We start from the raw sequence: 72,089 nt of genomic DNA, 5'->3' as shown, positions 1-72,089 counted from the left end.
TTCGTCACGGTACCACACATTCTCACTTAAGATTACTTACGTAAAATTACTTTTAATTTTGTCAACAATTACTGCAAATATACATAAGAATTACAGATTTACTCCTCTAGTTGCCACAACTGCTTCAATAGCACTACACGTTTCATTAGTCATTCCATCACCATTATCAACAGAGGAATTAAAATGCTTTTACGTTCTGGAAGGCAGTTGCGACATGCACATGTGTCGTCTGTTTGAAACGCAGCAGTCTGATGAGAAGTTTGTATATCCTCTTTCATACATGGGTCAACAAATACATTTGCTCTACGCTGTAATATCGCACCGCACGCGACAGCTACTCAGCATTTCAAAATCTCAAAGCACTATGTTTTCCATTCAACGTTCAACTTGTTTCGACACCAAATCGTGGAACTGCTAATACCTTAGCAGACACTACACTAAGAAAGCTTACCATGCGCCACATTATACAGAAATTTGGGTAACCAGTTTTCTGCATCCAATTCAGATTCAGGCCACCCCTGCTGTTGTCCACTGTGCAGGTACCCGCAATGCACCCCTGACAGCAGTGTCCCCACTAACACATACGCTACTTGCAATGGCACAAGCTCGCCACATCGCACAGTGGGACCGAATCACCAAAACGTTGTCGAAACCCCAAGAAGACGTTTAATTCAGACGAATCTCATCACACGGGAATCTTTGAGGTCGCTGATTATGGACTGGAAGTTAAAAATTGTCTAAACAAAATGGCGTATCCAATATAGCGACGGGACGCATGAAATCCAGTCTCAATATTTTAATAATAGCATATGTATAGAGGATCTGGAAATCAATAATTACAACAATTAACACAGTGACAAAGTGATTTGTTTATTAAACCAAAATAACAGAATATTCGTCGAAAATATATTGGAAAATAACACTTCTTAGATACCACAAAAATTGACACACAGTAATACAATAGAACAAACTTCAAAGTCGGTGATTGAATCCAACTAATAAAAGTAATAGTATAATCAACGATAGAAGTAATTGTTATAATGATAATAATAATAATAATAATAATTACTACATTAATAATAATAATAATAGCTATTGAAGACAATAGGTCTTAACATTCAAAACGTAATGTGACTGATGTTGAAGATGTTGTTCTGGTGCATACAAAATGATGTAATTTGTTTTATCTGAATCAGTATCGCTCTCGAAGTCCTCAGAATCCACATCGGAATCTGTGACTGGAATTTCAGGGGACAGTAATAGCTCTCCCCCCCATGAACCATGGACCTTGCCGTTGGTGGGGAGGCTTGCGTGCCTCAGCGATACAGATGGCCGTACCGTAGGTGCAACCACAATGGAGGGGTATCTGTTGAGAGGCCAGACAAACATATGGTTCCTGAAGAGGGGCAGCAGCCTTTTCAGTAGTTGCAGGGGCAACAGTCTGGATGATAGACTGATCTGGCCTTGTAACAATAACCAAAACGGCCTTGCTGTGCTGGTACTGCGAACGGCTGAAAGCAAGGGGAAACTACAGCCGTAATTTTTCCCGAGGACATGCCGCTTTACTGTATGATTAAATGATGATGGCGTCCTCTTGGGTAAAATATTCCGGAGGTAAAATAGTCCCCCAATCGGATCTCCGGGCGGGGACTACTCAAGAGGACGTCGTTATCAGAAGAAAGAAAACTGGCGTTCTACGGATCGGAGCGTGGAATGTCAGATCCCTTAATCGGGCAGGTAGGTTAGAAAATTTAAAAAGGGAAATGGATAGGTTAAAGTTAGATATAGTGAGAATTAGTGAAGTTCGGTGGCAGGAGGAACAAGACTTTTGGTCAGGTGATTACAGGGTTAAAAATACAAAATCAAATAGAGGTAATGCAGGAGTAAGTTTAATAATGAATAAAAAAATAGGAGTGCGGGTTAGCTACTACAAACAGCATAGTGAACGCATTATTGTGGCCAAGATAGACACAAAGCCCATGCCTACTACAGTAGTACAAGTTTATATGCCAACTAGCTCTGCAGATGATGAAGAAATTGATGAAATGTATGACGGGATAAAAGAAATTATTCAGGTAGTGAAGGGAGACGAAAATTTAATAGTCATGGGTGACTGGAATTCGTCAGTAGGAAAAGGGAGAGAAGGAAACATAGTAGGTGAATATGGATCGGGGGGAAGAAATGAAAGAGGAAGCCGCCTTGTAGAATTTTGCACAGAGCATAACCTAATCATAGCTAACACTTGGTTCAAGAATCATAAAAGAAAGTTGTATACCTGGAAGAATCCTGGAGATACTAAAAGGTATCAGATAGATTATATAATGGTAAGACATTTCCAGGGGCAGATATGGATTCTGACCACAATCTCTTGGTTATTAACTGCAGATTGAAACTGAAGATACTGCAAAAAGGTGGGAATTTAAGGAGATGGGACCTGGATAAACTGAAAGAACCAGAGGTTGTAGAGAGTTTCAGGCAGAGCATAAGGGAACAATTGACAGGAATGGGGGAAAGAAATACAGTAGAAGAAGAATGGGTAGGTCTGAGGGATGAAGTAGTGAAAGCAGCAGACGATCAAGTAGGTAAAAAGACGAGGGCTAATAGAAATCCTTGGGTGACAGAAGAAATATTGAATTTAATTGATGAAAGGAGAAAATATAAAAATGCAGTAAATGAAGCAGGCAAAAAGGAATACAAACGTCTCAAAAATGAGATCGTCAGGAAGTGCAAAATGGCTAAGCAGGGATGGCTAGAGGACAAATGTAAGGATGTAGAGGCTTGTCTCACTAGGGGTAAGATAGATACTGCCTACAGGAAAATTAAAGAGACCTTTGGAGAGAAGAGAACCACTTGTATGAATATCAAGAGCTCAGATGGCAACCCAGTTCTAAGCAAAGAAGGGAAGGCAGAAAGGTGGAAGGAGTATATAGAGGGTTTATACAAGGGCGATGTACTTGAGGACAATATTATGGAAATGGAAGAGGATGTAGATGAAGATGAAATGGGAGATACGATACTGCGTGAAGAGTTTGACAGAGCACTGAAAGACCTGAGTCGAAACAAGGCCCCGGGAGTAGACAACATTCCATTAGAACTACTGACGGCCTTGGGAGAGCCAGTCCTGACAAAACTCTACCATCTGGTGAGCAAGATGTATGAGGCAGGTGAAATACCCTCAGACTTCAAGAAGAATATAATAATTCCAATCCCAAAGAAAGCAGGTGTTGACAGATGTGAGAATTACCGAACTATCAGTTTAATAAGTCACAGCTGTAAAATACTAACGCGAATTCTTTACAGACGAATGGAAAAACTGGTAGAAGCGGACCTCGGGGAAGATCAGTTTGGATTCCGTAGAAATGTTGGAACACGTGAGGCAATACTAACCTTACGACTTATCTTAGAAAAAAGATTAAGAAAAGGCAAACCTACGTTTCTAGCATTTGTAGACTTAGAGAAAGCTTTTGACAATGTTGACTGGAATACTCTCTTTCACATTTTAAAGGTGGCAGGGGTAAAATACAGGGAGCGAAAGGCTATTTACAATTTGTACAGAAACCATATGGCAGTTATAAGAGTCGAGGGGCATGAAAGGGAAGCAGTGGTTGGGAAAGGAGTGAGACAGGGTTGTAGCCTCTCCCCGATGTTATTCAATCTGTATATTGAGCAAGCAGTAAAGGAAACAAAAGAAAAATTCGAATTAGGTATAAAAATTCATGGAGAAGAAGTAAAAACTTTAAGGTTCGCCGATGACATTGTAATTCTGTCAGAGACAGCAAAGGACTTGGAAGAGCAGTTGAACGGAATGGACAGTGTCTTGAAAGGAGGATATAAGATGAACATCAACAAAAGCAAAACGAGGTTAATGGAATCTAGTCAAATTAAATCGGATGATGCTGGGGGGATTAGATGAGGAAATGAGAAACTTAAAGTAGTAACGGAATTTTGCTATTTAGGGAGTAAAATAACTGATGATGGTCGAAGTAGAGAGGATATAAAATGTAGACTGGCAATGGCAAGGAAATCGTTTCTGAAGAAGAGAAATTTGTTAACATCGAGTATAGATTTAAGTGTCAGGAAGTCGTTTCTGAAAGTATTTGTATGGAGTGTAGCCATGTATGGAAGTGAAACATGGACGATAACTAGTATGGAAAAGAAGAGAATAGAAGCTTTCGAAATGTGGTGCTACAGAAGAATGCTGAAGATAAGGTGGGTAGATCACATAACTAATGAGGAGGTATTGAATAGGATTGGGGAGAAGAGAAGTTTGTGGCACAACTTGACTAGAAGAAGGGATCGGTTGGTAGGACATGTTTTGAGGCATCAAGGGATCACAAATTTAGCGTTGGAGGGCAGCGTGGAGGGTAAAAATCGTAGAGGGAAACCAAGAGATGAATACACTAAGCAAGTTCAGAAGGATGTGGGTTGCAGTAAGTACTGGGAGATGAAAAAGCTTGCACAGGATAGAGTAGCATGGAGAGCTGCATCAAACCAGTCTCAGGACTGAAGACCACAACAACAACAGTAATAGCTCTATTGCGTCCTTCGACGAACGTTTCATATCGTTTTGTGGCATTTTTCTAATACTGAAAATATATGCTTCGGAAGTTACCAGAAGCCGCTTGAAAACGTCTTCCATTGTTGTTGCAAACTTTTTGTCAATTTAGTAAACACGAGAGAGAGAGAGAGAGAGAGAGAGAGAGAGAGAGAGAGACTTTCATATCCTCCTGTAACTGCTACGGTCGACCTGTTTTCTTTCAAAGTTGTTCCACAAATAAGGGATTAATGTAGAAGATTAACGATGTTGAATACTTCTTTCCGAGTGAATTTGACGTATTCTTCATCCAGTTCTGTGTGAAAATTATAAATTAGCATTACCAACAAATTATGTACAGATAAATAGTCAAATACCGTAACCGAGTTGCAAGAGAAACATAGATCTGAAGCCTGCCGCGCTGTGCGCTAGCAACATCGACCGCGGCGCTGCGCCATGTTAGCGATACTATATGTGGGACGCACGGGCCCGAGGAAACATTCATTATACAAGAGAACAGGTAGATTTAGGCAGCTGATTCTTGTCAATTACATCAAATAATTGATCAATCTATAGTCTGGAAGTCGTTATTCCGCGGTTTATGATATTTTTGCTCCGGTTGAAAGGGCAAGTTCGGCAAATCATGGTCATTTCGTACAAACATTGAGAAAGATATAATATAAATAGGATAACCATGAAATTTAGACGGAATTAGTGTGGGAATATGTTCTGAATACCTATAACAATCGTTTCCAGCTTGTAAATATCCACTCACTAACCAAGGGTAAATTTGCCTAAATGTCACAGCGACGGGTGTGCTCTCGACGAAGGTCACCTTTGAAGTGACGTAATTCTACAGGTGTCGAAGGTAGGCACGCATCATTTTCGGGTGAGATGCTCCAATCCTTCCTCTACCCAACCTACCTCTCGAAATTCCCAGACTCGAAAATTCTTTTATCGGGGTTGTGGTCACGTTTTGGGGATTCTGTCGTCACCATCTGCGACAGTCTGCACTACAGTGCAGACACGTCATCTTACCTCAGTTACATCATTTTACAGCACAACTGCACAATCATCGTTCAAGTGAGTACAGGAACTTCCGTGTCTCTCATAAATAAGAATACCTACGCTCAGGCGGGATCTCTCCAGCTGCTCCCTGCACCTTAGCCTCTAAGGGTGCGTTTATGGGCCCACCTCGCTGCTCGCTGCTCGCGCGGCAATGATGAATCAAACCTGCTACCACTGTGATATCAAGCTGGTTTGTGTTTTGCACTATGACCATCGTCGTATGTCCTGAAACCATGGCTGGATATTTCAAGATCACTCCAGGAATGTATGGACAACTGCACCTTAATCCCTCCCGACGAGCAGTGAGGCTGCAGCGTTAATGCAACGCCACCGCCTGCCAGCGAGGTTCGATGTGATAGCAGCGTGCAGCGAGGTGTCAGCAGCAAGTATGTGGCATAAACTCACCCTAATGAGCTACATCCAACAGTGCATCCCCTTACGTTATCATTATGAAATGACGGCTCGCTGCAAGAACATCGACAGAAAGTTAACGTTTTACGTTGTTGCTTCAGGCTCTGTTGAAAAACCTTTTCGGTCTTGAAGCTTTTCAGCTTGAAGATTCCGTAAAGACGCCTCTCGACAATCTCGGTAGCCCGTGTGAAGAATTCTCAACTCTCATCGAGCCTGGTTTGGTTGTGCCAACAATTACGCAGCACACATTGACTTGAAATCGTTGGTCACTTCACGTTTCTTTTCCGTCTCCTCAGTTTCCGTCGCACTTCGCGGCATGTTCAAAGCCGAAATGAACTTCCTGGAAGCGTTAGGTTTATTGACTCCCGTTACTACAAGTCTTAGGAGCTACTTTGTTGGTGTTTCTTAGGAAGCCTGATTTTAGATTTCGTTTCTCTGAGGAAAATTTAAAACAAATGTCAATGCTCAGTTATTTGACAAAATTTATAACATTTATCGCCTCGAAAAACTTACGCCAAAAGCAGTCGGAGGAAAATATTTTTCCAAAGTTGATCTAGCAGAGGCGTATCTTCGGTTACCATTTTATCTGGCTTCCCAGCATTTCATGGTCATCAGTTCTCCCCACAATCGCCCCCCTTTCAGCGTGGCTAGTGCCCCTGCATTGTTTCAGCGTTATCTGGAACTGGTTATCCGTAACGTTCCATTCTGCGCTAACAACCCAGATAACAACTTTACTGGCCGAACAAGGAAAGCGCGTCCATGTAATCTTTGCCTTCTCTACCAAACCCCACAACGCAATGGTCTCCATAACACTTTAAAGAAATCTGAATTTCTTAAACCAGAGGTTGACTACTATAATAATATGGACGGCTTACGCCCAATGAATAAAAATATCGAAGCCATCATGAAATTCCCTCCGCCTGTAACGTATCGTCACTATTTTTTGCCATTTTCGCATGTCTGTGCCATCATATTCTAATAACGAATACACTTTGTGTATCTTGTACGTGAAACCACTGATTCACTGTTGATATATTCATGCAATATCTGCATAATAATTTGCTTTATTGAAGCAGTTCTGTAAATTAATTTATTTATGTTATTAATATTTACAAATATGTATGTAAATAACTGATCACTTCCTGTGGGAATGGTGTACTAAATTGCTGAACGTGGTCTTCAGCCACAAAAGTGGGGAATGTACTTTAAACTTTTCGTTTGCAAATTTTTCTTGTCTTGGCGCGCAACGAGAAAAGAGACCTGCAGTCAGTAGTAGCTTTACAATAGTGCAGTGCAGTCGACGACTGGTGTGCATAGCGAGTAGTTATTTCAGTGCAGTCTATGATATTGCACAATGTTGGTTGGAGACGTCGATTTGGTATATTTACATTAATAAGTCTTCTCTCTTATATAATCACCTCGGATGCAAGATATTTTTCGTAGATAAATTACTGATGAAGTATCTCACACCATTAATCGAACAAGTATTGCGGTCAAGGAATGCAGTATGGCACGCTGTGCGTGCGTCTTTAATATGAGAGGTGAAGATACTGTAATCTGTTCACTCTCTACACGTCTATGTTTCAGTTAAAAAGGAAAAACATTTCATTTCTGATTAGAGCGGTAGCTGGAAGAAAAGTTAATGACAACTGTAGTTATTGAATTATGAACAATACATTAACATCATCAACAATAACATTGTGTTAGTATTACATTAAAAATTCATCAATTCCTTTCCTTTCTATCGTTTTCTACAGTCATCCTATTAATTGATGAGTAATTATACGCAGTTTAAATGTTTATATAGCTACAGTAAACAAGTAACTGTTCCGCTTTTTTCCTTCAATTCTCGCCTTGCTGAAGTTCACGATTAATTGAGTATTAAGTTTTTGCGGAATTAACTGAACAGTTAGATTTATAATTTGGTCACATTCGTGTTTGCATAACGTTACTAATGTTGTTTGCATACGTTTGTTTGCTTGATTCATATTTTTTTCAATAAATTCAAGTAGAAAACCTTGATGATAAATTCTGTTAGTGATATCTGAGAAGACATAAAAACAATTTGGTCCCTTATGGACTGATGACAGAATTCTGTAGCTAATACCATTTTTTCAGGTGGAAAAATAATAATGTATTAATAAAAGCTCTATTGTTTAGTGAATGTCTGTAAGTTATTTGAATAATGACTAATTTAAGGAGTGCAGCTTATATCTGTAAAGTGCTTTAGAGAATGAGCCAAACTAATAACTACTAAATGCTTCAGAACGACGCAATGGTCTTAACAATAATATAGTAAGTTTAGGTCATGGTCAACAATTTGCTAAATTAAAATCATTGAAAGGTTCATTATAAATCACACAAGGTAGTGTCACGATGTCACTATATTATTCTGTTTTTATGTAGAGCTAAAGCATGTGTAGCGATATGAGAGCGTATTCTACATCATGCTAGTGCAAAGACTCGACATAACACTCAGCTTCGTTTAATAAGAATAAAATTAAAAATGAAAAGAAACTGAAAGTACAATAGACTGTGTTATATGACAGCTAATCTTAAGGATTTACAATCATTTTTGGGGAATCTCAGTTATTACGTCAAATTTATCTCCATTACATTAGAAACATCCAAACCTTCAACGTTCTGAGAAAATATGGAGCCAAATTCAGTGGACAACTGCTTACCAACAGATTTTCGATTGTTTAAGGTGCAGCCTTCACCGTGCCTCATGCCTAACCACGTTTGACCTCAGTAAACCATTGTTCTTCGCCACTGATGCCTCACAACACAACACTAATGCACGTTTGTCACTTAAAAATTCTGCTGGCACAGAACACCTTGTTGTACATATCTTGAAAACAATGAATAACGATCAACTCAGTTATAGTCAAAAACAAAACGGTCTTCGGGCCTTGCAGTTCACTGACTACAAGATTCCAATATCAATTCCTCTATAGATCCATCTCTCAGCGCATCAATGAAAATGCAGTCTATCAGCTCCCCGTGGGTTACAGAAGATGCGTTACAGGAGATGGCGTGTTTTTCTATTGATGGGGTGCTATAGAATGTTCTCAATGGATTCCCCATCACTGCAGTAGCTCACTCAAGCCACAATAGAGGATCCAGTCCTAAACAGGTCTCCCACTTGGCCACAATGAGCTGATCCAAGCTTGTGCCCACCAGTACTGCCGGACTTCGAACTATGCTCTCGCCACAGCATCAACTACAAGCCATCAGAGGTGTCGTTCTCCATTCAGCGGCTGAAGGTAAGTGCTCGGCAGTCACTCCCACATCACTACACCCCCACAACATGCAGCTTCTGCATCCACACTTGAGGAGAATGCACCGCACCGAGATGCTTGCCAGATTGTACTTCCACTGACCAGGCATGTCCTGGGACATACAACACTTCGTCGGTGGCTGTCTTACCTTTGCTGCCACTCACGTCGCACCGCTGCAACCGTGGAAGTACGTCCACATCGACTATGTTGATCTCTTCCTCGATGACATATGCTTGATGGTTGTCGACGAACTCTCCAAGTTTCCCTACATAGCTCGCTCAAATAGCACATTCTCAGCTGCAAGTATCTACGCCCTCAGAAAGATATTCCCGTTAAAGCACACTCTTCGCACTTAAGTCTCAGACAGTCGACCACAATTTTGGTCTGTTCAGTTTACGGACATCTACAGGAACAACGGAATCCAAGACATATTTGCTGCTCCTCCTCATTCCACTTCTACAGGGGAAGCTGAGTACTTTGTGTGCCCATTTAAAAAGCAAATGATCAAAGCCTTCACTACCGCTAACAAGAAATAAGCGCTTCATGCTTTTTTTATGAGCCAGCAGGAGCACCCCACTACAATGCCGATCACTAGCTGAAATCGTGCATGCTCGTCGTCAGCGCACGCTGCTGGACCTCCTGCAGCCGGCATCGCAAGGTTAGGCGTCCAGCAGTGGCCACATTCTGCAGTGGGCACCACTGTCTGGGCCCGTACACATGGCCAGCCCCACGATGGGTTCTGGGAGACGTCACAGCCGCTTTGAGCAACATGATGTTCGATGCAGAAGCAAATGGGATGCGCCTAATGTGACCCGCAAATCAGCTCCGTCTTCGCCTGCCATCCACTAAGCTGGAAAACCTTGCCTCCTCCAGTACTGGCACAAATCCCGTACCACTACCAGCACTTTCGCTACGCCTCACTCTTGGCGTCCACCTTTGAGCATCTACCTACGAGGACGACGCTGTTTATGTACAGAGTTGCACAGCATCCCATAGGTCACCCACCTCATCTGCCACCCAGGTGTTTGACGCCGTGGAGGTGAAGACTGACAAGGCATCTCTGACGTCTCCCGTCACCAACACGCGTGGAGATGTATAGCTTACTCTGTCGGACCCATGAAGTGAGACGCTCAGCTTCACTTACCGTCGTCCGACCCGTTGTCTTCGGCAATAACGACCGATTCTGTGGGGGAGGGACCATGTGCCTCATTTGGATAACGGCATCAACTCCACCACAGAAGATATCAATGTCATAAAGTGAAAGATTTGCTGGGCACGACAACTCAAGATAGGCAGTGCTCCCTACCATCTACAGGCCAGAACGCTTTTATAACCAGCGTCCGGTAGCTCCAATGACGTTTCGTCTATTTCGTCTTCCGAGTGACGAATTTTCATCGTTTTGACACCATACTGAAACTTGGCTGCTCTGTACTAGATTGGACTATGGACTGATATATGGATCATAACTAGCTGTGCTGATAACGATTTTGTGAGGACTTGCCAACTTACTTGCATTATACTTCCACCAACAAATTTACGCACTCACGTTTACCCAAAAAGGGCACACAAAAATGCTGATAAAGAAAATTTGCTGTTTTTTCGTTATTCCCAAAAAAGAATGAGGCAGCCTTGAAAACTGATTGTTCAGCTGGACAGCACTTACATTAACTCCTGATAAATCTCTAGCCTGCTAAAACTCACCCACATGCTCCTTATTTACAATATCCTATATCGAAGCGTTTAGTGTTGGCCGAGTATACAGCTCTTACCTGTCGACCCTGAATCGCATCACTATGCTCCCCTTCTTTACATAACAGTTTCAGATAACATGAACCAAATAATGTGCTACCCTGGCCGGTAGTCTCCTCATCTGGAATCACAAAGATACTGTCCATTCCAAAAAGTTAATAAATGACTCAATCTCGGCCAAAAACTAATTTAATTGCAGTGCTTATAGTACTTATGTTGTCCCCACGAAGTAAACAAAACTGTTTCTCCCAGCACATGACAAAACTGTTTCTTAGGCTCGGCACAGCAGCCACAGGAACCTATTCAAGACTGATGACTTCATGGGCCAATTATTCTTCCAAACTCATCGTATTCAAGGAACATGTCTAGCAGCACATTTACAAAAGCACAGGACTGTATAGAAACGAATTCTCACAACTTATCCAGACACAAAACGGCGCTCTGCTACCACTTACAGTTTGCAGTAGTATTGGAATTGTGATGAGGAAGTCATGCGAATTGTTGGGCATAATTTTATTAACATTTAACACTTTACATAAATTTAATTGGAAATGAGAAAATCCAAATAGATTCTTAAACAACCTTGCACATATAGTGCAGTTGATCTGATAATTATACTGATAATCAAACAGAAAAACAATAACAGTGTGTGTCAAATATTCTACAAGCTTGCAAGTGTACAGACTTTAAATAATCAATGCTCTACTTGTGGATATAATCTGAAACAATTAATGTTGTTCCAAAATCAAGTAACTTAAACCTATGGAATTTAATAAACTTTACTAAAAGTACAACAGTTCTCCATAAGACATAAAACACGACCTTTTTAACCTAAGACATAGCAACAAAGTGATTTAACTGAACTAACTGTCCAGGACCATGCAGAAGTTAGCGAAAGTCCTTTTAGACAAGAGTTAGCCTAACTGGAGGTTCTGCAAATAAAAAACAATGTACCATGGTGCGAATTTAGCAGTGAACGTGAGCACATCAAAACTGCAGACTAAAGATACATGTACGCAAAATCATTTTAAGTCGAGATTTCTGTGTGCGTTCAGTTAATTACCATTCAGCCTACACTTAATCACAACCAGAAAACTCCTGCCAGAATTCTTGCGTCCAGTCGACCACACATTCATTGTACCGATGTGTTGTCTGCCTACGAAGTCGATGGTCATTATGCTGTCCTTTTTCTCGCTGGACCGAATGATGGCGTCCTCTCTGGTAAGGGTCCTGTCTTTTTTTGCTGCAGCAGACTAGTTGCGGGTCTCGCTGCCCCAGGGAACTACGTCTATGACCTCTCCCTCAACGATCTCCAAGGCTCTGGTTGCGGTCTGAACTAGATTTACAGGTACCCTTTTAAAAACTGAGACTTGTCTCTTCGTCTTCCTATTACTATTCTTCGTCGGTTCTTGCACATGCTGTATACTAGCCATCTACGCTAGGTGAGCTCATACCTACTTTCAGGAAATTTCAAACAGGTTTTGTGGAGGGTAGTACATAATATTTTGAATAGGAACCCGTGTCTGTAAATGTACCGCTTCCGTTCTACGACGGTTTCATCTCAGTTGTTAACTCATCCACTTTGCTTGAGGTACTGAATTAGACGTGACGCAGTACAGTTATTAGGTAACAATTCGAAAGCAAGCATAACGAAACAACCATTTATCACTTAAGCACATAACACTTAGATATTACGTATCTACATTATTCCAAAACAAAAAAGATCCCAGCACACTACATGTACAGAACAGTATTGATGCATTACAACAGAGGCTCGATGTGGGGACCACCAACGTTGCTACAGACATTCGACCTACGAGGCGTGCTCCGGTACACACTCTCCATCCCACCTGGTGTCTCTTCAGTTTCTAGTGCAGCGACGAGAATTAGTGCTAGCAGATCTCCCTCTGTCTCTAAGCAGAGATTAGATTAGATTAGATTAGATTAGTACTTGTTCCATAGATCATGAATACGACACTTCGTAATGATGTGGAACATGTCAGGTTAATAAAAGGTGTCTATACAAGATATTACATTAGACAAAATATTACATGACACTCAATTAATTTTTTTTTTTGTGGAGGTTGGGAAATTACCCACTTACTATATCCAAAAAATCATCTAATGAGTAGAAGGAGTTGCCATTAAGAAATTATTTTAATTTCCTTTTAAATGCTATATGGCTATCTGTCAGACTTTTTTGTAGTGTTGGCAGAAGAGCCAACACTGTGTTTCTAGAGGAGGCCGAAATGCACGCGTTTAATTACACGCTGATTGGCGTGAGGTCTGGAACAGGTCAGAGAAATAAGACTAGCAAAATAGGAGGTAACTGGTAGAATACTTAACTTTAATTCACAATTGTAGAACATAATATTAATTATCAATTGAATACGGCGCCTTGCTAGGTCGTAGCAAATGTAGCTGAAGGCTATGCTAACTATCGTCTCGGCAAATGAGAGCGTATTTGTCAGTGAACCTTTCCTTGCAAAGTCGGCTGTACAACTGGGCGAGTGCTAGTAAGTCTCTCTAGACCTGCCGTGTGGTGGCGCTCGGTCTGCTATCACTGACAGTGGCGACACGCGGGTCCGACGTATACTAATGGACCGCGACCGATTTAAAGGCTACCACCTAGCAAGTGTGGTGTCTGGCGGTAACACCACATTCCTCCCCCGCAAATCGGCGTACGGTTGTGTGATAAGGCTTCCGCCCGCCGTGGGGAGGACCCCATGTTGACGTATGTGACGAGGTGGGGAGCCTAACAACAGGCGAGGCTGTGCCACCCGCACCCGGCCATTCGGTCCGAGGGGAGCTAGGAAACGCCTGAAAACCTAGTCCAGGGTGCACGTCAACATGCGGTGTATGCGCCCGTAGAGAGACAGGAGGGGCCGAAGGCTCGACCTGCATCGCGTCGGGGTACCCGACGGGCGTAGACGACATGTGGTCCGGAGCGGGCAAGAGTTCCATGTCGGAGGACAGCTGGTCACGTGAAGCGATCGGCGGCGCGTGACCCAGGGAGGCGCGTGGCGGTTGCAGCGAAGCGTCCACTGCGGGCGTCGCCGGCGGGAGAACAGGCGGCGGCGGCAGCGGTGGCGGCGGCGGCGTCGCGTCCCCATGTGGCAAAATGGAAGGCAGCGTCGGTAACACCTGGGGACGAGGCGAGCCAGTAGATGGGTCCCCAGGGCGCTGACCGGACGGCACCGTCGCTGAAAGCAGACGGGGAGCAGCAGAACCCGTGTGACGACAGAGGCGAAGCTGATTGAGACGCCGACGCACCTCACCAGTGGCCCCCAAAACCAGATACATAGCGCGGCCGAGGCAGCGAAGAATGCGCCCTGCCAGCCAACGCCGTGAACCTCGATAGGTGCGATAGTATACAACGTCGCCTGGAGCAAAAGCAGGTGGCTGCCGCTGCACAGGAACCTGATGCGGCGGATGTAGCAAAGACATCAAGGTTCGATGAGGACGACCGTGGAGCAACTCAGCCGGCGAGCGGCCACCTCGGGGTTGAGAGCGATACGAGGACAAAAAGAGCAATAACGCATCCTCCCGAGAATGCGACTCTTTCAACATCAACATCTGTGACTTGAAAGTCCGGACCAATCGTTCAGCGGCACCGTTTGACTGAGGTGAAAACGGCGCGGATGTCAGATGTTGAATACCATTGGCCTTGCAGAATGACTGAAGTTCTGCGGACATGAATTGTGAGCCATTGTCGGAAACAATAGTCTGTGGAAGACCTTCAATGCAAAAGATAGCAGATAACGCTTGGATGGTGGCTGAAGACGTCGTGGAAGACATCCTGACAAACAAAAGGAAAATTACTGAAGGAATCGACAACAACCAACCATCGAGCATTCCAGAATGGACCAGCAAAATCGATGTGTAAGCGTTGCCAAGGGGAAGTGGCTTTCGGCCATGCAAAGAATTTCCGCGGTGGTGCGGATTGTTGTTCGGCACACGCCATGCAAGAAGAGCACATTTTCGTAATCGCAGCATCGATTCCGAACCAAGTACAGTGCTGACGAGCAAGTTGTTTCGTTCGCACTATACCCCAGTGTCCTTGGTGGAGAAGCCGTAAGACAGAGGATTGTAACGAACGCGGGACCACGACCCTGGACTGATCATTATCAGAACGCAACAGCAAAACACCACGTCGTACAAAAAGTCTCTCCTTGTGAGCAAAAAATCGGCGAACCAACGGATCCTCGATCCGTGACTTTGACAAGGGCCATTGCGTAGCAACAAAACGCAAAACTGTAGCAAGGACAGGGTCAGCAGCTGTGGCTGTAGCTACACGACGAAAATCAATCGGAAACGATTCGACCACGTCATCGGTTTCCGAATCAATGAACATGCAAGCAAGTTCGGAGGAATCGAATGCTCTATTCTCAGCAACAGGCAAACGGGACAACGCATCAGCGTTTCCATGCGTAGCAGTGGACCGATACAAGATATCGTAGCGGTACTGCGAGAGGAAAATAGACCAACGAATGAATTTCTGCGCTGTACGTGGAGGTACAATTGTAGAACATCTCTCGTTACGGTACATGCTTCGTAATATTAATTATCAATTGAATACGGCGCCTTGCTAGGTCGTAGCAAATGTAGCTGAAGGCTATGCTAACTATCGTCTCGGCAAATGAGAGCGTATTTGTCAGTGAACCTTTCCTTGCAAAGTCGGCTGTACAACTGGGCGAGTGCTAGTAAGTCTCTCTAGACCTGCCGTGTGGTGGCGCTCGGTCTGCTATCACTGACAGTGGCGACACGCGGGTCCGACGTATACTAATGCACCGCGGCCGATTTAAAGGCTACCACCTAGCAAGTGTGGTGTCCGGTGGTGACACCACACTTTTAATGCTATTTGGTAAGTGACCAAAGACTTTTGTGGCAGCATAATTTACATCCTTCTGAGCCAAAGTTAGATTTAACCTTGAGTAGTGAAGATCATTCTTTCTCCAAGTGTTGTAACATCATCCTTTCCCCTAGACGCAAGTCTAGACAAACGTTATGTGTCAGCAGGTGATCGTCTGACGTAGTAAGCGTCATCCTGTCTGTCCTATTGCACACCAGGATATGCAATTCTGAGGCTTTTCTCTTTGCCTCAGCAGACGTGGACGCGTTACACATGTGAATTGAAACCGTCGTAGAACGGAAACGGTACGTTTCTAGACACGGGTTCCTACTACAAATATTACGTGATCATTCTCCTCTAGAAGTCTTAGACGTTTGTAACTGGAATTTCAGAACACTCCGTATATTGCTTCTGCCTTGTTTGATCGCATGTCTTCCAAAGCTTTTTCACACTGACTCCTATAATGGATCCATTATGTCTTCCAAATCGTCACTTATTTCATCATCTACGGCGACAGCCGATAGTCATCTCCATCATAGAGGCCCTCAATGTACTCTTTCAGATACAGAGTGAGCAGTGAACGGCGACTGTTTGCTGGTGATGCTGGAGTGTATGGGAAAGTGTCGTCTTTGAGTCACTGTGGGACACTGGTGTGGTTCGCAAGAGCTAAAATATGGTCCGCGAAAGATTTAAAACTTCAAACTGTTATACGTTTCAAGTTGTTAATCCCTTGTAACATGGGCAGTGCGTAGTGGCGAGCGCAGGTGGCCGGGGTGAGGGCAAGTGAACGACGTCACACTACGGAACGAGCCGGTCGCTCAACCGCACTACGCTTTCTTTTGACTTGCTCGACGGTGTCAGTGATTCTATTTGGCTCTTTAGTGGTTCGAAGGCATGAGTAGTTTAACTGACCTTTAGTCCTCTCCATTCTTACCAATTTTGACTCATGTAAAAGACGCAAGTACACATTTTTGTATGTTAAAATCTTAATCAAATCTAGGTATTACAAAAGGGAATACACAACAGTTAGGTACATTTTGTTGGCTACTAAATTTGAGTACCACATCACATAGCGATGTACAGTTAAAAATAAAGATAGTAAAAGTATATTTATTTATTTACTATTACATATTTATTTATTTTATTATGAAAATACATTATTTTTACTCAAGCTTGTCACGCTTACATTCTATTACATTTCTGTTTTATTACCAGAAAATAGCTCCATCGAACAACGTGGTAAAAGATCGAACTGAGCTGACATCTGATGATGATGAAAACTGTTTTAAGAGTTAAAAAATCGTCGTGCTTCGCTCTGCAGTGTGATGAATCGATTGATATTTTTAACTGTTGTCAGTTATTCGTATTTGTCTGCTTGTTAGAAGACGACAACACAATCAAAGAAGAATTTTTGATTTCGTGGGAACTAGAAACGACATCAAAAGTTATGGACATCAAGAAAATATTAACAGAATATTTTCAGATACATAAAATTGTGTTGGCGAAGATCGTCGGTATTTGTGCCGATGGCCCTAATAGAATATTTTGAGAAACATAAAATTGTGTTGGAGAAGTCGACCGTATTTTTACACATGGCCCTCCAGCTATGTTAGGGTCACGTTTCGGTCTTGCGACGTAAATAAAACAGAAGAAACCTTTGACATTAACATCATATTGAACCGTACATAGCCAGGCGTTAGCTTCCGAAAATGTTTCTGAATGCCTTGATAATGCAGAGAAATAGGTCACAAAAAAGGCAAATGTTGTGAAAGGTAGTGTCTGAAATACCCGCCTTTAAAAAAAAAAAAACTGTGCACTGGCATGGACTTCGGCCACAAAACCCTTCCCTTTAAACAGTCGTTCTTTGGTTGTTGAAAGGTAATAAGCTTGGAAGATTATACGAACTCAGAAGTTGAGTTGTTTCTAGCTGAGGAAAAAGTGAAAGACCTACCAGAGCAGTTTTACCGAGCGAGGTGGCGCAGTGGTTAGCACACTGGTCTCGCATTCGGGTGGACCACGGTTCAAACTTGCGTCCAGCCATCCACATTTAGGTTTCCAGTGATTTCCCTAAATCACTCCACGCAAATGCCGGGATGGTTCCTTTGAAAGGGCACGGTCGATTTCCTTTCCCCTCCTTGACACAGTTCGGGCTTGTGCTCCGGTGCGAATGATCTCGATGTCGACGGGACGTTAAACTAAGTCTTTCTTCTTTCTCTTAGATCAGTTTTCTGATCTGACATTTCAGGTGCCTTTGGCTTATCTTGTGGATATTTTCACATACTTGAATAAGCTGAAACTGGTGAAAACAATTTTTCTGCGTTCGTCACATTAAAAGCACTTCTTAATGATGAAAACAATGGCAACACTAGGGCAAAAATACAATAAAACATGAACGGTCATCTGAAAATGTGGAATAATGAGTTCAATCATCTCTTCCCAAAACGTAACAAAACACAAGCTAAAGTTGACGAAAGACTGTTTCGCAACCATTTTAACACTAACGCTGGTGAAGTTACAGCAGAAATCTAGGAAAAGCTCATTGAATTCAAATATAACAGAAACTCTAAGGACGCATTTGAACCTGTTTCTCATGAGCAAATCAGTGCTATACATTAAAATTAGAGAAATTGCCTTGCTCTGTCTTACGATTGGATACCTCGAGGACTGAAAGTAAGTGATGATGTGTGTGTATCTTTGAGGAATAATAATAGCTCCAGAGCTACTGAACATATACTGAAGATGCAAGCTCGAAGATCATATTGATGCAAACGGAATTCAATTTTCTTCTAAGAATGTTGTGTTTCCTATTGTAATAATACTTTTAATGCAAGTTACTTTTGAGTTTAAGGAATATATTAAAACTTATGCTTAAAGTTTATTTTTAGACTGACACAGATTATTTTTCTTGACTCTTATGGTCCCTGCTAATAATAAAGAAGTCAGTGCAGTCCCTGGTCAAAAAAGTTGGGTGCCACTGCTGCAGGAAGATACAAGAAGACTTAGACATAATTTATAGTTGTTATGATGAAAGGTAGATTGCTCTAAATGTAGAAAAATACAAGCTAATAAAGATGAGTAGTAAAACAACTCTGTAATGGTCGAATACAGTTTTGTTGGTGTTCTGCTAGACACACTAACGTCGATTAAATATCTAGGTGTAACGTTTTAAAGCGGTAACAAAAGGAAAGAGCACATAAGATCTATTGTTGGAAAGGCGAATAGTCAACTTCGGATTACTGAAAGAATTCTAGGAAACTGTTGTTCCTCTAGAAAGAAGACCGTTTACAGAATATTTGTTAGAAACATTCTTAAATACTGCTCGAGCGTTTGGGAACCTCACCAGTTCGCATTAAAGGAAGACATCGGAAAGTTCAGAGACGCGGTGCTAGATCTGTCGCAGGTGCTTTGATCAACATATAACTGTTACGGAAATGATTCGTGAATTCAAATGTGAATTTCTTTAGGGAAGACGACGTTTTTATCGTGAAACACAAATGAGAAAGTTTAGAGAACCAGCATTTGCGACTGATTTCACAACGATACTTCTGCTATCAACGTTCATCTCTCGTACAGATTGCAGAGACAAGATAAGAGAAATCAGGGCACATATGGAGGCACAGAGACAGTCGTTTTTGTTCTCGCACCATTTGCGAGTGAAACAGGAAAGGCGATGACTGGTAGTGGTACGAGGTATCCAGAGACACGCAACACACGGTGACTTCCCCTTGCACTGTTAATATTTTTAACTACATAGAAAAAACTTTAACTTTTCCATATGGTAAATCTGTTCTATCAACGACCATTTCCCTTCCGATTCCGTTACACTTTTTCTTGTGGCTTTTCCGTTGTAGCTTCTCTGCAGTTCGCATTAATTTTGTTCCTAAATAACTTACATTATAGTATTCCTTTAGCTGTTTCAGTAACAGCTACGCGAGATAACCGAGTGGTATCGGGCGCCTTGACATGTTTGTACTGGCTCCCCCCCCTCCCCCCCCCCCCCCGTCGGAGGTTCGAGCCCTCCCTCCAGCATGGGTGTGTGTTTCGTCCTTAGCGTAAGTTAGTTTAAGTTAGATTAAGTAGTGTGTAAGCTTAGGGACCGATGACCTCAGCAGTTTGGTCACATAGGATCTTACCACAAATTTCCAAACTTCCTAAATTTTGAGGAACATTTGTGTACTTCGTTTTCGTCGATCAACGGACGTGCAAGATTTCTTCCAGTTAACTTCCTTGTACTCACATTTGTCTGTCCAATTCTTGACTACCCTCTTTCTTGTTCATTGAAATGTCTATTCTGGTATTTATTACATGATCGAACATCAAACGTACTTTCCTCCATACTTCGGTATTCCATTTCTTTGAACGTAGTTTCTTTCTAGCGATTCTCTTTTTAACTTCATACTTAATAAATTATCATAAGAATCTATATCTGCTCTTGGTTACACCTCACCACCAGAATCTGATTTCATCTCCGTCTCACCACGATGAAATCCATCCTTTCATCTTCGGCTGCTGATAAGCGGCATACTCCTATATGAGTAATCTGTTGCAGGCGTTGATTTTCCTCAATGTCATTTTCCTCTTGTCAGTCCCCTCGCATCGATGGCACTACGAAGCTATTCCGGAATTCTTGCCAATGGAGAGATCATCAGGACACTTCTTCAGTTACATGCCATATTTCCTACTGAAACCTTGAAAGCTCTCCCAGTATTAAAGCTTAAAAGTGCCAATAAACTGACAAATACAATTACGTCACTGGTGGCGTTATTGCGTGTTTAATGTAAAACGCTCAAAGTTTACTAAAATCAATAGAAGCGTTCTTTTCACTCTTTTGCGAGCAGCATTAAATGTACTTCCATTTCCGTATGAAATTTTAACATCAATCACTTTACTTGTCTTAGCTACCAACTAACTACGATTACCATTTCCTGGCGCTGCGTGCATTATTAAGGATATCACTCCAATATTCAGTGCATTTTCGTTGTCATTCTTTTCCGTGACAAACAGCTGCACATGTGACATGATACCCACTGCAAGAATGCTGCTGTGTTAATTGTTTATGCGAATTCCTTAGAAAAGACCCGTTTACCTGACTGCTCAGAACATGCGCACTCTGCTAACAAGACAACGCTGACGTGTATGTCGACCTGCCAGGGCGGTCGTACTGACTATTATTCTCAAGGCTGCCGTCACTTCCGCGATAGTCAGGTCGCCGTGGAAACTTTCTTAAACAATCGGCTGAACTACGCAGTCAGTAGTTCGCTATCCGTCGCGATGGCACTCAGGCTGTGCTGGTTGCTACTTTTCGTCGTTTGCTGCGGTAAGTCATGGGACTTTGAAACTAATGTAGCTAAAGCCTCAAGAAATTACGACGGTATTTCGCAGATTTTGATATATATTTTTACGGCATTGACAGGTTTGACTCTGTAGAGCTCGTTCTTTGCTATGAGAAGCAACGTTTATGAACTGACACTATTCGGAGAGGAGAAGATTTTGCATGAACAGCTGCTACTGATAATAAAGGCATGCTTAGTAGACGTTTCTGTGATTATGGAAGGTAGAATTGCCGAAGTGAAATTTTACGCCATTCATACTAATCCGGTAGAATACGCTGAGAAAAATTATTTCTGGATGGGGTTAAGTAGGGGGCTGTTTTATACCCATGGACACTGCTTCCCATGATACAAAGAAAACTCCAAAAAATAATGATTGTTCTAAAGATTATTGTATCTAATTTGATGAAACTTAACAAATTGTACTGTGTGCTCCCTTGATGAAAGCACAAACTTTAAGAAATGATGGGTAAGAGAGAATGTGTAAGTATGAGTTAGAGGACTCTGGTCCGCAAAAGATCGAGTCGAGGGTTACGAAGCCAACTGGTACATGGGAATCTATACTCATGCTCGCAAATTAAGGATAATGCTGATACATGGTGAAACAACGCTCTGGTGGGTGGTTTGCGGTTTTAAACCACCTCGGGGTATGACCATGCGGCGCACTTCACCTGCGGTCGTCGCACAGTGGCGCTGGCAGCAGTCCACATACGCAGAGGTGTGATGGTGCATGTCTGAGTACGGTGGAGCGAGTAAGTGTGCAGACATGCTAATGGTGACTGTGTGTTGAAAATGGCTCAAAGAACACATATTGATGACGTTATGATCGGTAGAATACTAGGGTGACTGGAGGCTGGTCAAACACAGCAGCCGCTACGGCCGCAGGTTCGAATCCTGCCTCAGGCATGGATGTGTGTGATGTCCTTAGGTAGTTCTAAGTTCTAGGGGACTCATGACCTCCAATGTTAAGTCCCATAGTGCTCAGAGCCGTTTGAACCATTTTCAAACACAGCAGGTCGTAGCAAGGGCCCACCGTGTGCCACAAAGTGTGATCTCAAGATTATGGTAACGATTCCAATAGGCAGAAAACGTGTCCAGGCGCTACAGCACGGGACGTCCACAGTGTACAACACCACAAGAACATCGATTTCTCACTATCAGTGCTCGCGGACGGCCACGGAGTACTCCAGGTAGCCTTGCTCGGGACCTTACCGCAGACACTGGAACAGTTGTCTCCAAACGGACAGTCTACAGACGACTGAACAGACATGGTTTATTCGCCCGGAGATCTGCAAGTTGGATTACACTGACCCCTGGTCACAGGAGAGCCCGTAAAGCCTGGTGTCAAGAACACAGTACATGGTCATTGGAACAGTGCTCCCAGGTTATGTTCACGGACGAGTCCAGGTATAGTCTGAAAGGTGATTCTCCCCGGGTTTTCATTTGGCGTTAACCAGGAACCACATACCAACCCCTTAATGTCCTTGAAAGGGACCTACATGAAGGTCGTGGTTTTATTGTGTGGGGTGGGATTATAATTGGTGCACGTACAACCCTGCATGTCTTTGATAGAGGAATTGTAACAGGTCAGGTGTATCGGGGCGTCATTTCGCACCAGTATATCCGCCTTTTCAGGGGTGCAGTGGGTCCCACCTTCCTCCTGATGGATGATAGCGCACGACCCTACCGAGCTGCTATCGAGGAGTACCTTGAAACTTAAGATATCAGGCGAATTGAGTGACTTGCCTGTTCTCCAGACCTACATCCCATCGAGCACGTCTGGGATGCTCTCGGTCGACGTATCGCTGGACGTCTTCAAACCCCTACGACACTTCAGGAGATCCGACAGGCACTGATGCAAGAATGGGAGGCTATACCCCAGCAGCTGCTCCACCACCTGATCCAATGTATGCCAACCCGTTGTGCGGTCTGTGTACGTGTGCACGATGACCATATCCCATATTGATGTCGGGGTTTATGCGCAGGAAACAGTGGCGTTTCGGGACGGTTATCACCAATACCGTGGACTTACAGATCTGCGCCCTGTGTGTTCCCTACGTGCCTATGTTATTAGCGCCAGTGTTGTGTAGTGCCACGTTGTGTGGCATCACGTTCTGCAATTATCCTTAATTTATGAGCATCAATGTACAAGTCGATAACATCGTAGGGTAGTTGAACACTAAACGGTGCCAAGTTGATCCTGTGCCACGGTAGAACTGCTAAAGCAGCGGGTACCGCTTCCCAATGTATCTTACCTTTCTGCAATATTTTCTTGATAAATTAAACAAATTATATGAGTTTAATAAAAAGAACCATTGTTGAAAAACAGTAATTAAATTCCGTCGATGAAAAATCTGTTAACATAAATATCTGTATCTTATTTTTATGGGAGCTACCTACATCTATTTTTAGTATGATGCATAAAAAATATCTCATTCGTTCATCATAAATTATTAATACTGCATAAATTATTAGCTGGAAACAAAATGAAAAGGGCTTTAGCTGTTAGCTGAGAAAATATCCTTTTACAGGAACTGTTTTTTTACTGCAATTTTTCTTTGCATTTCTTTGGATTGAATAAACTATACTTATACATTAATACATTGAAGTCAAGTTTAGAAGCTACATCGTATTCTTCCATCCAGATAGCTGAATTTGACAGCATGCTTATACCGATACTTGTCCTTAATCGGCTTTTTGATTAATTTTAATTAATTCACAAGATGCTACAGTCACTGGTATTGTCATAAATAACCTCAAAGCAATTTCAATGTTCGGATAAGCATATCGTAACCATCACCGTGAGAAAACCTTTAAACTATTCGAACGATAAGCTGTTTCATATGGAACTTGAATGCACCGGTTTTGTTAAACAGCTCCGGTGTATCAATATCTCCCGCTACCTTTGGTACCAAAATCTACTATACATCTTTCCACATGAAGCAAGAAATTAAAGTCACACAAAATAGTGTAACATATGTGAGATCTTTATCCCATTTCCTTTATTACTCTATCAAATACTTCGAAGCATTCTCTCATATTCAGCAACCGCTCGCTGATCTTTCAGCTCTTATAATACCACAGTCCCCATGAATCATGGACTTTGTCCATTTGGGGAGACTTGGACAACTCCCGGACAACTTCTTCTCTTCAACTGACGAATTTTTCTTAGAAATTGGTAACCAATAAAAAAAAATAGAAATTGCTTTTGGTGTAGTTGCATGAAGAGGGCTAGAAAAATAATGTGTTCATGAATTTTAAAAGAATCGTTCATATGATCTACGGAACATGAACTAATTAATTAACTAACTCAACGATACAGATCGCCATACCGTAGGTGCAACCACAATGGAGGAGAAACTGTGGAGAGGGCAGACTGATCCGTGATTCCTGAAGAGAGGCAGCAGCCTTTTCAGTAGGTGCAGGGGCAACAGACTGAATGACTGAATGGTCTGGTCTTGTGGCATTAGTCAAAATGGCGTTGCTGTGCGGGAACTGCGAACGACTACGTTATTTCTTTCTCCAGTATACGGCTTAATGATGACAGCATCTCTTGGGTAAAATGTTACGGTGGTAGAATTGTCCCCCCTTTCGCATTTCTGGACTGGAACTATTCAGGAGGACGCAGTCATCAGGAAAAACAAAACTGACATTCTACGTGTTAGTGCGGAATGTTAGATCCTTTGATCGGGCAGGTATGTTAGATAATTTGAAAAAGGAATGAGACAGGTTGATGTAATAGTGAGGGTTAGTAAGGCACCGTGGCAGGAAGAATGGGACTTCTTGTTAGGTTAGTACAGGGTTATACACATTAAATGAAATGGGAATAACACACGAGTAGGTCTAGTCTACATCTACATCTACGTGATTACTCTGCTATTCACAATAAAGTGCCTGGCAGAGGGTTCAATGAACCACCTTCACGCTGTTTCTCTACCGTTCCACTCTTGAACGGCACGCGGGAATAACGAGGACTTAAATTTTTCTGTGCGAGTCTTGATTTCTCTTACTTTATCGTGATGATCATTTCTCCCTATGTAGGTGGGTGGCAACAGAATGTTTTCGCACCCGGAGGAGAAAACTGGTGATTGAAATTTCATGAGAAGATCTCGTCGCAACGAAAAACACCTTTGTTTTAATGATTGCCACTCCAATTCACGTATCATGTCTATGACACTATCTCTCCTACTTCGAAATAATACAAAACGAGCTGCCCTTCTTTGTACTTTTTCGATGTCTACCGTCAGTCCCATTTGATGCGGATCCCACACCGCACAGCAATACTCCAGAATAGGGCGGACAAGCGTAGTGTAAGTAGTCTTCTTTAGTAGACCTGTTGCACCTTCTGAGTGTTCTGCCAGTGAATCGCAGTCTTTGGTTTGCTCTACCCACAATATTGTCTATGTGATCGTTCCAATTTAGGTTATTTGTAATTGTAATCCCTAAGTATTTAGTTGAATTTACAGCCTTCAGATTTGTGTGACTTATCATGTAATCGAAATTCAGCTGATTTCTTTTACTGCTCATGTGAATAGCTACACGCTCTCCCTTATTCAGGGTCAATAACCACTTTTCGCACCATACATATTGCTTATCTAAAGCATTTTGCAAGTCGTTTTGATCATCTGATGACTTTACAAGACGGTAAATGACAGCATCATCTGCAAACAATCTAAGACGGCTACTGAGAGTGTCTCCTATGTCGTTAATATAGATCAGGAAAAATAGAGGGCCTATAACATTTCCTTGGGGAACGCCGGATATTACTTCTGTTTTACTCGATGACTTTCCGTCTATTACTACGAACTGTGACCTTTCTGACAGGAAATCACGAATTCAGTCACACAACTGAGGGGATACTCCGTAGGCACGCATTTTGGTTAGAAGACGCTTGTGAGGAACGGTGTCGAAAGACCTCTGGAAATCTAAAAATATGGAATAAATTTGACATCCCCTGTCGATAGCACATTACTTCATGAGTATAAAGAGCTAGTTGTGTTTCACAAGAACAATATTTTCTGAAACCGTGCTGACAATGTGTCAATAAATCGTTTTCTTCGAGGTACTTGATAATGTTCGAATACAGTATATGTTCCAAAACCCTACTGCAAATCGACATTAGTCATATAGGCCTGTGATTCAGCGGATTACTCCTACTTCCCTTTTTGGGTATTGGTGTGACCTGAGCAATTTTCCAGTCTTTAGGCACGGATCTTTCTGTGAGCAAGTGGTTGTATATAATTGCTAAATATGTAGTTTATCAGCATACTCTGAGAGGAACCTGACTGGTGTACAATCTGTACCGGAGGCCTTGCCTTTATTAAGTGATTTAAACTGCTTCGTTACACCGACGATATCTACTTCTATGTTTCTCATCTTGGCAGTTGTTCTTGACTGGAATTCAGGAATATTTACTTCGTCTTCTTTAGTGAAGGAGTTTCGGAAAACCGTGTTTAATAACTCTGCTTTAGCGATAGTGTCATCAGTGACTTCACCGTTGTTATCGCGCTGTGAAGGCATTGATTGCGTCTTGCCACTGGTGTGCTTTATATATGACCAGAACCTCTTTGTGTTTACTGCCAGATTTCGATACAGAATTTCGTTGTGGAAACTATTGAAAGCATCTCGAATTGAAGTACGCGCCATATTTCGAACTTCAGTAAAACTTTGCCAATCTTAGGGATTTTGTGTTCTTTTAAATGTGGCATGCCTTTTTTTCGTTGCTTCTGCAACAACGATCTGACCCGTTTTGTGTGCCATGGGGGATCAGTACCATCACTTATTAATTTATGTGGTATACATCTCTCAACTGCTGTCGATACTATCTCTTTGAAAACATTCCACAAATTTTCTACACTTACATGATCAGATCGGAAGAACACTGTCTCTTAAAAAGGCGTTAAGATCATTTTTATCAGCTTTTTAAAATGGATATACTTTGCGTTTCTTTTTGATGGTAGTAGGTGTTACGGTATTCAGCCTAGCAGCAACTGCCTTGTGGTCACTAATCCCTGTATTCGTCACAATACTCACTATTTGTCCAGGATTATTTGTTGCTAATAGGTCAAGTATGCTTTCGTAACCATTTACGCTTCGAGTGGGCTCGTGAACCAACTGTTCGAAATGATTTTCTGAGAAAGCATTCAGTACAATTTCGGATGACGTGTTATGCCTACCGCCGGCTTTAAACGTATAATTTTTCAACATATCGAGGGTAGATTGAAGTCCTCATTGACTATAACTGTACGAGCGGAGTACTTATTTGAAATGAGACTCAAGTTTTCTTTGAACTGTTCAGCAACTATATGTTTTGAGTCAGGGGGTCGGTAAAACGATCCAGTTAATAGTATAGTCCGATTGTCAGGTACAACCTCTACCACTACTATTTCACACGAACTATTTACTTCAATTTTGCTTCAAGGCAAACTGCCTCTGACAGCAACAAATACACCACCACCACCAATATTTAATCTATCCTTTCTGAACACTGTTAGATCGTTTGAAAAAATTCGGCTGAACTTATTTCCTGCTTTAGCCAGCTCTCTGTACCTACAACTATTTGAGCTTCAGTGCTTTCTGTTAGTGCTTGGAGCTCTGTTTCTTTTCCAACACATCTACGACAATTTACAGCTACAATATCAATCGTTTCTACAACTACCTTACTGTGTTTTACCTACCCACTTTTAGACGGACGTCCCTTCTGTGGTTCCCTGAGACCCTCTAATCTAAAAAACTGCCCAGTCCCTTCCACACAGCCACCGCTACCCTTGTAGCCGCCTCCTGTGTGTAGTGGACTCCTGACCTATTAAGCGGAACCCGGAAACTCACCACCCGACTGCGCAAGTCATGGAATCTGCAGCCTACACGGTCACAGAACCGCCTGAGCCTCTGATTCAGACCCTCCACTCGGCTCTGCACTAAAGGACTACAGTCGGTTCTATCGACAATGCTGCAGATGGTGAGCTCCGCCTTAATCTCGGAAGCAAGACTGACAGTCTTTACCATTTCCGCTAGCCGCCCAAAACCAGACAGAATCTGCCCCAGTCCAAAGCGACATATGTCATTGGTACCGACATGAGCCACCACCTGCAGTTGGCTACACCCTGTACTCTTCATGGTATCGGAAGCACCCTTTCCACATCTGGAATGACTCCCCCCGGAATGAACACGGAGTGCACACTGGCTTCCTTCCCCTCCTTGGCAGACGTATTCCTAAGGGGCCTCATTATGCGCCTAACGTTGGAGCTCCCAACTACCAGCAAACCCACCCTCTGAGAATCCCCAGACCTTGCAGACCGACAAGCCTCCTCTGGAACAGGGCGGATGACTGCATCTGGCTCAGAGACACCGTCAGCCACGGATAAGGCCCAAAACCTGTTCGTCAAACGAACCGGGGAGGCCCTATGATCGGCCCCTCGGAAAGTTTTTCACTGCCTGCCAGACTTTGGAATGATCTCCCACTCGACCACGGGTGAGGGGTCAACGTCAGTGCAGGCAGTACCTGGGGCGGCCACAGCAGTGGACCGATTGGAGGAAACATGGGATGTGCTCGACACCCCTTGCATCCCTGCATTCGATCCCCCACAGTGACGCTCCTTGGCAGCAGCTTCAAGCTGTGTGATGGAAGCCAAAGCAGCCTGGAGCTGTGAGCGAAGGGTCGCCAACTCAGCTTGCATCTGTACACAACAATCACAGTTTCTATCCATTACTGCAGTCGCTCCTGTTTGAAGCTCGTAAAAATATGCAACAAACGAACGGTGTACTCGCCTTATTAGCAGCAGGAAATCGAAGTGCTCTCTCACTGACGGTCTAACTGACACTGAGCTGTTCTAACCAAACAAACAAAAGCCTGTACGATACGAGGGTCGATAGCAACGGCGGTACTGTACACTACACTGTTATTCAAATAAAAAGTTTTCCTTAGTAAGCACTCAAACACGCAAGAAATTACAAAAATAAACTAGTAACTACCCAGATAACTGAAAATAAGTCGCTCCTGTTTGAAGCTCGTAAAAATATGTAACAAGCGGTGTACTTGCCTTATTAGTAGCAGGAACTAGCGGTGCGCTCTCGCTTACGGTCTAATCGATAATGAATGACAAAATAAAACACCGTTAGGTTTCTACGAACAGCATAGTGAACACTAGTTCAACTAGTTAAAGGAGAGAGAAATTTAATTGTAATGGTTGACTGGAATTCGGTAGTGGTCGAGAAGGAAGGACAGTGGGAGAATATAGACTGCAGGAAAAAATGAACGAGGAAATAGCTTGATAGAATTCTGCACGAAACATAATTTAATCATCATTAACTCATTGTTTAAGAATCATTTAGAAAAGGCTGAATACATGGAAGAGTCCTGGAGACACTAAAGGTTTCATGGACTTTGTCCATTTGGGGAGTCATCCTTATTTGGTTTCCTCACTTTCTTAGTCAACAGATCTGGTCTGGCACAGACCCTAGTTCGCTTGTGGCTAACTTATACTGATAATTTTATTTTCTGTTAGCACTTAAAACAGGTTCAACAGAATTCATGTAGAACACAGGAAAGCAGATTCCCGCACAGTAAACAACCAACTCCAAACTCAAACTGCCGTTGTGGATATGATTAAATTGAAGTAGTACTGTGTAGCCACATTATCACTTGACTAGAAAAGAAATGAGGCGCTGAGAACCATAAGGGCGAAACGCACAGAGCCATCTATCCCACATTTAAGTGAATATCAAAGAAACCAGTGAGATAGGTTTTCATAAATGTTCATATATACGATGTGGGCCTACAGCGCAGATAAACCTGATCCACTATAAGATCAATAGAAATTAGAAGCATGAGTAAATGCTAGTCTCACAACTGATGATGTACTTAATGGTTCTTAGAGCCTCAAGTGGATTACTGTTTGATAAAATCCAACACTTAATATGCTACACCACTTTCAGAATTCCACAAAATAGGTTTTTCTGTCAGTATAACTATAACATATACTGACGTACGAATAATTTTGGTATATAGTGAGTGAATTGGCATATCTGAGGAGTCTGCTACTGTCTAGCGGGATTTATGCTAAGCGAATGGGGATAAAAATCTACTGCAGTGTGCTACCACCTCGTGGCACTGACTTAAACTTTCAGTTGAGTGGTAAGGGCCAGCTGTGCACACCGTGAACAGTGCACACTGTATATCAAACCCATGCGTATTTGGCCCGTAAAGGAATTATGTCACGCCAGTTGTGCATGCGCAAGAGCTCCTTAAAGCGCATACGATTGAAGGTGTGCTCGTGACCCTGATGCAAAGTTTCACCGAGTCAAAAGAAATAGCATTGTAGCAAAGCGTGCCGTGTATTTCAGAATATCACATCTACATTACATTTAACAGGATTCAAGGAAAATTAACTACTAATTGGGAAAGGTGTCAAAAGTTAGGGTGTTAATGTGATCTTATGCTCTTACTCAACAGCCGCCAATGTGTATAAATCCCAAAAGCTCAGACGGGACCTAGTAATAAGCAAAGAACAAAAAACTGAAAGGTAGAAGGGACATAAAGAGGGTCTACGTAAGAAAACATAGAGGATAATGTTATAGAAAAAGAAGAGGAAGTAGGTGAAGATAAGATGGGAGACATGATACTGAGAAAAATCCGACAGAGGACTGATGGATTGTGGCCGAGCGGTTCTAGGCGCTATAGTCTGGAACCGCGCGACCGCTACGGTCGCAGGTCCGAATCCTGCTTCGGGCGTGGATGTGTGTGATGTCCTTAGGTTAGTTAGGTTTAAGTAGTTCTAAGTTCTAGGGGACTGATGACCTCAGAAGTTAAGTCCCATAGTGCTCAGAGCCATTTTGAACCATTTTTTGACTGAAGGATCTCGTAAGAAACAAGGCCTCTGGCATTGATGACATACTCTCAGAATTATTGAGATCCTTGAGAGAGCCGGACATGATAAAAAATTTTCAGCTAGTGTGCAAGATGTATGAGACAGCTGACTTACACTCAGAATTCAGGAAGAATGTAATTATTCCGGTTCGAAGGAAGGCAGGTACATACCGGTGTGAATCATCAGTTTAATAAAAAATGATTGCAAAATATAAACATGAATTAACCACAAAATAGTGGAAAAGCTAGCAAAACTCGACTTCATGGAGGTCAGTTTGGGTTCTGGAGAAATGAACAGACACATAGGACAACACTGATCCTACAACTTGTACTAGAAGATAGGCTGAGGAAAGCCAAAACTACACTTATAGTGTTTGTAGATTTAGAGAAGCTTTCGACAGTGTTGACTGGCGTACAATTCTGGAGGTGGTAGGGATGAATACGGGGAGCGAGAGGTTGTTTACAACTTGTGCAGGAATCAGACTGCAGTTATAGGAATCGAACGACACAAAAGGAAAGCAGTAGTTGCAAAGGAAGTGGGAGAATGTTGTAGCAGGTTCCAAATGATATTCAACGTGTACAACGAACAAGCAGTGAAGGAAGCAATGGAGAAATTTGGAAGGGCAATTAAGGTTCATCGTGAAGAAACAAAACCTTTGTGGTTAGCCGATGAGATTGTAATTCTGTAAGTGACAGCAAAGGATTTGAAAGAACAGTTGAATGGAATGGATACTGTCTTGACGAGAGATTATAAGATGAACATGAACCGGCGGCTGGTCCCGGCGGAGGTTCGAGTCCTCCATCGGGTAGGGGTGTGTGTGTTTGTCCTTAGGATAATTTAGGTTAAGTTGTGTGTAAGCTTAGGGACTGATGACCTTAGCAGTTAAGTCCCATAAGATTTCACACACATTTGAACATATTTTTGAACATGAACTGAAGTACAACAAGAATAATGGATTGTAGTCGAATTAAATCAAGCTGTGCTGGGGAATTAGATTAGGATATGGGAAACAAGAGGTAATAAATGAAATTTGCTATAGTAGCACTAAAATAACTGATGATGGCCGAATTGTTGAATGCGAGCAGTCTGTGTACGCGCGAGCTATGTGAACCAAGCCTACTGTGCCACGCACACTGAGGTGACGGAAGTCATGGGATAACGATATGCTCATATGCAGATGGCGGTAGTATCGCGTACACAAGGTGTAAAAGGGCAGTGCGTTAGCGGAGCTGTCTTTTGTACTCAGACGATTCATATGAAAATGTTCCCGACGCGATTATGGCAGCACAACGGAAATTAACAGACTTTTAATGGTACTTGGAGCTAGAAGCATGAGACATTTCATTTCGGAAATCGTTATGGAATTCAATAGTACGAGATCCATAGTGTCAAGAATGTGCTGAGAATTCCTGCAGCACTTTCACACTTACAGACGGCTACAGAGCGAGTGTAGGTCAATATTTCTGCAGGGGACTTTCAGCGACTTGTAGAGTCCATGCCACGTCGAGATGCTGTAGTATGCCGCCCAAAAGGGGTTCTGAGACAGTGTTAGGAGATATCCCACGGCTGATGCCACCTCAGTGAACACCATGACCCCAAACAGCTGCGGATGCACGGAATATAAAGTACTTTGTCACATATACCATCTTAGCGACAGACACATGTTTGGAAATAGACTTTTCTGTATTATTTTACTTGGAGTAAATGACTCTGTGACAACAGCGTACGTTTACATGGCCTAAAGGGAAATATTCTTCCAGCAGCCAGTACACAGGAACACAATTAGGACAACTCACATGATTCTCCCGTTTAGTTCTTGTGTTTTTTTCACTTTATGTTCCCGTCTGTGCCTGAGATCTTGGCGGGGGCCTATCTTGCCACCCCGTCGATACGGCCCTGACCAAACCTGACGAACAAGCATGCGTGCATTACAAATGGTGAGACCCTGAAATACAACTAGTGCATTGCAAATAAGGACATAGGTACGGGACCTGGCCAGTCCTTATGTAAAGATTTATAAGACTGCAGACTATGTTCAAATGGTTCAAATGGCTGTAAGCACTATGGGGCTTAACATCTGAGGTCATCAGTTCCCTAGAATTAGAACTAATAAATCTAACTAACCTAATGACATCACACACCTTCACACCCGAGGCAGGATTTGAATCTGCGACCGTAGCAGCCGCGCGCTTCCGGACTGAAGCACCTAGAACCGCTCGACCACTGCGGACGGCGCAGACTGTGTTTACAATCGAAGGCTATAGTCGAACAACCCTAGTGGGATAGCTTTATACCCAGTTTCAGAATAGGTAGATATATTTTCGTGTGCGAGCAAGCAAATAAACACTGTACGGAAGCAGGCGGGTCACATCGCCCCAAGGTCACACTCAGGATACGTTAGACATTGACCATGCTTTTCGATACTGTTCTTACGGATAAGGGGAACAGATCGGTGATATCAACAATAAATGTATCAATTTGAGATAAAAAAGGCAAGTTCGAAAATGATGGTTAAGATAAGCGTATGGGTTACCGATTTTTCTCAACTTTCACACGAGCTGTAGCGCGTACTTAGATATGAAAAATGCTGGTATAATGCAACACCCCTGTCAGGCGTTTAAGAGAAATCACATTTCAAAGCTTTTTTGTCTGCGGAATACAATCGGAGTGCCCCCGGTCATCGAGCAACAGCGTCAGCATAACCAGCTACGATGATAATATCGTAAGGCTGCCCATACTACGTTTGAAGCACGTCATTCTTTTTCCTAACCTTTCAACGAACACGCTGTGTTGTGTTCCTAAGAAATGGAAAGATAGTAATAATGATAATAATTGTGGCGCATTCGTGGAGAGGGATAATCGTTGTATAATAAGGAACTATGATGGAATGAGCTTCATGTTAGTATCTCAGTGAAGTCATACCGGGCTATACCTGGTTTGAATAAAGTAGACAGTACTGTTTCTTCTGTCCAGATGGTCCTCATTACCCTTCCCCAAAGCAACATTTCCAACGATTATAAGTGCTTTCAGTCTTCCTCTTGATGGGACATACACAACTATTGATATTCATCATCAACAATAAGATCTTCTGCAGATGCAAAACTTTTTATTTCCTGAAATAATAGAAACATCCGTTACTAAACTTCTATAGACCCAATTCGAATCTAACTGTAGTGGATCTCTCAGTCTGTGTTCAACAATATTCAGCTTTCACAGCCAGTTAGGAGCATACGCCAAATGAACGTCTTGACAAATTGTTGTTCTTTTACTATAGTAAAAGACTTATTCCTTGGTAGTTTTCTTCGCTCTTTGAAAAAAAAAATGGTTCAAATGGCTCTGAGCACTATGGGACTTAACATCTATGGTCATCAGTCCCCTAGAACTTAGAACTACTTAAACCTAACTAACCTAAGGACAGCACACAACACCCAGCCATCACGAGGCAGAGAAAATCCCTGACCCCGCCGGGAATCGAACCCGGGAACCCGGGCGTGGGAATCGAGAACGCTACCACACGACCACGAGATGCGGGCCGCTCTTTGAAAACTCGCTTAGCTGTTTGCAATTCTTTTCCTTACTTTCGTACCGCATCTGTTATCAAATGCAATAAAATTTTCTGTTATTTACTTCAATTTGAATGGTTGTTTCTGTAATTTTTAATTTGATTACTATCATAATTTTGTTTTTTGTTGCTGTTGATCTTAAGGTCAAACTTTTTTCGATGACATTAAGGAAATAACTAATTTACAGCCAATTTTAATGGTTTCCGCCGATATGGTGGGAGCTACTGCTGATATTCATACACATAGTTTGTTCTTTCAGACAAATGTTATTAGCGCACCGATTTTTATCAAGATCATATAAGACATGGTCCCATGCTATGACGGGATGGTGAATGGTAATTGAGTAGAGATTTTGATCAGGTCAGTGATCAGTGACAAAGCGCACCAAGACACAAGAAACTGGATTTATTTTGACCTTTTCTTAGAGAAGGCTTGTGAAGAAATCGTTTACTTAATTATTCCTGTGTAAACGTAAAACATTTCAGTTATCTCACAGTATGTGGAATGTGGATCGTGCCTAGATTCATGAACTCGATGTAATAATATGAAACTTTGCATATTTGTTCAGAAATTTGTAAAACAGGTGAGTACAATAAATCAGTAAGATGAATGGCCTACATCCTTCACTTTTCGTAATTTGGTACGTGGTTTTCGTCTGTTCACAAAGATATCCAAAGTAGCACGGTAGATTCTGGCACGCCAGTAGTAAGACGAAGTGGTCTGTTGCCACATTACATAGCTGTAGCCCACAGAGACATCTGATTTTTTCCACCCTGTCCATTTAATGGTGCCGGCCGTTGTGGCCGAGTGGTTCTAGGAACTTCATTCCGGAACCGCGCTGGATGTGTGTGCTGTCCATAGGTTAGTTAGGTTAAAGTAGTTCTAAGTCTAGGGGACTTCTGACCTCAGATGTTAAGTCCCATAGTGCTCAGAACCATTTGAACAATTTAATGATATTCATTGGATAGAAACTAATAAATCGATCATTCGTTTCTTTCAGGTGTCACCAACGCTTCAGATGACGAGGTAGGTGCCGCATCATATTTCCAGTGTGTGTGTGTGTGTGTGTGTGTGTGTGTGTGTGTGTATGTGGACGCCCGCGCGCGCGCACTGGTGTACGTGTGAGCGTGGAGTTTCTACTGTAGCCACCACAGAAAAATTTGCTCTCCTTACAGAATGGTGAGATATTTACGTGTTCGTTCCTCAACCGCGGAAAAAGTAAAGCTATTTGCGCACATCTCTCTATCATTACATAGATATTGGTGCATTATTCGCTTTTCGGCCACCCTGGTAACTGAGTGGTCAGTGCGCCGGAATGTCATACCTAACGGCCCGGGTTCGATTCCCCATTTGGTCGGACATTTTCTCCGCTCAGGGACTGGGTGTTGGGTTGTCCTTCTCATCATCATTTCATCCCCACCGACACGCAAGTCCCCGTAGTGGCGTCAGCTCGAATGATTTGCACCAGGCGAACGGTCTACCAGGCGGACACCCTAGCCACATTTCATTTTTATTATTTATTTTGACTTGTCCAAGACTTCTGTTCTTTCTTACATTATGATATGTTACCACCATTTTTCATTTGTTAATAGTACATGACATATAATGTCCAAAGTGTGAGCATTGTCGGAAAACAGAAAGAGTACATTTGTTTTCAAGATCAACTTGAAAAGCGAAATTTGACCATCTATATTTGAAATAAGTAGTCACTGCTACAAATTGCCAAATGATTCAATGGTAACGACAACTAACTGCAGTAAACTGTACAATTTCTCAGTAGTATTTGCCCTTTCGTTGTGAGTGGAGTGTTATCTTTTGGCGAAATTTACAATGTTTTGTCGCAAAGATGGCATCTAGATCCTATTTTGAACGGTAGGATATCTTCTGTCATGCTGCATCAGACTAAAAACAGACGACAATTCGAGGAGCCGGAGAATCATGTCGCAGTTTTAGAGACGGTTTCCGAGAAACGGGTAATGTTTGCAGTAGACCAAAGTTTCCCGAAAACCTAGCTTTGACAATGTCCTCGGTTGAGAGTCCACACGTTCTTTCAGGTACGTCTAATCCAGATGAAGCCACTCATGGAGCTACCAAATGAAGGAGATGTTGAGATGTTAAGATCGGGTCATTTAGCAGCACAATTAAGGTGAAACATGGCACCTTAGTTTCGCGAAATTAAGTTAGTACGCGTGTAGTCCTGTGCAGTTGTTGTCATTCTGGAAGAAGAAGTACGCTCAGCTTACTTGTCATGAAGATGTAAATGGAAGGAGAACACTTGGTCACCGAAAAAACTTCTGTTGCTCATGTTGACGGTAATCTGAATCAGCCGTCACAAATCAAGGTCCGAAAAGCACGTCCAGAACATCACGAGTCTCCTCCAGCCTGAACTGCATCCGCCACACATTGCTGGTTAAACGCTCATTGGGCCAGTGGTGATATCGATGCCTTTATCATTTGAAAAGAGGCAAATCGTGACTCATCGGATCATATTAAGTGTCTCCATTCAATGACTGTCCAATTGTTTGGCCCATTGAAGACGCGCAGCTTTATGTTTAACGGCCTTTCGCAATGTAGCCATCTCCAAAGTCCATTGTATGTAGTTCCTTTCTCTGTGTCCTCTCGGAAAACGGTTGATATGCACCAGCAACCAATGAATCCAAGGTCAGCGAGAAGGTCGAGAGTGGCAGAGAACAAGAGGAGGTGAGAAAAACACCAAGCGATAGCCCGAAAGCCACTCATTGAGCCCATACATAACAAAGCTCAGATGAGGGAGGACTGTTTAACGGAACAGAGGGCTCGATATAGGGCCATCAATTCCCCTGTAAACGACCCATCCGTGGCATGCAAGAGATGGTGTTCCGTGGCAACAGAAGACGTGAAGTCATATTTATGATCAGTGGGTTTAGAGCAATCGATGTAAACAACAATGACATGCTGAAACTCCCGTAAGAGCGTTTGGAACAAACAATGGAACACCATGTGAATGGTGGATGCTTTCAGAAGAGATCCATCCAAATCAGTGGACGAGGAACTAATCAAGGGAGATGGTCGGGAGAGAACGTAGTGAAGAGGACAAGGAGGGGAGATGGAAGGCACAGCAGAGAGAAACGAGGCGAAGCCCATCCGGTAAATCCATCTGAGGGCGGGTGGTGTGCGTGGAATGGCCCGAAGCTGCGAAAAGAATAGGACAGAAGGGGGCGGGGGGGGGGTGATGTGATGCCCCTAATTTATCCTAATATGGATACGTATTCGCCTATAATTGACCGTGAGCACCGATCGGACTCATAAATACACTGGTGTCCAAAATTGAAACAACACACGGAAATTTTGCAAGGTTGCGTTTATTTTGCCATGAAACAGTATGAACAGGTGATAGTTAAGTTGAAAAATGTAAAGAATACAGAATGTAAATAACGGTAGACAAAAACGTGCTTCGTTTTTTCGAACTTAACGTATTTACACACACATTCCGATAACTGGTAAATGTACTCAGTATGGGGTGTGACCACCTCTGGCAGCAATATAGGCCAGACAACGACGGCGCATGCTGTGAATGATGTCATCAAACACATGTTGAGGTAATAACGCCCATTCTTCCTGCAGAGCTGCTTGCAAGCCTTGGGGAGATGATGGTGGACGCTGACGTGATGCAATCTGCCTCCCTAGTACATACCAAATATGGTCTATGGGACTCAAATAGGGAGAGAGAGCAGGTCACGTTTTCGGTTTCCAAGAAAACATCAACTACTCGTTCTCTATGAGGTCGAGCATTATCGTCCATGAGTATGCAGTCTGGGTTCACACAACCTCGCAACATTTGCACCTGAGGTCCCAAGATCTCGTCACGATACCTGACAGCAGTTAAACCTTGCCGCTTGACCCATACAACTTCATGAAGAGATGTCTGAGTGGTCCACGTAACCCTGCCCACCGTTAGGGATCCTTCTCGATATCGGTCTCTTCCCACAATGCTTGGGTCTCAAAATGTTCCACATTCCCTCCAGATACGAATGCTTCGAGAATCACTCTCCAGAAGAAGTACGGACTCATCCGTCTAAAGAACATTGGCCCACTGTTTGAGTGTCCAGATGGTATGCTGACAATTGTACTCTAGATGTTCACAATAAAGGTCATTCTGCCAAAGCCTTCTGTACACCGTTTCGCTCGATACAATACATTCGGTGGATGCTGCAAGGTCAGATGTTAGTTACTGTGCAGTACTACGGTGGTAAAGTCATGCCCTTACAACCAAATCACAGTCCTCTTTTCCTGGCATCACACATGGTCGGCCCTGCCCTAGTCTTCAGGACACTGCTTCAGTCTCTATAAATTGTCGCCACATCCGAGAAACAACAGAAAGATTCCCATTAAACCATCAGGCTACATCAGTTTGCGACTGTCCTGCTTCGATACTTCTTATGGCCCTCCATCGCAGAGAGTCTGGTGAGTGTCGTCTTTGTACCATGCCGCTCCGTCTATAACTGTACACACAGCAATTGTGGTTGTGGGACAAGTGGGCACACACTATCTCGTTTGATAGGTGCCCCAACGTCATTGAGGCGTGCTTCACCGTTGAAAAAAATGGTTCAAATGGCTCTGAGCACTATGGGACTTAACATCTATGGTCATCAGTCCCCTAGAACTTAGAACTACTTAGACCTAACTAACCTAAGGACAGCACACAACACGCAGCCATCACGAGGCAGAGAAAATCCCTGACCCCGCCGGGAATCGAACCCGAGAACCCGGGCGTGGGAAGCGAGAACGCTACCGCACGACCACGAGATGCGGGCTTTGACCGTTGACTGGAATGCCACCTTTCGTGCAGAACACGATTGTACGGACAGCTATTGACACTTTCTATGATTATACCATGAACTGGACATAAGACTGGCAAATAGCGGTTTATTGCTTTAATTCTGAACACCAGTCTATTTGTGGGTGGACACTTGCTTCTAGAAAGTAATTAGCACTCCGTTTACTGATTGCTCTCTAGAATGCAAAGCTTGTATCTTGCCATACAATTGCAATTTTGATTGCAGGAACCGACAAAGTAACGTTACTAAAAACATTGAGGAGCAGAGCACAAATATTAACTGGCAAGACTTTGAGATGACGATGTTACACTGCAAATGATTAACAGGGACACCATATATTACTTTCATCTGCACAAAACGTCTCTATTGTAAACATGATACACTTATAAACAAATGTACTGTCAAATAATCAGTGAACACAGCCTGCTAAACAATGAAGTAGTGTAACTACTGTGGTGGTACTTTTGTTAATAATGTACCTAGTAATCATTACTATCGTATTACTTTACAATATCGCATCATTGTGTATAGAAATGTGCTTTGTATTATTATTAAAACGTCATACATTATTTCGGAACAAGCCTACAATGATATGATTACCCTTTCATTAAACATAGAAAAACTGTATCCTGCACTTTAACGAACAGAAACTTACTTTCAATCATGTAGACTGAAATCCAACACAGTAATTTTCTGTTATAGGTATGAAAAATTACGCAGTACCTTTTGGTGTCTTATATTTATAACAACAATCTTGTAAAATTATTTGGTAACGCTACGATGTTTTACTCAATGATGTCATTTATAGAAATTTAGAACATATTATATTTATCACCAGCTCACATATTTTTACAATCAGAGAGATGAGGTCACGACTTTTACAATGTGGTGTCCTAGAATGAAAATTATTCTATACTGATACAGTAAAAAAGCTGTACCAATAAAAAATATACTTTAGTCTTTTCACAGGTGATGAGCACTGCTTATAGCCTCTAATAAGAATTGCTACAGTACGATGAGTTTGCATCTTTCAACTGTGGCTTAGATGTCGTAGCACTTTTTGCTGTCGTACTTGGCCAGCACAATACACCTTGCTGCAACGTAATGCATGACATATGCCAGCATACAACATCTTCATACTGACCCACAAAAATATACAATCACCTCTTCTTTCTTGGATAAAAGCAGCTCAACACACTGCAGAATTAATGGTAGCTACTTTATGTGGTCCATAGAAGGCTTACAAGAGAGTTATGCTCAATTTTGTCCACCACAACTAAATACATGTGTCTGCCATTTCACACGTCACCTGAGACTGTCTTCCACATTCCATTTTTACTTAGAGAATCCTTCCACGGGTACGTCCCTACTGATTATGTCTTAAAACTCAAGTCATGTCCCTGTACATTTGTAGTTACCTAAATCCATGACAATTATAACGATAAAAGCAGTTTTACAAAATACATTTAACAATACACAAGTCATTATTTAAACAGAAATGTTCAAAAATATCTCTATGATTTAATATTGCTGATGTCTCTGTCTAGTGATACTTGTATCGTTACAGTGAGCTAGGGAAGAGCATATAGTGATGCCATAGGAAACCAGGAACTGGGACCACTGAATCGAAAGGGGTGGGATCCCTGTGTCAGCCAAAAGACTATCGATATGGCTATTGCCAAAAGCACCGATGACTAAACAAATTCCATAATGACAAACTGCCTATTGGCTTCTGTCTCGGGTTCTTCGGCCGACGTTCATCTAACGATTTTTCTGACGTTTCGCCAGCACGAGTGGCTGGCATTGTCAAAGCTTCACCCTCCATTTTGTAAATTCCATAATGCTGAACTGCGTCCAAGAGGAGCAGCGTGGAAGGGGAACTAATCCATAAACTTGACAACCATAGCCCACATGAGAAAGAACTTATGCCCAGTAAAGGCAGACAAGGGCCAAACAATCCGTGTCCCAAGAGGTGTGGGGAAGGAAGTGAAGAACACTGAGTTTACACAAACAGTCAACCTTCAAATGACGGTTATGAGGCAACCAGATAAGCTTGTTGTCAAAAAGAAGACACAAGAAACGGTGCTGGGAGACCACAGTCAGGTGTATTATGGTAGCAGAAATGCACGACCCTCGTCTTAGTGTGAAAGAACTAAAGACTGTGCGAGAGTGTCCACATGGAAGCGCCAGATGGCACACTGGAACTGTCGTTCTGCAGAGACCACTGAGTGGGAGCTAGCCCAAATACAGAAATCATCAACATACAAAGCAGAGGGCACTTAAATGGTTGGCTCTGAGCACTATGGGACTCAACTGCTGAGGTCATTAGTCCCCTAGAACTTAGAACTAGTTAAACCTAACTAACCTAAGGACATCACAAACATCCATGCCCGAGGCAGGATTCGAACCTGCGACCGTAGTGGTCTTGCGGTTCCAGACTGCAGCGCCTTTAAGCGCACGGCCACTTCGGCCGGCAAGGACACTTAACACAGAGCCCTTAGGAATACCATTTTCCTGTGTCCACAGACTGCTGAGAACAGTGCCAGACCAGACCCTGAACTACCAGTGGTACATTCCGTTACCTTCCTTTTATTTTACTGTAGTTCGTCTTACTCCTTTTTTTTCACGACACTAAACATGCCATTCGGCTGATCTTCCAAGTCCTTTGCTGACTCTGAGAAAATTACAATATCATCCGCAAACCTCAGAGTTTTTATTTCTTCTCCTTGAACTTTAATTCCCTTTACAAATTTCTCCTCGGTTCCCTTCACAGTTTGCTCAATGTACTGATTGAATAACATCAGTCAATAGGCTATAACTATGTCTCGCACACGTCCCAACTACTGCTTCCCTCAGGTCCTTCGACTCTACCTACAATCTAGTTTCTGTATATGTTGGCAGTAACCCTTCGCTCCTTGTATTTCATCTCTGCTATCTTCATAATTTCAAAGAACATAGTTCAGTCAACATTGTCAAAAGTTCTCTCCAAAGCTAGAAATACTATTAACGCAGCTATCTTCTATGATAAATGATAGGATCAGTATTGCCTCCTGTGTTTCTCCAGAATCCCAGATTCCTGTACAAAATTCGTTTCAATACTTTAATACAACGACTCATTAATCTGGTAGTTCTGTAATATTTACATGTCAGCACCCACATTCTTTGGAATTAGAGTATTATATTCTTCTTGAAGAGTATTCCGTATTTCATGTATCTTGCGCTCCAGGTGGAATACTGTGGCAAGGATCACAAGAATTCTGTGAGAATGTGTTCTTCAGGCGTCTTGTATCAACTTGGACGTTTCAGTACTCTGTCCAGTTCTTCTTGCAGTATCACATCTCCTACCACCTCTTTTACATCTACTTCGACCTCTTTGTCTAAAATACTGTCTTCAAGTCTATGTCTCTTTTATAGCACTTCTGTGTAATCCTTCCACCTTTCACTTTCCATTTGTTGAACTATGATAAGAGAAATACCGCAAGAAATAGGCTGTGGACTTTGTGGGTTTCAGCTATGGGTTCACTGCTGCCCTAGGGGGCAGTTTTTTCCAAGCGCTCTCTAATTTCCTGTTGTGCTCAGTTGCATTTGTGTCACAGTCGATTGTAGACTGTCTAAGATGGAAAGGTCTTCTGGTTTGTAACAATCCATATAAGACAATATTCCCAAGAATCGATTTAACTTTTACTTTCTTTTTCTTTTTTTTTTGGTCATCAGTCTACCTACGTTCTCAATTATTTGCTTGACGTATTCCAATCTCTGTCTTCCTCTACAGTTTTTGCCCTCTACAGTTCCCTCTAGTACCATGGAAGTCATTCCCTCATGTCTTAGCAGATGTCCTATCATCCTGTCCCTTCTCCTTATCAGTGTTTTCCACATATTCCTTTCCTCTCCGATTCTGCGTAAAACCTCCTCATTCCTTACCTTATCAGTCCACCTAATTTTCAACATTCGTCTATAGCACCACATCTCAAATGCTTCGATTCTCTTTTGTTCCGGTTTTCCCACAGTCCATGTTTCACTACCATACAATGCTGTACTCCAGACGTACATTCTCAGAAATTTCTTCCTCAAATTAAGGCCGGTATTTGATATTAGTGGACTTCTCTTGGCCAGAAATGCCTTTTTTGCCATAGCGAGTCTGCTTTTGATGTCCTCCTTGCTTCGTCCGTCATTGGTTATTTTACTGCCTAGGTAGCAGAATTCCTTAACTTCATTGACTTCGTGACCATCAATCCTGATGTTAAGTTTCTCGCTGTTCTCATTTCTACTACTTCTCATTACCTTCGTCTTTCTCCGATTATACCAACTAATAAAGGTTAGATGTTACATTACGAAGGCAGCTTCTTGAAAATATTACAATAGTAATTCTGTTTAACCTACAGTGATCATTCAGTATCTGATTTGGAAAAACGTTTTCCATTTGTGCTACGTCATCGAGTGCTGCGGTGTCTGTTGTAGAACGTTTATTCCCATAAACGTGTGCACCAATTGCCATTTGGTTTTGGGAATGAGTATGCTCTTTTGATGGTGATTCAAATGAACGTCCTGGCTTACCTATAAAATTTTGATAACAATCATTGCAGTTAACTACATATACCTTAATTTTCAGAAAGTGTTCAATTTAATGACGCAGGCATTATTTCAAGGTATTTTATTTGAAAACTTGTCTTGACGTTTAATTTTTTTTAACATTGCAGAGCATTACCATGTATGTTCCAATGAAACAACGTTCGATTTAAAAATCCTAGGTAATAATTCTTGACCACCTGGAAGATAAACAAGACTTTTTTAAGGTCCCACATGATGGTTGCAGTAATCTTTCCTCATTACGTGATAAAGTAATCAGAAGCAGATTAAATCTTCAAATATTCTTTTTTTAGCACCATTTTTATTCGTGCCCCATAATTTCCAACTTATAATTATTTCAAATTATTTTGTGTGCATCTACCTCCACAAATGTTTAACAAGCACATGTAGGCATGGGAATGTTTCTGGCTCGAGAGTCTCTATGAAAATAGCCAAATTCTGGAGAACTTACTAAAATATCTCGAAAATCATGAACTGTGCTGCCCTCTGTTGAACCGGTACGCGAACCAACTTCCTGTTAGTTCTACTCCCTAGTTGTTGGGTAAAACCGTGTATCGATTTACCGCATCTCAAACAGCAGGAGTATCTCGCCCTCAAAGGCGGCTGTTATGCAGAGAAAATCGGCAAATACCCGCAACAGTTGAAGATTGGATTGGAAATGGTGGTGCACAATACACCCTCCGCAGAATACCGTACGGTGCTTTATTCATATTTGTTGAAAATTTGTGAAAAATCTTAAAAGTCACCTCTAAAAGTGTTGTGGTGTGAAGTCAGAGCCCTTCATTAGCATTCTCTAAGTAGAACAGAAGTGTGTTCACCTATTCTGAAGAAGACTGGTTATTTTATATGTTGCCGTTTGCTTGCGACACATGTATCAGAGATAAGTATTATAATTGTCTTGTTGTAATATTTAGAATAATAATCACTTGGCTGTTCTTATAAACAGTTTAAATCTATTAAATTACAAAAACCGTTTGCTACAATTGTGATCGAATAGTAATTACAATCGATAGCGAGAAATAGAGCAAATTAGTTACATAGTGAATTATGAAGTTAAAGTTGCAACGTGGGCGAGACCGAACATTCGTTGTCTATGAACAAGTGACGCAGCAGATCGTCGGATAGGCGGAAAGTATGGGGGGCCACGGTTCCATGAGCGTGTCTAAAAGATTTTTTTAAAAACCCATAAGAACCATCAAGAAATATCCTCTCAAATTGTTGTTGTTGTTGTGATCTTCAGTCCTGAGACTGGTTTGATGCAGCTCTCCATGCTACTCTATCCTGTGCAAGCTTCTTCATCTCCCAGTACCTACTGCAACCTACATCCTTCTGAATCTGCTTAGTGTATTCATCTCTTGGTCTCCCTCTACGATTTTTACCCTCCACGCTGCCCTCCAATGCTAAATTTGTGATCCCTTGATGCCTCAAAACATGTCCTACCAACCGATCCCTTCTTCTAGTCAAGTTGTGCTACAAACTTCTCTTCTCCCCAATCCTATTCAATACCTCCTCATTAGTTACGTGATCTACCCACCTTATCTTCAGCATTCTTCTGTAGCACCACATTTCGAAAGCTTCTATTCTCTTCTTGTCCAAACTAGTTATCGTCCATGTTTCACTTCCATACATGGCTACACTCCATACAAATATTTTCAGAAACGACTTCCTGACACTTAAATCTATACTCGATGTTAACAAATTTCTCTTCTTCAGAAACGATTTCCTTGCCATTGCCAGTCTACATTTTATATCCTCTCTACTTCGACCATCATCAGTTATTTTACTCCCTAAGTAGCAAAATTCCTTTACTACTTTAAGTGTCTCGTTTCCTAATCTAATTCCCTCAGCATCACCCGATTTAACTTGACTACATTCCATTATCCTTGTTTTGCTTTTGTTGATGTTCATCTTATATCCTCCTTTCAAGACGCTGTCCATTCCGTTCAACTGCTCTTCCAAGTCCTTTGCTGTCTCTGACAGAATTACAATGTCATCGGCGAACCTCAAAGTTTTTACTTCTTCCCCATGAATTTTAATACCTACTCCGAATAACATCGGGGACAGGCTACAACCCTGTCTCACTCCTTTCCCAACCACTGCTTCCCTCTCATGCCCCTCGACTCTTATAACTGCCATCTGGTTTCTGTACAAATTGTAAATAGCCTTTCGCTCCCTGTATTTTACCCCTGCCACCTTCAGAATTTGAAAGAGAGTATTCCAGTCAACATTGTCAAAAGCTTTCTCTAAGTCTACAAATGCTAGAAACGTAGGTTTGCCTTTTCTTAATTTTTCTTCTAAGATAAGTCGTAAGGTTAGTATTGCCTCACGTGTTCCAACATTTCTACGGAATCCAAACTGATCTTCCCCGAGGTCCGCTTCTACCAGTTTTTCCATTCGTCTGTAAAGAATTCGCGTTAGTATTTTGCAGCTGTGACTTATTAAACTGATAGTTCGGTAATTTTCACATCTTTCAACACCTGCTTTCTTTGGGATTGGAATTATTATATTCTTCTTGAAGTCTGAGGGTATTTCGCCTGTCTCATACATCTTGCTCACCAGATGGTAGAGTTTTGTCATGACTGGCTCTCCAAAGGCCATCAGTAGTTCTAATGGAATGTTGTCTATTCCCGGGGCCTTGTTTCGACTCAGGTCTTTCAGTGCTCTGTCAAACTCTTCACGCAGTATCTTATCTCCCATTTCGTCGTCATCAATTAATGTGATAAAAAACTAATAATGAGTTAGAATACCTAGTCAAAAATCAAAAACACCTGCTATGAATCCAAACGGACGGCAGCAGGCCGCACATAGCCGATCAAGCATTAGATATAGGAGCACAATCCATGAAAAGTGCCTATGAATCAATGAAAATGTTGGAAGTTTTTCTAATTGTTCGCTCTGCGGGAATCGTGGTCAGAACAAAAATACTGCCAGCGACTTGCAGCAAATGCGTGAAGTCCATATGACAGTGAAATCGCATAAACCACAGACCGCTTAGCCCGAGCATATCTGTATTTTGCTTTGATGCCTACTTCAAACATGATTTCTTTGTGCAGGTCCAGGTGTGCAGAGGTCACTGTCATTCAATCGCCACGGCGCTGATACCGGATCTCTCCGACAACTCAACAGGTAACAATGCTCTGCAAGCGTCTGTACTTGCAAATAAGATAGAAGGGCCGATTTAAGCATGCATTTGGTATTGTCGTAGCAATGTTTACAATATTTGTATCAAAGTCGGCGATATTTCTACGTAACACACGCTCGATAAAAAGTATCTTGTTTTGGAATTCATGTTTTCGATCATATTTGTCGAGGAAAGTATTTACGCTGAACTAACAGTGATAGCTAAGTTCTGAAAGAGAACTTCCTTAACGTGACAAAAAAACCGCACAAGTAACTGAAATAATATATTTGTTAGTTTGGATGCCATGAAAATGCTGAGCACCATTATACGGCGTTTAAGATTTGATTAACACGTTGGCTTCTGCACGCATAGTGAAAGCCACAGCAGGCCACACCATGGCATCAGGCCTTAGGCGTAATTGTGTGGTTTCCGGCGGCTTTGTGGCAGGCAACGGGTTAAGCTGAAAAAGCAGGAAATAATATTGTTGATTAGCGTAGAAGAAACAGACACATCAAGAGTTTCAATTAAGATATGCAGTTTAATTTTTATTGCACGAACAGTGTACAATTACTGTACATATACTTCCCTACAAATGACTTGTCTGCTGAGTGAAATTTCCATTCTGCAGCGAAGTGTGCACTGATGTAACACTTCTTCCCAGATTAAAAGTTTGTGTTAGAGCGATAATCGAGTGCAGCACCTTTGCCTTTCACGGCCAAGTGCTCTACCGACGGAGCACCCATGCACGATCTGCGACACCTCCTCGCAGCTTTACTTCCGCGAGTACCTCGTGTCCTAGCTTCCAAACTCACAGAAGCTCTCCCGCGAAGTGTGCAATACCAGCACTCTTGGAAGAAAGGCTATCGCGGAGACTTGGCTTAGCCACAGCCTGGGGGATGTATCCAGAATAAAATTTTCACTCTCCATCTGAGTGTGTGCAGATGAACATCTGTGAAGACTGGAAGGTAGAAGACGAGGTATTGGAGGAAGTAAAGCCGTGAGGAAGAGTCGTGAGTTGTGCTTGGGTAGCTCAGTCGCCGGCAAGGCAGCTCACCGTGATGGGTCAGAGCACTGGCTGCCCTCTGTAATAAAAACAAACTAAATAAAGTAATCAACGATGAACTTAAATCGGTGTCTTCCCAGACCAAAAGCAACGAACAATCATGTATAAAACGGAAAAAGGAAAAAAAATAGTCAGTAGAGCACTTGCCCACGAAATGCAAAGAACCAGATTTCGAGTTTCGGTCCGGGACCTGGTTTTAATCTGCCAGGTAGTTTCAAATAAAGCACTCCGCCTTCAGGCCACAAGTGGCCTACCGGGACCATCCGACCGCCCTGTCATCCGCGGTGGAGGATGCGAATAGGAGGGGCGTGGGGTCAGCACACCGCCCTCCCGCTCGTCAGATGGTATTCTTGACCGAAGCCACTACTATTCAGTCGAGTAGCTCCGCAGCTGACATCACGAGGCTGAGTGCACCCCGAAAAACGGCAATAGCACATGGCGGCATGGATGGTCACCCATCCAAGCGCCGACTACTCCCGACAGCGCTTAACTTCGTGATTTCACGGGAACCGGTGTAGCCACTGCGGCAAGGCCGTTGCCTAGTTTCAAATGACTTACTGTTTAGTCTATCGCTAGCGAATACATATAGTGCACCGGTAAGAACAGTGACACCAACCCAAAAATGCAATAATTGGGAAAAATCGACTTAAAGAATTCTATGAAACTTACATTGAAATAGTTTAAGCTCACTTTAAATTTCAAGTAAATGTTTTAGTTCTGTTCTTGTCGAATGTAAAACGCTATCATGTAATTATTAATAAATTCTTTCAACTGTGTCACTTTTATTGCTCTTCTGTTAACTTTTTCATTTTTCTTAGGACCCTTCATATAATAGTTCTGCTGCTTTTCCAACCAAAATAATATTTGTTTTTGCTTGTTGTAATATAATACGACATTCGAAAGTCCATCGGACAAAATTAGTATGTAAGTCAACCTAAGAAATGAAAAAAAGGTTAAATTATTTTAATAGAAGAATACAAAAGGCAAATTATAATTCATGAAAATTAATACAACTTAGCAAGGAACATCAGTTAGGCACAATTAAAGGAATACAATGTAAGAAAGCATAGAATCACAAATTGACTTATAATGTAGAAATATTTTTCTCCGCGAAAAAGCGCTTAGTATGAACTGTCTTTACAGCAAAAATTTCCATTTTTTTCTTGTACACTGCAACGCATGATATTTCGTAATATTTATAACAGCTGTAATCGTCAAAACAGTGTGTGATCCTTCACATGTGCATGCCGGTCTAAATAACTCTGTAATGTAAGGCATAGGTATGTATGAATACAGACCGTGCAATAAACAGTTATATTAAAAATTACTTTCAACCTACCTTATACATGAAACACGTAATAACTGAGCTCTTCTTGAATGACCCACGCGCACCTGCCAGTAGCAACGCTGAAGCGACACCGTTCTTGTCGTGGCGAATCATGGAGTAGCCTACTACGAAACTGACAATTCTCCCGAAATCGTGAGATTGCGGAGTAAAGATATGACGTTTTACGTACACGTTGGCGCATTTCACAAATGTTTTTCAGCTACGTAATGAAATAAATGTCGTTGTTTTGGACTAGTCAATTTTGTTGCCGGAGTGCGAATTACGAGTGTAGGATAAGAAAGTTGGTAGCACTCCTTTAAGAGAGCATAGCCAATACTAAAAGACAAAAATTAAAATATTGCAATTACAGTTCAGATGAAGAAAGATGAAAAGAGAAAATTTAACGACCAGACGCCATCGAGATTGTGAGAGTTGGAAAATTGCGAGGTGAGGACATTACTCGTCACTCGTCTGAAATGATTTGAAGAAACCAATGAAACACAAAAAAAAAACAGTATGAACAGAGGAGTACCCAAACCCTCCTCCTCCGTGTCGTAAGTCGGGTTTGTTAACCGAGATGTAAAGTTTAATGGGCGAAGTATTAAATGTGTTTTTTGTGAAAAATTAGTACTGATCATATTAAGTCTTCATTTCTCTATGTAGACATTCGACCCTAAATCTTAGACATAATAAACCATATAAAATTAATTAAGTGCATTGAAATTAAATGAATTGATTGTTGCGAATGAAAATAAAAATTTAGTGGGATGATTTGAGTGCAAGGTCTTCCGGTATCTGCAATGTAATACATGTGAAGTATAAACTGAAAATTCGAGGCTATACCATAACTCGAAACCGTATTTTACGCGTAAGGCGAGGTTCACCTCAGATTACTTTTCACCCGTTACACACAATTGCAATTTTCTTTCACTTAGACCAGCATTTCTTAGTGTTTTCGACGGCTGGAGACATTTTTAATGTCCACTTTTATCGTAAACTCCTGGTTTCTTTATGTATTATGTTGCAACGCAACATTTTGTTCCAGGTTTATTTGGAAAAATAAAAATTTTTCAAATAACATTAATTTACTTAAAAAGTAATACCAAAAGTAATCCTAAAGCGGTTAAATTAATTGAAAATCAAAAGAACATATGAAGCTAAACTTTTAAATTTCAGTTTTAGTGAAATGAATAGTGCTGGTTCTTGTTTTTGAAGATGCATTTAATATTTGTAGTCTTTGTGGATGAAAGTGGAATTCTCATGACTAATTCCACATTAAACGTGTTGTACTTATTTTTGTCAAAACAAATGAGAATCCTGTTCCACACACATACACTCCTGGAAATAGAAATAAGAACACCGTGAATTCATTGTCCCAGGAAGGGGAAACTTTATTGACACATTCCTGGGGTCAGATACATCACATGATCACACTGACAATACCACAGGCACATAGACACAGGCAACAGAGCATGCACAATGTCGGCACTAGTACAGTGTATATCCACCTTTCGCAGCAATGCAGGCTGCTATTCTCCCATGGAGACGATCGTAGAGATGCTGGATGTAGTCCTGTGGAACGGCTTGCCATGCCATTTCCACCTGGCGCCTCAGTCGGACCAGCGTTCGTGCTGGACGTGCAGACCGCGTGAGACGACGCTTCATCCAGTCCCAAACATGCTCAATGGGGGACAGATCCGGAGATCTTGCTGGCCAGGGTAGTTGACTTACACCTTCTAGAGCACGTTGGGTGGCACGGGATACATGCGGACGTGCATTGTCCTGTTGGAACAGCAAGTTCCCTTGCCGGTCTAGGAATGGTAGAACGATGGGTTCGATGACGGTTTGGATGTACCGTGCACTATTCAGTGTCCCCTCGACGATCACCAGTGGTGTACGGCCAGTGTAGGAGATCGCTCCCCACACCATGATGCCGGGTGTTGGCCCTGTGTGCCTCGGTCGTATGCAGACCTGATTGTGGCGCTCACCTGCACGGCGCCAAACACGCATACGACCATCATTGGCACCAAGGCAGAAGCGACTCTCATCGCTGAAGACGACACGTCTCCATTCGTCCCTTCATTCACGCCTGTCGCGACACCACTGGAGGCGGGCTGCACGATGTTGGGGCGTGAGCGGAAGACGGCCTAACGGTGTGCGGGACCGTAGCCCAGCTTCATGGAGACGGTTGCGAATGGTCCTCGCCGATACCCCAGGAGCAACAGTGTCCCTAATTTGCTGGGAAGTGGCGGTGCGGTCCCCTACGGCACTGCGTAGGATCCTACGGTCTTGGCGTGCATCCGTGCGTCGCTGCGGTCCGGTCCCAGGTCGACGGGCACGTGCACCTTCCGCCGACCACTGGCGACAACATCGATGTACTGTGGAGACCTCACGCCCCACGTGTTGAGCAATTCGGCGGTACGTCCACCCGGCCTCCCGCATGCCCACTATACGCCCTCGCTCAAAGTCCGTCAACTGCACATACGGTTCACGTCCACGCTGTCGCGGCATGCTACCAGTGTTAAAGACTGCGATGGAGCTCCGTATGCCACGGCAAACTGGCTGACACTGACGGCCGCGGTGCACAAATGCTGCGCAGCTAGCGCCATTCGACGGCCAACACCACGGTTCCTGGTGTGTCCGCTGTGCCGTGCGTGTGATCATTGCTTGTACAGCCCTCTCGCAGTGTCCGGAGCAAGTATGGTGGGTCTGACACACCGGTGTCAATGTGTTCTTTTTTCCATTTCCAGGAATGTACATTTGCAAGTGATAGAAGGATGTAGGTTGTAGAAGTCACTCTGAGATGGAGAAGCTTGGACAGCATAGAGCGGTCTGTAGAGCTGCATCAAACCAGTCTCTGTTCTGAAGACCACAACAACAACAACGCAGAAATACTAACACGACCTTTTGCGACAGCAGAAGATACTCAGCTGTACCAGAATTCCGCTAACGGCCTGTCCATCAAAGGGACTGCGACACGAAGTGGTAAAGAGGAAGTGCGAGGAATGGAACGTTCTGCAGCAGTAAGGATAACGCTGGTCAGATAGTCCATCTGGTCATCACAACTGAGGAAATCTTGTTCTGCGAAGGTCGCCAGGGAGGAGTAAAGCTGCCAGTCAGCTTTAGTAAGGCCTCCATTTGGGCTTGAGTGTGGATGGGGTAGGAGGCAGCAGATGGAGAGCACACAGGAAATAATCGCTTGAGTAGGCGTCAGAAAAAAACGGACCACTCAAGATGATGGGAAAGCTGGGCAGTGGAAACGGATAGGTCCAAATGGGCATAGGTGTGCGAGGAGTCAGAAAGGAAAGTGGGTGCTCCAGTATTAAAACAGAAGAGGTTGAGTTGGTTAAGAAGGTCAGCCAAGAGGGCACCTCTCTGACAGGTCCTGGGAGAGCCCCAAAGGGGATGATGCACGTTTAAGTCACAGAATAGCAAAAATAGGGGAGGTTTCTGCCCAATAAGCTGAAGGAAGTCTGCCCTGGTGACATCGAAAGACAGAGGCACATAAATGGTACAGAGGGAGAAAGTCAGGTGAGGAAGGAAACGGTGAACGACAACAGCTTGAAGACAGGTAGTCAGGGAGATGGGTTGACTATGAAGGTCATTCCGTATGAGCAGCATAACGCCCCCATGAGATGGGATGCCGACTTCAGGGGAAGGTCAAAATGAATTGGTAAGTGATGTAAAAGCTCAAAGCGGTCTTGAGGGCGCAATTTCGTTTCCTGAAGGCAGAGTGCAAGGGGATGCAGCGATGCTAAAAGCAGCTGTAAATCCTCTTTGTGGGATCGAAGGCTACAAATTTTCCATTGGAGGACAGTCATGAGGAGAAAGAGATGTTGGGGTGTCAATTCGGTGGCCGCTGAGGGACAGCCGGCGGAGAGTCGCTACTACAGGGCACAGAAGCCGGAGGAGCCTGCTCCATGGGTCCACAGATGCATCGGCGTGCTTGTGCGGTCGGTCTGTGGAGTCCAACGCTGGAAAACGGTTGGTGGTGCACACCGGCGAGACAGAGGCCGGACGGGCTAAGTGACTAGGTGGCGACACCGGCGAGCAGGATCTTCGAGTTGGTCAAGGAGAAGACCGTTTGTCTTTAGCAGAGTTCGAGCCCTTCTGGTTAGAGGAAGACTTTGGTGTTGTTTGGCTGGGGGGCAGAAGGAAGTCTTCTTGAGAGTACTCCTTCTGTCCTTTCCTGCCTGCCAGTTGTGAAGTGGTTAGCTTAGCCCCTTTACGCGAGAGTTTGACGGGTTGTTGCACAGTGGGACGGGGGGACGGCGATGCTATCTTGACACTGGGCGACTTCACAACCTCAGAGCCAAATTTGAGGTGGCATGTCTGAGTGACTATGTCCTTCATGGAGCGAGGAGTAATAAGAACTATAGGTGCCAGACGGGAGAACACTGGGTTTGCGACTAGCCAGTAACTTGCAAGCTACTGGGTAAGGCACTTTTTCCTTTACCCAAATATCTTGAACAACCCACTCATCTAGATACATTGGATAATCCCGGGAGGAGGCTGCATAGCCGCCATTGCAGTTGATACAGTGGAGAGAAGGAGGTGGACATTCGCCCTCATGTGCATCCCTGCCACAGGTTATGCATGTGGCTGGGTGTCGACAAGACGTTCTACTGTGAATCAACCGATGACACTGGTAGCAGCGCATCTGATTCGGAATGTACGGCCGGACTGTGATGATTTCATAGCCTGCATCAATCTTGGACGACAGCACCACCCCACCAAAGGTGAAGAAAAGAGTGTGTGTGAGCACCAAGGAGGAATCGACCTTTTTCGTTATACAATGGACAGAAATGACACCCTGATCAGAGAGGTAAGATTGTATTTCAGCTTCGGTTAGACCGTCAAGCAGACGTGTAAATTACACCACGGGAAGAAGTTAAAGTTCTATGAGCCTCGACATGAACAGGGTAGCCGTGGAGAAGTGAAGCAGCAAGTAGTTGTTGTGCTTGAGAATCAGAAGCCATCTCCAAAAGTTAAGTGCCTTTCCATAAACGAGAACAGGATTTCACAGGTCCAACAATGGCATCAACACCTTTCTGAATAATAAAAGGACTGACTGTGGCGAGGGACTGATCGTCTTCAGTACGGGATACCACAAGGAACCACGGTGCTGCGGGAAGGTCTTAGAATCAGTAGCCTCATTGCGTTTACGTTTCGTCGACGTCGATGGAGAGGATGATTGACTCATCACGAGGGAATCCCCCATGATTGCCAGCATCTCTGATGACGCACTCCTTCCATCTGGGGGCCCACTTCACAAGGGGGTGCACCCGCCTTAGGTGATTGTTCACACCTCAGGTCACAACTCCCGAACACCTGACAGAGGGACCAATGGGCAATTTGGGAAGGTGACAGCTCAGGCAGTCACCCCTCCCTGGGCCTGGCCTGTACCAGGGGGTACGTGCGAACCTTACCTGTCGACCCGGGGCTAGGAATTATGTGTTACCAAGTCACCTTTTATGCGTCAGACGCATGAGCCGGTCTTCAGGAGTGCACAGGGAGGAAGAAGAAAGAAGAGGAGCCTCAAACGCCGAAGCGGAGGGACGAGAGGAGAAGGGAAACACAGTAAGGAAAAGGGAGCCAAAAAGAATGTTGATACTGTTCGCAGGTCAGCAACAGAATGCATAACATTCCCAATAATACCCCAGACATGTTCCCCAAGGGAGAGGAAAAAGAATAGGAGGAGGATAGACGTACAGCACGGAAGGGAAAAAGTGCTGCAAAGGCTGGGGGCCTGTGGTAACCAAGCATGAACCCACCAAAGAGTGGTGAGCCCACTGGAGGGTTCAACTGTAGTGACACAGTACGCGCTCTGCCTAGCTATCAGGAATTGCGAGCAGCGTTTTCTGCCATAACAATCGCGATTTCATCGACCACCTATGGTGCAACCGGTCATTGGCCCCTTCCCACAGCTACGCCCAGTTCTCTAATTGATTCGAACTTCTTCATCATTCTCCATGCAAAAGGTGGAGAAAGAGGATCTTCCATAATTTTTTCAGCCGGCGATATTCTCTAAGTGCAGCTGCAGCATTGTTTTGATAATAGAGCTTCACCAACAATGCCCTGTTCCTTTTGTCGAAGCTCATGTTGATACGTCAACAAGTGCACTGCGACTGGTCAGGTGTGGTAGACTATCAATCACGATGCTTGATCACGGCACCTGCTTGCTATAGTTGGAACTGGATGGTGGCGCTATGACGCATGGAAATTATTCACCCCATACTCTGGAAATTAATGCTATCAAATTTAGTATTCATATGGTAATTAGTATCTGTGTTACAACGTCTTAAATAGGGAAAGTTCACTTATAACCATCTGGTAATTTCCATTTCTGGGAGCCATTCCTGGCGTATTTGCTAGATCTGAGATTGTTGATTAACTTTCTAAAAACGATGAATATATAAATACAATGCCATTACGAACTAAAACGTAAGTTCAACTACAGTGGTAATCATATACTGCATATAGTATACTGAGGGATACCTCCCGCTGGCCGGTGTGGCGTGGCGGTACTAGACGCTACAGTCTGGAACCGCGCGACTGCTACGGTCGCAGGTTCGAATCCTGCCTCGGTCATAGATGTGTGTGATGTCCTTAGGTTAGTTATGTTTAAGTAGTTCTAAGTTCTATGGGACTGATGACCTCCGATATTAAATCCCACAGTGCTCAGAGCCATTTGATTTGATACCTCCTAATAATCGTGTCGAACCTCCTTTCACCCAGTGTAGTGCAATAACTGGACGTAGCAAGGCGTCAACAAATTCTTGAAAGTCCCCTACAGAATCAGAGAGCCATGTTGCTTCTATAACCGTCCATAATTGAGAAAGTGTTGCTGGTGCACGATTTTGTGCACGAACTGACCTCTCGATTATGTTCTATAAATGTTCAATGCGATTCATTTCGAGTTGTCTGGGTGGCCAAATCATTCGCACGAACTGTCCCGAATACTCTCAGAACCAGCCGAGAACAATGGTGGCCCAATGACATGTCGAATTTCCATCCATAGAAGTTCCATCGTCTGTTTGCTCCAAATGGTATCCAGCTAGCCGAACATAAACATTTCATGTTAATCATCGATACAGTTGGACCAGAGGACCCAGTCCATTCCATGTACACACAATTCACACCAATATAGAGCCACCATCAACTTGTGCAGTGCCTCGTTGACAACTTGGGTCCATCGCTTCTTGGGGTCTGCACCACACTCGAACCTTACCATCAGCTCTTACCAAATGAAATCGGGTCTCATCTGGCGAGGCTACGGTTTTCTAGTCGTCTGCGATCCAACCGATATGGTCACGAGTCCAGAAGAGGCGCTGCAGGCTATGTCGTGCAAAGGCACTCCCTTCGATGGTCTGCTGCCATAGCTCATTAACGCCAGATTTCGCCCACTGTCCTAACGGATACGTTCGTCGTACGTCTCACATTGATTTCTGCGGCTATTTGACGCAGTGTCGCTTGTCTGTCAGCGCTGCTCTTGGGGGTTACGTCAAGTAGGTAGACCACTGCGTGAGATGTAATGCTTGAAATTTGATATTCTCGACACTCTCTTAACTGTGGATCGCTGGTCATTGAATCCCCTAACGATTTCTGAAGTGGAATGTCCCATGCGTCTAGCTCCAACTACCATTCCGCGTTCATTGGCTGGTAATTCCCGTCGTTAAGCCATAATCACCCCGGAAACTTTTTCGCATGAATCACCCGAGTACAAATGACAGCTGCACCATTGCACTGCTTTTTATACCTTGTGTACGCGATACTACCGCCGTCTATATATGTGATATCGCTGTCCAAAGACTTCTGTCGCCTCAGTGTTAAGTAAAGTCTTATGGCATGAATCGCAGTGAGACCCCGAAGGATAGGTACAACCGCAGACACCTTTCCTTCGTGAAGTGTGAGTGTTGTTTGTTGTGCAAGTGTAAATGACTGTAACGGGTGTGTTTGTAGTATGGTGTCGTGTATGTGTTGGCTGATGACGAGAGAAGGGAGAAACATGTTGTCAGCACACAGCCGACTCCTCTTGAATAACACCAAGGGGACGCCGAGCTTATCGTCCCAATCGAACGGACGGATCATCATCAATAATGTCGCATGCCCTCACTTCACAAGAATCTGCGGAGAGGTTTGGAATTTAATCCAAAACATAGGCATAAAGACCGGTGGTCACGGACTACGCCACCACCCCTCCTGCCCGTCTTGCCGTAAAGGCAAAGAGACAGTGTACTATCAACAACATGAGGCATGTCCAGACGGACACCCATACAAGTATTTGTCTCGCCCGACGGTGCTTAACTTGGTCTGACGGGAAGCGGTGTGTCCACCGCTGCAGGCCCGTTGACTGCAATGGCTGTGAGGCGCAGCGTGAAGCATCGCGTGTTTGATTGTGAGAGCATCGTTGGTTCTTCAGACACAGGAATTATAACGCGCTGAATCAGTTCCGTGGCGGTAGGACGCACAAGCTTTGACGCAGCACTGTTCACTTCCGGCGCCTTATGTGAGCCTCAATGACTCCCGTCAGGAAGTCTCTTGTCCATCGTGACTAGTACTTCATACTACTAAACCGAACTGTAACATATATTAAAATTTAAATGAAAGCAGTTTATGATAGTAGTGGAAAGTATGAACTACACACAATGTACCACATGCGGCGTCTAGAAAGGGTAGCTGCAACGAAGTTTTAGTGCATTTTTGTTATAACATGTAATATGAGATTTCACCACACCAACCATGGTCATCGGTACCCTTACCAACTAGCTGTCTCAACGTTTTAAGCGCTCTGACAATGAAGTATCTACAAGAAACATCATTGAAGAATTCATTCAGCGTTGGGAGACTAACTTCCACATCAGTGATACCAACGCAATAGTGTCTTGTTAAGATACGATACATAACACTGAATGGACTCATATTCATTTAACGACTATGCTATTCTCGTTTTGGATTACACTAAAAAAGTGATACCGAATGCTTGACATCATAATAATTCTACTCGTGACTATTTCCAGATACGGACGAGTCAGCAGAAAGCAGGCATGGAAATAGCAAAGCGGTTGTCCCACATACTCCTAGCAACAGAGACCTCCTGTTGGGTTTGGATGTCCACACTTTCTGCACAGTTCTTTGCCGGCGAATGGATGAAGACGAGGTAAGCTGCTTCACAGTAATCAAAGACAGACATGTCCAACTGATAGCTTGGTTAGTATCTATGATGCAACGGTTGTGTGGATCCAATACAGATTTATTTTTTCTTATTGTTTTCTGTACCTGTGCTCGCTCCCATCGAGTCACTTTACAGTGCTCTGTTGTTAACAGACCGTACTCGTATTCGGACTGAGTAAAATTCAAGTACAAGTTTCCGTGGCGTCGATAACGCAATTTTAGATTGATACTTGTATAATCTACGATCAATGCTACGGCAGATTCCCTCCATCACCATCGATATGCGCTGTAACTTCGTCAATTATTAGCTCCACGTCGATAGGGCTTCCAGCGATCTACTTTCCCTCGCAAATTAGGCATTTGGGAAAACTCAAAACAATATTCTTGCGGAAAAGTTTAACAAAAGGTATACGTTCATATACTTTTCACACAACTGAATGACCTGCAGTCTCGTGTTTGATCGATGTCACTCAGAAGTTAGCTGCATTTACGTGCGTCTAGGAACTGTGGAACAGTTACGGTCAGCGGAAAACTGCTCTTATTTGAGCACAAAAAAGGCGAGCTTCAGCTTGCCTTCAACAATTATCAAATCATTTGAGTGGACGCCGCGCAGCAGTTGCTGCAACAAGTTTTTAGGTGCCCAGATCTTAAGATGGCCTGTGCTGGCTGACATCGGTCACAGAAATTAAATAATACTTTGATCTAGATTGTGTTACCGAGATAATATAACAACTACTGTGGTATCTCCCCGACACAGTGCGGTTGTATACTCATATGGATATGGCGTCTGTTCTTTCGGGCCGGCCGGAGTGGCCGAGCGGTTCAAGGCGCTACAGTTTGGAACCGAGCGACCGCTACGGTCGCAGGTTCGAATCCTGCAGCGGGCATGGATGTGTGTGATGTCCTTAGGTTAGTTAGGTTTAAGTGGTTCTAAGTTTTAGGGGACTGATGACATAAGCAGTTAAGTCCCATAATGCTCAGAGCCATTTGAACCATTTTTTTGTTCTTTCGTACATATCCGAAAGAACAGACACCATATCCATATAAGTATATAGTTCTGGCAATACCGGCCATGACCTTCTTCTTCTGCGCGGATGCACACATATTCCCCGAACTCATACGGTACTTGGTAAGAATGTCTTCCACGAGTAATGAGTATGTTGGGGTGGGACCCTACGAAAGTAGTGTGTGGACATACAGGGTGAGAATGTGGGTCTCGCGGGAGGCGTGCGCGAGATAGTCCCTGCAGTCGCAATATCCTCTGTGGTCTTAGTGGCTCAGATGGGTAGAGCGTCTGCCATGTAAGCAGGAGATCCGGGGTTCGCATCGCGGTCGGGGCACACATTTTCACGTGTCCCCGTTATATATCAACGCCCGTCAGCAGTTGAAGGTGTTAATATAATTCTAATTTCGGTAAGGTTGTCGTTTAATAAATACGGTTCTGTTATATCAAATAGCGCCCCACACCATGATTTCAGAAGTTTCTGTGTATGGGTATCGAGATCTTCCTGTAACCTTTCACTAGGTCGTCTACGGATACGATGACATCGATATGACCATCACAGTCAGAAACGAGACTCGTCGCTGAACAGCACAGACTGCCACTCTATGCTCCAGATGGGTCTTGACTCTACACCACGCAACTCTATCGTCTGTGGTAAGGCATCAGCATCTAGCAAGGTGTAACCAGTGTTTCGTGGTGACACACCACCTGTAGCCTCTGCCCGATTATTTTATGTTGTCATCCATCTGTTCGACAGAGACAGTCAAACAATGGTACGACGTTCTCGTGGTGAAATTCTTCTGGAAGACTCTTGCCTAACATCGCCGCATTGTTGTCCTAAGTCCGTCTCTCCACCACTCGTTCTGCAGTCATTGCACTGCGTCCAACTGACTGTGGGATCTGTCGACATGATTCTTCCGTGTCCCAACATTTCTCAAAATCCGAAAGACGACGATTGGCTGTGCGTGCACATCCTCTGGGTATGGCGGCTTCCATCTGAAAAATTCCAGTAACATTAGACACACCCAGTAGCCATCATGCAATTACTTCATTCTTCATCTGTAGGAACGGCTTTTTCATACAGGGTGGTCCAAAACAGTCTGAAAAGCTATTAAGGGTGTTTCAGGGTAGGATGCGCTGAGAAATAATTGTAAAGAAAGAAGTTCGATACGTTGAACCGTTTCCGAGATGAACAGTATTGAAGTTAGCCAATCAGGCCAATCACGCCGTTGCGCACGCAAATTCAAGTGGCCCGTCGGAGACGGTATCGCCAAATGTGTTCTTCGTTTGGTTTACTAAAAACGAACAAAAGAGTGATTCAAAAATTAGACATGAGATGCCATTGAGGATCGAACCTGAGCCAGTGACGGAAAAGTCTCGTGCACTATCATCTGCGATATAAGAACAACTGACACTAATTGTATCTAGCGAGCTGCTTGAATGTGTGCGCGCTACGGCTTGATTGGGTAACTTCAACGCTAATTAACTCAAAAACGATCCAGCGTATCAATTTTTTTCTATCCCCTAGCTCAACTGACAAGAAACATCCTCAAAGGGTTTTGAGACTGCTTGTGATCACCTTATATACTGAAAATCGAAAACAAACCCGCATTACAAATTTTAATCAACATATGGCAAGGGCATGGACGTTTCCAAGATGTGGCAATTGGGGGAGGGGGGGGGGGTTCCCCGCGATACAGAGTTTTTGTTAATTACAGAATTCTGTTACACTTTTAGGAGTAAGTGGCTAATCATCAATTCCCCAGGAATAAGCTTTTTGTATTACCCATAAAATTAATTCTTGTGGCATGATACATCTCGTAACAGACAGTTTATAGCAAAAATAACTGTTTTAGTCTCTTACCCCCGTCGATAAATTTCTGTAGACGCCCATGTCTATAGGCATGGAAATTCGGTTGTACCAGTTTGATAGAGATCGGTTGAGGATCCATGGTGTAACATTTTGCATTTTTGGGGTTTGAGAGTTGTTTTCTAGAAGTGCATGATAATGAAATTGCTATATTAACTTAGGAGCGACGAATGCTTTGTAATAGCTTGCCGAGTAGCAGTGGCAACATTATTGGTCAGCTGTGTGGTTTAGCGTAGTAGTGGTCGCATGGATGGCAAATTACTGTTATCAAAAAAATGTACTGTATTCACGTTTGATGACTGCAACCAACAAACGCAGAATACACCTCAGACAACTGCAATTTGATAGGAGGTATAAAGCAGCGAAAAATTAGGATGCTGTTGAAAAACAGGTCAACAGTTTTCTGTCTGTGGTCTCTAGCGTCGTTTAGTTTGCAGTGTGACGTTGTTTATTCTGGTAGGCCTATCATGGGCCGTCGATGGGTGATTTGTTCATATTGCGTTTGATAGTGAAAATACTAAAGAGAAAGGAGAATTGAAAAAAAATTGATGAAAATACTAGGGAAGACCAGTTCGACTTTAGAAAAAGTAAAAGAACAAGAGTTTCTATACGTTGTGAGATGATGATTGGAGAAAGAGTGACAGAAATGAAGAAGCAGGTGTATGTTTGTTTTATCGACATGCAGAAGACTTTCGATAATCACCTGGAGCATACTAATGAGATTTTTAGAAATATGTTGGTATAGACTGGAGAGATATAAGGTTAATTAAAGAGGTATACACAAAGGAAAGGGACAATTTATCGAAAGAGGAGACAGAAGGGATGAACATTAGAAGGGGTGTAAGGCAATAGTGCTCACAGTCACCGAAGTATTCAGAGTATTTGGAGAAGAACTGATAGGTAAAATCAAAGAAGAGGCAAGAGGCATTGTAATTAGAAGTGAAAGGATACAGAGTATAAAATACGTGAATGATCATGCGGAGATGGCAGAATCAGAAGTGTTTTTGAAACGTGGCTATGAAAAGTCTTACAAGAAGGAGCGAGTAATATAGAACATAAATAAGTATGGATGGGGAAGACAAAAGTGATAAAGGCTTCAGTTAACACAGTCTTCAAAAAAAAAAAAAAAAAAAAACGATAGAACTAGTTTAGTGACACAGAACACAAGCAGAAGACAAAAAATAAGGAGGAAGATATCCATGTGAATGAGAGCTTATGAAAATGTGAAGCAATCAGTAATATTCATAAGCTAACATTCATAAGAATGCCAATGTAACTAAGAAAAAGACTTGCTAAATATCATTTCTAGAGTGTCGTGTCATATTGCAGTGAATCGTGGACAGTTAAAAAGAAAGAAGGAAGATATTTAGAAAGTCTTGAAAAGAATAATGCTTAAGGTGAAACTGAGTGACAGACCTAACAATGAAGACGTACTGAAGAAAATATGGCAACAAAGAAATTTATTGAAAGTTATCAGAAAGATGAAAAAATTTTGGCCGGGGCATACACACTATGTGATCAAAAGTATGCGGACACCTACAAAACAAATGTCTTTCATATTACGTTCATTGTGCTGCCACCTAATGCCAGGTATTCCGTATCAGCGACCTCAGTAGTCATTGGACATCGTGAGAGAGCAGAATGGGGCACTCCGCGGAACTCACGGACTTCGAACGTGGTCAAATGATTCGGTGTCACTTGTGTCTGTACGCGAGATTTCCACACTCCTACACATCCCTAGGTCCACTGTTTCCGATGTGATAGTGAAGAGGAAAGGCGAAAGGACACGTACAGCACAAAAGCGTACAGGCTGACCTCGTCTGTTGACTGTATGAGACCGCCGACAGTTGAAGAGGGTCGTAATGTGTAATAGTCAGACATCTATCCAGAACATCACACAGGAATTCCAAACTGCATCAGAATACTCTGCACAGTTAGGTGGGAGGTGAGGAAACTTTGATTTCATAGTCGAGCGGCTGCTCATAAGCCACATATCACGCCGGTAAATGCCAAACGACGCCTCGGATGGTGTAAGGAGCGTAAACATTGGACTATTGAACAGCGGAAAAACGTTGTGTGGAGTGACGAATCACGGCACACAATGGGGCGATCCGATGGCTGGGTGTAGGTGTGGCGAATGACCGGTGAACGTCACCTGCCAGTGTTTGTAGTGCCAACAGTAAAATTCGGAGGCGATGTTGTTATGGTGTGGCTGTGTTTTTCATGGAGGGGCTTCCACCCCTTGTTGTTTTGCGTGGCACGATCGCAGCACAGGCCTACATTGATGTTTTAGGCACCTTCCTGCTTCCCACTGTTGAAGAGCAACTCGTGGATGTCGATTGCATCTTTCAGCACTATTGAGCACCTGTTCATAATGTACGGCCTATGGCGGAGTGGCTACACGACAATAACACACCTATAATGGACTGGCTTGCACAGACTCCTGACTTGAATCCTATAGAGCACCTTTGGGATATTTTGGAACGCCGACTTCGTGCCAGGCCCCACCGACCGACATCGATACCTCTCCTCAGTGCAGCACTCCATGAAGAATGGGCTGCCATTCCCCAAGAAACTTCCAGCACCTGATGCAACGTATGCCTGCGAGAGTGGAAGCTGTCATCAAGGATAAGGGTGGGCCAACGCAATATTGAATTCAAACATTACCGATGGAGGGCGCCCCGAACTTACAAGTAATTTTCAGGCAGATGTCCATATTCTTTTGATAACATAGTGTACTACGTAGGAATTATCTGCATCAAAGAACTATAGAGGGAAAAGTGGAAGGGATGAGAGGAAGAGGTAAGAAGAGAATTGGAGTGATGGACGACATTAAAAGACGACGAACTTACAGACAGGTGAAGGAATATAGTCAGAACAGGATTGGATGGAGCGCCTCCAGTTGAAATAAATCGTAATTCAGATTGACTGAAGAAGAAGAAAAATTCTTCAAAAATCCAGAGTGACGAGCAATACCCACACAAATCAAGAGGGAACAAAAACAGTGAAAAATCAAATGGCGAAATTTGCTAAGCTGATAAAAATTAGTTAACTCGAGGACGTTTAGCAAATAACTCAGTATTTCTCTAAATTTTAAACTATACAGCGTCTAACTACCTTGTTCTGTTTATGGTGAAATTATATTGTCATCAACCCTGCTTCGACCACGTAAACTATGGGTAACTTCAGCACAATTTACATGCAATATATCTGGATGGTACAAATTGCGCCCAGCTTCGTGATGCCAGCTGAGTACCTGCTTGACAGTAGCAGCGGCTTCACAGCCTGGAAAGTCTACAAAACGGCCGGGTGAGCGGTGTACAGACCACATACCCCTCCATGTACCCTTATGACGCCGCAAGGCAGAGGTTGACACGGCGGTCAGTCGACGTCCCTTGGGCCTTTACAACCTGGGCAAGCTCGTTTTCATACTTGGGCGTTCACAGCAGCTTTTGGGACCTCAAACAGTGTATTATCTGTATAGATATCGATTAAGGTAAGCCTTGAACGACAGTAGAAAGTACTAATCGAAATGTACTACCATATTTAGTTCCTGTCATTTATGTTTTTGTGCTATGCCCTTGACTTGACGGACTTGATTTAAATTTCTTGTAACGTAGGTGTTTTTTCTTTAACAAAAGATATTCAGCGTGCAAACTGTTAGTAGAAGACTGTGGCATCACATTTACGGTACAGAAAAGGTTTGTGTTAGTATGTTACACTTAATTAGTAACCAAACGATTACGGGTTTTCTGTAAATACCGGAGATGGTGCGATTAGGAAACGTGAGAATTTTTTTAAATGATTTAACAGGGAATCGGTACGCATGCGACAGAATGGTCTACCTAATATGTTCCAAACCAGCGCACATAGAAACTGGGTTTTTCAGGGCTCATATTTAGGATTCTGTTGATGGTAGAAAGGTAGGGTCAAGTCTTTTGGATAGCCTTTGGTCTTATGTAGTTAACAGAAGGATTGTCTTACTGTAAATATCCTACGGAACAGAACGATAAACCAGGTTGTCATACTTTCCATCACCAGGCTACGGAACGACACATTCTAGCAGTTTATTTCCGTAACCTCCCGATAAATGAGATGACTAACCTCTCAATAAAAATGTGACTCATATATAACCTTTAAATAATTAACTGACTGTGAATCTAAACTGGTAAATCTGGACGTCAGCAATGCTGCGTCATGCCCCTGAAAGGTCATTCTGAATAAACTGAAAGTTCTTACCTCAATGAAGTCACCAGGTAACGCATATATATCTGCTCCTATAAGAAATTTTTTTGGCACAGCCCAGTACAATGCTGGCCACTAGATTTGTCATGTATAAAAAGAAACAACTGATTTTTCCTTACAATAATCGGGATGACCATCGATAGGAGAAATTTGTAAAATCTTTAAATTCAGATGAATGATGGTCAATAGTTAGTTTTATAAGAAAGATTATTATTAAAAGATTTTTTAAAAACATTTTACACAGGACTTGATATAACAATAGTACAAAATCAGTTGTTACAATTTACAAATACGCGCGGCTACAAATAACAATTTTTGCTTTTACCTTACACTACTTCGCTCAGGCACCGCCATCGCTCTCCACGACCGGCCTTCGTAATTCCATACAGGACGCAAGTGCTCCCTGTGAGCTAAACAACTCGACAACTGCTTTCTAATAGCGACCTGACCCAACCACCCGACACTGCTCTCTGGTCTGCGATTCTATTGTAGCTTACATATCGCAGGCAGCGCGTGAGCAGTCCATCGAAGTTACATCTGCTCGAGTGCGCTAGCAATAAATTCCTTAGTCAGGGACCTCTTACAAGGTTAATGCCCTACTCCACGCAATATTTGACGCCACAATACACATCAGGAATGTACCGATCCTTGAGTGGCCTGCCTTGTTCCCTGATTGGTCACGCGTAGACCATGCCGGGGATGCGAGGGCCACGCAGCGATCTTCGTGAAGCAGCACAGCATGTGTTTCCGGTCTGGCTACAAATTTCTCGAAAAAGCATACCACAATGAATACGAGAATGTATTCGTACTCATCGGGGTTACATTATGTACTGATACTGATGAAGGAAATCGGTTCCGAATAGAATGAAAGCTTAATTATTTTTACGCATTTCGTGAGTAACATCCTCACAAAGTTTTATAAGCATCCAACTGGTGTTTCTTGATGTAACATTTCCCGTTTCCGTCTGTGTATCTGAAACTTTTTCTTACAGTTGCTTAATTCCTTTCACACACGTTATATCTCACTCTGCAGCTAACGCTGGTGCCTTGCGTTCCTGAGGAGGGGCACAACGACGATTCAGACGATAACGACTCCGAGTCAGAAAACGAGCAGGAGGATCGCCTGCGGAGACGACAGCTAGTAAGAAGGCGGAAAATGGCGGCGGGAAGGCGTGGCCAACACTCCAAGGCGGCCAGGGCTGCTCGCCGACGTCGTACACGCTGACGACACCGATAAACTGAGCTCGCGCACATTTTCCTTGCAGCTAAAGGCACACTTTGTGTCATAAGGAGTTTAAAAATATGCATTAACCTGCAATAAAATTTAGACTGTTGACTGCACTGAACCATACTGTTGTTACTTTTTCATATGTAAAGAATAATGGTCCGTTGTTAGTGACCATAGAATTTTAAGTGTTCCAGGAATACTAGGGTCAGTCAATAAGTATCTGCAATCTATTTTTATAATTTATTACAAGAACACACAATATTTATTGATATTATTTTTCAACGAAGTCACACCGCTTTTCAATGCAACTGGTCCACCGTCCTACGAGCTTTCCCGTATCCTCTGAAAGAAATATTTTTGGTTGTACAGCAAGGCACGTACGCGCCGTTTCCTTCATCTGCTGATCGGAGCTGAATCGACGGCCTCTTAAACCGTCTTTGAGAAGACCAAACGGATGGTTATCCAGCGGGACATGATTGGGACGGGAATGTGTGCACAATGCTACAACTTCTCGAAACGCGACATCTGGAGACTTTGGGCTGTGTGGCCGGCGGAATGTGGACGCACATTGTCATGCAACAAAATAACGTCTTCCGACAATTGACATCTGCGTTTACTGCGAACAGCAGGCTTCAGTTTGCTTAACAGCATGTCACTGTAACGTTCACTGTTTATTGCTGGCCTCTTTTCCAGGTAATGTTCCGTGACTGGCCAAGGTGAGTCAGAGAAAGCTGGGGGCATTACTTTTCCTACCGAATGTTGACCTTGAATTTATTTTTGACTGGAGATCTTCCGGATTCTTCAAGCCCCTGCTTTTGCTCTCTGGGTCGAAGTGATGAATCCATGTTTCATATCCACTTATGATTTGTTTCAGAAGCGTTTCACGTCTATTAGCGTGATAATTCCGTATGTGATGACAGATTTTCACACGGTTTTGTCTCTGCTTTTCATCGATTTTTTCTTTTTTCTTTTTTTTTTTTTTTTTTTTTTTTTTTTTTTTGGAACACGTCTTGCACACACTTCTTGAAAGCTGAGACTGGTACACAGTCTGACCATAGAAGACTGACTACGGAACGCTGTTCTTCTATGGTGTAAGCAGAGAGTGGCGCGGCCATCTTTAGTCGCAACAGCCGGCCGCGGTGGCCGTGCGTTCTAGCGCTGCAGTCCGGTACCGCGGGGCTACTACGGTCGCGGGTTCGGATCCTGCCTCGGGCATGGATGTGTGTGATGTCCTTAGGTTAGTTAGGTTTAAGTAGTTCTAAGTTCTAGGGGACTGATGACCTAAGATGTTAAGTCCCATAGTGCTCAGAGCCATTTTTTTAGTCGCAACATGACAGAGCGTACTGATGTGATAATGTTGCAAGATACTACAATCGCAGTGCCGTCTAGCAGCAGATAAGCACATAAAGCCGTAGAGACAACTTTAAGTCAACTAGAGTAACACTGCAGATACTTACTGACTTACCCTCGTGTTTGCTTCCATAGTTTAGTAAAACCTGGGCGTTAGCTTGTGAATAGACCATTTACTGACATTATGTTGGACAAGACTGAACCAACAAAATCAAATCCTAAACAACGATCTAAACTTTCTTTTTTTGAGTCATCAGTCTTCTGACTAGTTTGTAGCAGCCCACCGCGAATTCGTCTTCTGCGCCAACCTTTTCATTTCAAAGTAGTACTTGAAACAGACATCCTCGGTTATCTGCTGGATCTTTTCCAATTTCTGTCTGCCAGTTTTTACCCTGATGTGTTACAGATGTGCTATCATTCTGTCTCTGCTTCTTGTCGATATTTTCCATATATCCCTTTCCTCGCAGATAATGCAGAAAACCTCCTCATTCCTTATCTTATCACTACACCTAACTTTCAACATTCTTCTGTATCGTGTCATCTCAAATGCTTCGACCTCCTGTTCCAGTTTCCCCACAGCTCATGTCTCAATACCATACTATGCTATGCTCCAAACGTACATTCTCAGAAATTACTTCCTCAAATTAAGAGTTATGTTTTATACTAGTTGACTTCTCTTGACCAGTGCTAGTCAGCTTTTTATGAAGGCCTGTTGCAGTAGTTACTGGGAGATGAAGAGGCTTGCACAGGATAGAGTAGCACGGAGAGATGCTTCAAACCAGTCTCAGGACTGAAGACCACAACAACAACAACATTTCCGGCCAACATGGATGATTTTGTTACCTAGGTAGCAGAATTCCTTAACTTCGTCTACTTCGTGGTATCCAAAGGCTGTTCAAATTCTAACAGCAGGAATGACAGTAAATAAAGAAATTTTTATTACTGTGCATATACAGTATAGTAGGAAGAAGACACGGTTAATTCTGTTGGTAATTTGGGAACATACAGGGTACGAAATACAGAAATTGAATAATAACAGCCTAGATGTGAACAGTGTGGTCTTCTTCTTCTTCTTCTTCTTCTTCTTAAATGAAGCAATGTCCAATTCACCGACGGCCCAATGAGACGTTTAATTTGCGTTGTATGTAGGGCATACTTTGGGCTGGAGCTGCCCTAGGTGTTTTTTTTTTTTTTTGTTTTGTTTTTGCCGGAGGGGGTTTCGTGTTTTCCAGACCATGAGTAAAGCCCATTCACTCACGCTACCGTGAACATGTAAATAGGATTTTTATTTTAACATTGTCAGCCACTAAGTGTTGCCCTTTCATCTATATCCTAATGGTAAGAATGATGCGGACACCACAGTGTTACAAGATGACAACATGCACATGTGCTTTCTTGATTTAACACACATTCATTAACCCTATCTCACCTCCTCTGGCCTGCTAAATCAGTCGTTAGAGGATATGTGGAACTCTTTAGAACGGCGAATGTAAAGAAACGATCAACAACCCCACAATTTGGTGACTCTACAGAATCAATGAGTGCATTCATCCAGATGTGGCGTACGCGAACGAACTTGTGGACTCCCATCCTCGCCGAACTGAGACCATTATCAAGACTAAAGGCCGTGTTACACTGTGTTAGTGTAATGTATCCTGGCGCTGACTAATTTTTTGTCAGGTATTTGTAGATTATATTGTCTCTCATCACTTCCACACCTTCTGTTCTCTGATCCTGTGCTCTTTTACTTGATGGCAAAGTGACAGCCTGCAATAAAGTGGTACGTTGTACTACGTACTGTGTCCCAATGAAGCGTCCTTGTCTGCTACATCCGTTACTTTTCCTGAGACCACAGCAAGATTTCGAACCTAGGTGAATAATAGATGCTACCTTGTAACATAGTTATCAAACAAGCTAATTCCGGGCATTTTGTATTTTATTAGCCTTTTTCTATTATTTCAGTGCTCGGAGGCCCCAAGTGAACCGAAGAAAGTTTCTTCCCTACTTCAACCCTCAACTGCTCGGGTCTCTTCAGGCCTGACGACATTTTAACCCTATTTAAGTAAATAGTTAATACAACTTAGGGGAAAACGACTGAATAGCCCAGGCAATATATATTTGACTTTCCTATATTTATAACGTTAAAATCGTGATGCTTGTCAAGAATCTTCTATCGCATTACCCTCTATTATTCTATGTGATTGATCTATAGTCTCCCAACGGCCAACACGAACTAAGCTGTTGGCATCGACGTAGGTCAGGTACCACATGAGAGTGGCCTAAGTAAAATCACCTGATAATCACTATATTGATAGCTAATAAGCCCTGAAATGTTTCAATTGTCTGACTTCGGAAGATCACAGTACACAGAACTCGCGACTACCGCGTTTGCTAAAATTACGGATATCTCTCATTTAACATTTCCCGCAAACGTGAAGTCATTTTGACGTCACACGCAATATCGGCTAGAACGTGATCGGCTGTCGACTTCGTTAGCGTTCGATACAGACCTCTCACAAGACTTCATGCTCGCGTACCGGAGATTTACAAAAACACGTCGTTCTTGGAATGATTTATTATAATTATTGCTGTAATAAAATGTCACATATTGATTTACCGATAGTTAACGCCTTCATATAAGAGTACTCTCTCAGGAAGGAGTTGTTATCATAAATAATTTAAAAATTAAGCATGAAGGTAACTTGTTTTATAATTTGCAGCATGCCTTTTCAAGATAACGGAAGACTGAAAATTTATCACAAAGACGTCACCATCATCATTAACTGTCACTTAATAACGCATCAATGATATAGGTCTTCTAGAGAGAATACGATAATCAAAATAGGAGAGATGCATCACATGACTAAGTGCTAGTGAAATGGATAACGTCGTGTTTTCTGGAGTCGAAATACGTTTGTTCGTATTCTGTCGTATGGGAATATTTCTTTTTGTCGTGTTAGCGTTGTTAACACTTTCCGGGACTTTCTTATGCATGTAATACAAGTAATTTCTGCAATATTGGATGTTATTCACGTTCTGTCTGATTTGAGAAGGAAGGATGAAATAAATATTTAGCGATTTCCGGGGGTGCGGTTAGGCTGGAACCTAAGAGGTCAGCTTTAATTGCTGCGACTGAAATGAGCAGCCATAAAATTTATATCCTGACTTTTCACAAATATTTGGCTCTCTATTTAAGAACACATGGCGATTTCCGAGTGTGGGGTTAGGCGGGAACCTGAGAGTACAGCTTTATATGCCAAGACTAAAACAAACTGCAACAAAATACATATTCCTTCTTCTCACAAGTATTTGGCTCTTTATTTTCGAATATGTGACGACTTCCAAATGTACAGTTAGGCAGGAACCTAATAGGACAGCTTAAATTGTTGTGAGTGAATCGAGGAGCAATAACATTGATATTCTTTCTTGTGATGAAGTCGATGACTGATCGTGCGGTCGTCGATATTGTGCATGATGTGAAAAACCAGAGCTTGCTGTTGAAGCAGGAAGCTATGCTGCAAGTGGTCAGGCCTTCAACACATTACGACCCCTTCAGCAGATAGCACAAAGAAGAATGCAATATAAAATCATGGGAAGAGAGATAAGCATGTTCATCAGCTCATAAAACATGGTGCAAGAAACTCTATCTC

The 72,089-nt window shown here is 42.9% G+C and overlaps 1 protein-coding gene across 1 annotated transcript; it reads left to right on the top strand.

Annotated features, from left to right (window-relative positions):
* Positions 1–21,111: 21,111 nt before the first annotated feature.
* On the top strand, positions 21,112–67,207 carry LOC124796310. The gene is made up of 5 exons (XM_047260438.1): positions 21,112–21,212; positions 35,655–35,680; positions 47,112–47,184; positions 58,590–58,729; positions 66,895–67,207. The coding sequence occupies exons 1-5, from the start codon at positions 21,167–21,169 to the stop codon at positions 67,084–67,086; spliced, it is 477 nt and encodes a 158-aa protein (XP_047116394.1). The 5' UTR covers positions 21,112–21,166; the 3' UTR covers positions 67,087–67,207.
* The last annotated feature ends 4,882 nt before the right edge of the window (positions 67,208–72,089 follow it).

The sequence above is a fragment of the Schistocerca piceifrons genome, chromosome 4 (genome assembly GCF_021461385.2).
Source record: "Schistocerca piceifrons isolate TAMUIC-IGC-003096 chromosome 4, iqSchPice1.1, whole genome shotgun sequence".
Classification (NCBI taxonomy): Eukaryota; Metazoa; Arthropoda; class Insecta; order Orthoptera; family Acrididae; genus Schistocerca; species Schistocerca piceifrons.
The sequence above is the reverse complement of the archived record's forward strand: the minus strand, read 5'-3'. Positions and strand labels throughout refer to the sequence as shown.

Coding starts and splice junctions, on each gene's coding strand:
- LOC124796310 (XM_047260438.1), top strand. CDS start 21,167: ATGGCACTCAGGCTGTGCTGGTTGCTACTTTTCGTCGTTTGCTGCG. Junction 21,213..35,654: donor ACTTTTCGTCGTTTGCTGCG/GTAAGTCATGGG, acceptor CGTTTCTTTCAG/GTGTCACCAACGCTTCAGAT. Junction 47,185..58,589: donor TCTCTCCGACAACTCAACAG/GTAACAATGCTC, acceptor GACTATTTCCAG/ATACGGACGAGTCAGCAGAA.